The sequence below is a fragment of the Schistocerca nitens genome, chromosome 2 (genome assembly GCF_023898315.1).
Source record: "Schistocerca nitens isolate TAMUIC-IGC-003100 chromosome 2, iqSchNite1.1, whole genome shotgun sequence".
Lineage (NCBI taxonomy): Eukaryota > Metazoa > Arthropoda > Insecta > Orthoptera > Acrididae > Schistocerca > Schistocerca nitens.
In genome coordinates, this window is record NC_064615.1 from 1,107,113,464 (window position 1) to 1,107,185,552 (window position 72,089).

The following is a 72,089-nucleotide window of genomic DNA, read 5'->3' on the forward strand; positions in this document are numbered from 1 at the left end:
AACGTGTAACTGGACGTTCTGCCGTCACGTAACTCGGGCCTGTCCGCGTTCCCATCGGGTTCTGAGAACGCGATTGGCTGGGCAGGGGGCAATGGCTCTGCTTGACGCCTTACGAGTCGCTGAGTCAGGGGGCCGCTATTGTCTCTCCGGTGAGGTGAGGTGTGGTGACGTGTGTGCGAGGGATTGTGTCGCGGGCCGGCCGCGCCACCTCATTCCGGTAATGGCGGTGGGGCTGCAGGGCGGCGTGGCGCGGACAATGGCGGGATGAAGGCACAGCCGGCCAAGGTAAGGCACGGCCCATCTGACCTCACGTTGCGTCGCGTTCGCCGTGTGTAGCGACCGGCCCGAGCCAGACACAGCGGGCGGGCCAAAACTCCATGCATACCGGGTGAATCACCTAAAACTTGCACCGGAGATATTGCGGAAGAGGAAAGTGCTGTTTGTAACGTAGCAAGTACGTTGCGTAGTACTGTATAAAAATATCCACTCTATTGTACAATGTTATTTAAAGGCTTCAGTAGTAATTTTAATAATAACAATAATAATAAAGTAAGAACTTCACCAAAATTCAAAATAAAGTATTTTACGCCACCCGTAAGGCGGCGTGAATCAATATATTTTCGTTATTATTCAAAGTAAATGTAAATTACAGTATGGAGAAGGGTGGGCAAGCATGCGTCGAACGATCGGTATAGAAGGCTCCGAGTCATCTCGTGTGAGAAGGCGCACTTGTTGACGTGGCCGGTTGTAGATGGGAGTGACAGCTGCGGGGGAAAATAATAGGTTTATAGTTCATTCTAGAACAATTTCAGCATTGTAATACCGTTCAGGTATCAAACAGCACGCAGGATTGTATTTCACTACCATACAATGCTGTACTCAAGACGTACATTATCAGAAATTTCTTCCTCAAATTAAGGCCTATGTTTGATACTAGTAGACTTCTCCTGTCCAGGAATGCCCTTTTTGCCATTGATAACCTGTTTCAGATGTTCTCCTTGTTCCATCCGTCATTGGTTATTTTACTGCCTAGCTGGGCAGAATTCCTTAACTTCATCTATTTCGTGACCATCAATCCTGATGTTAAGACTCTAGCTGTTCTCATTTCTGCAACTTCTCTTTACCTTCGTCTTTTTTTGGTTTACTCTCAATACATATTCTGTACTCATTAGACTATTCATTCCGCTCAGCAGATCGTGTAATTCTTTTTCACTTTCATTCAGGATACCAATGTCATCAAAGAATCGTATCAAATATCCTTTCACCTTGAATTTTATTTCCATTCCTGATTGTTTCTTTTATTTCCATGGTTGCTTCTTCGACGTACAGGTTGAATATCAGGGGCGAAAGACTACATCCCTGCTTTACCCTTTTCAATCCAAGCACTTCGTTCTTCGTCTTCCATTCTTATTGTTCCCTCTTGGTTCATGTTCAATTTGTGTACGACACGTCCTTCCCATAGTTTACTTCTATTTTTATCAGGATTTCGAACCATTTTACATTGCCCAATACTTTCTCCAGGTCGACAAGTCTTGTCAACGTGTCTTAATTTTTCTTTAGTCTTGCTTCCATTATCGACCGCAACGTCAGAATTGCCTCTCTGGTACCTTGACCTTTCCTAAAGCCAAACTTATCGTCATCTAACAGATCCTCAGTTTTCTCTTTCATTCTTCTATATATTATTCTTGGCCCTAACTTGGATGCATGAACTGTTAAATTGGTTTTACGATCATTCTTACAGCTTTTCCGCTCTTACTGTCTTCGGGAATGTGTGGATGATATTTTTCTGGAAGTCAGATGGTATATCGCGAGACTCAAACATTCTACAAACCAACGTGAATGGTTGTTTTGTTGACACTTTCCCCAGTGATTTTGGAAATTCTCATGCAATGTTATCGATCCATTTTGCCTTATTTGATCGTAAGTCTGCCAAACCTTTTTTAATTCTAATGCAAGCTCCGCCATGTCTTCAATATCGACACCTCTTTCTTTTTCTGTCACTTCGTCAGACATGTCTTCCGCATCATAGAAGCCTTCAAAAACTGTCCGCTCTTTCCTCTGCATTTAACAGTGGAATTACCGTTGCACTCCTTACGTTACAGTCCTTGTTTTTAATTTCACCGAATTTTGTGTTGACTTTTCAGTATGCAGAGTCAACATTACTGGCAGTGTTCCCTTTTCCGATTTCTTCGCATTTTTCAAGCAGATATTTGGCCTTAGGTTCGCTTTACTCTTTGTTTATTTCATTCCTTAGTCACTTGTCGTACGAAAATGATGGCTGCTAGCCAGTAGTGCACAAAGTACTACAGCATGTCTTCACGAATTGCTTCCAAATCGTTGGATGGACGCAGAAGCCCTGTACCTTGCTTGGCTCGTTTTCCGGATTTGACGCCTTCTGACCCGTTTCTACGGGGAAACCTAAAAGTCACTGTCTGTGGGGACACAGAAACTACACACGATCATTTGCAACGAGGTGTTACTGCAGCTTGCTCGGAAATTTCCGCCGAATCGCTAGCACATATGCACCAGTCGTTCCAAACCAGACTGTATTTGTTTGCACAAAAACTACAATTTCTAAGTATTTTACAATCTGTTGATTGGCTAACAATACGGGCCACTGACTACCAATCCATTCTGTGAAAACCGCATATCGACAGCAGTTTCAAATGGGTTCAAATGGCTCTGAGCACTATGCGACTTAACTTCTGAGGTCATCAGTCGCCCAGAACTTAGAACTAATTAAACCTAACTAACGTAAGGACATCACACACATCCATGCCCGAGGCAGGATTCGAACCTGCGACCGTAGCGATCGCTCGGTTCCAGATTGTAGCGCCTAGAACCGCACGGCCACTCCGGCCGGCAACAGCACTTTCCACTTCCACAATATTTGCAGAACAAATTTTATCTGATTCACCCTGTTGTTTTTATATTGATCTGCATTAGGATTTTGGAACATATACCTTGATCAAAAAATGTTAACAATGACATGATCTATAGACACTTAATCAACACGGGCCGGCCGCGGTGGCCGTGCGGTTCTGGCGCTGCAGTCCGTAACCGCGGGACTGCTACGGTCGCAGGTTCGAATCCTGCCTCGGGCATGGGTGTGTGTGATGTCCTTAGGTTAGTTAGGTTTAAGTAGTTCTAAGTTCTAGGGGACTTATGACCTAAGATGTTGAGTCCCATAGTGCTCAGAGTCATTTTAAAAAGAAGAAAAAAAAATCAACACGGAAGTATTGACTGCTACTGACAGGGGTTCTGTACATATTTCCATGTTTCCAGAAGGCTTTTGACACCGTTCCTCACAAGCAGGTTCTAATCAAACTGGCTGCTTATTGGGCCTATTATGCGACTGGATTCTTTATTTTCTCTCAGTAATGTCAGACATCGTAGCAAGTGACGGAAAGTCATCGAGTAAAACAGAAGTGGTGTCTGTCGTAGCCCACGGAAGCATTATGGGCACACTTTCTATTCCTAATCTACATAAATGATTTAGGAGACAATCTGAGTAGCCCTCTCAGATTTTGTGCAGATGATGACACCACTTACCGGCTAGTATGGCTATCAGAAGAAGAAAATCAGCTGCAAAATGATTTTAGACAAGAATTTCGTATGGTATGTGTGGTGTCACCGCCAGACACCACACTTGCTAGGTGGTAGCCTTTAAATCGGCCGCGGTCTAGTAGTATACGACGGACCCGCGTGTCGCCACTGTCAGTGATCGCAGACCGAGCGCCGCCACACGGCAGGTCTAGAGAGACTTACTAGCCCTCGCCCCAGTTGTACAGCCGACTTTGCTAGCGAAGCTACACTGACCAATACGCTCTCATTTGCCGAGACGATAGTTAGAATAGCCTTCAGCTACGTCATTTGCTACGACCTAGCAAGGCGCCATTAACAGTTATATTGAGCTTATTATAAAACCTGTACCGTCAAGAGCGATGTACACCAATTATGGATTAAAGTTAAGTATTACATCATCTACGTACTTTATTTGCAATTCTCAAGACATTGTCCTGTTCCAGACCTCACGCCAGTCTGCGTGTAATTAAACGCGTGCATTTCGGCCTCCTCTAGCAACACGGTGTTGGCACTTCTGCAAATACTTCAGTATGAAAAGCGGAAATTAATCATAAATAATGAAAAGCGTGACATCTTCATCGTGAGTGTTAAAAAATTTTCTTTAAATTTCGTTGACGTGAACGTACATTTAAAGGTTGCCTACTCAACTGATTACCTATGAATTACTGCTACGAAAAACTTAAATTGGAACCTTCAGATACAAAATGTTGTGGGCAATGTGAATCCAACATTGTGTTTTAGCGATACAATACATTAAAAATGTAGAAAATCTACTAAAGAGATTGCCTACTCCTCCTTTCTCCGTACTCTTATGGAGTGGTGTAGAGCCCTATAGGACTCCAGATAGGATTGACACAGGACAACGAAAAAGCTCAAAGAAGGTCAGGTAGCTACATAAGAGAGTGTCACGGATGTGATACGTGAGTTGCAGTAGTAACAACAGAAAAAAGTCTTTTTCAGTACAGCGAGATCTTTTCATTAAATTTAAGTCATCAGTCGTCTGTTCCGAATGTATTTTGTTGACTCCCACGTATATAGGGAGCAACTGCCATTGTAATAAAATAAGAGAAACCAGAGCTCCCGTGGGAATACTTGTGCTGTTACAGAGTGGAAAGACAGAATTATTTTGAAAGTGGTTCGGTGATACGTCTGCCTAGCATCTAAGTGTGAATTCGTAGCGTGGTCACGTGCATGTATATGCATTTTGTCCTCGCTGATCCTTCCAGCAGAAAGATACCAGGCTGAACCATAGTCTGTTCGGCAGTAGTAGTTCTTTATTGTGCTACTTGGACGAAATGACATTGCAAAATTGACAATGTGGCAACAGCGTGTGTCTATAGTCACTTGTTCACGGAAAGACTTGCACTCATAGTGGCAAGACAAAAACACGGGTTATCGGTCAACTCATGTACCTCTCCCGATTAATTATTAAACCTTCTTTCTTTCCCGCTTTTTTTCGGTCAGTTACTTCGCACGCTGTCAGCCTGCAGCCTTGACGAGGTGTATCCCGGCACGGTCATAACTTTCAGCTTAATAAATGCTGGATTATGTTTCAAATTTCTCAAAAATTTTTTCCTTATTTTCGTAATGGCCTCTATCGTCTTTGTTGTTCAGCTATTCCCATTTCTTACTTTACCCATTTAACTATAAATATTCTTTTCTAGCACCACATTTCAGAATCTTCCCGTATCTTCTTTGGCTTCGTGATGTTTCACGTTTCACCTTCATACAGTGATGTGCTGCTGACGTAGTTGGCCACCAGTACTGTAGGATGGAACTTTGACAACGCCCGCCACTCGTGCTGACGAAACATCAGGAAAAGCGACAAACAAACTGCGTACGAGGTATCCGTGACCAAAGCTATCAGGCAGCAGGCTTACAGGTGCCCATGGTAGCAACAGAAATTTTGTTGTATGCGAGTAATCTTAGGTAGAAGTACACTACTGGCCATTAAAATTGCTACACCAAGAAGAAATGCAGATGATAAACGGGTATTCGTTGGACAAATATATTAAACTAGAACTGACATGTGATTACATGTGATTACGTTGGACAAATATATTAAACTAGAACTGACATGTGATTACATTTTCACGCAATTTGGGTGCATAGATCCTGAGAAATCAGTACCCAGAACAACCACCTCTGGCCGTAATAACGGCCTTCATACGCCTCGGCATTGAGTCACACACAGCTTGGATGGCGTGTACAGGAACAGCTGCCAATGCAGCTTCAACACGATACCACAGTTCATCAAGAGTAGTGACTTGCGTATTGTGACGAGCCAGTTGCTCGGCCACCATTGACCAGACGTTTTCAATTGGTGAGAGATCTGGAGAATGTGCTGGCGAGGACAGCAGTCGAACATATTCTGTATTCAGAAAGGCCCGTACAGGACCTGCAACATTCGGTCATGCGCTATCCTGCTGAAATGTAGGGTTTCGCATGGATCGAATGAAGGGTAGAGCGACAGATCTTAACACATTTGAAATGTAGCGTCCACTGTTCAAAGTGCCGTCAATGCGAACAAGAGGTGACCGAGACGTGTAACCAATGGCACCTCATACCATCACTCCGGGTGATACGCCAGTATGTCGATGACGAATACATGCTTCCAATGTGCGTTCACCGTGATGTCGCCAAACACGGATGCGACCATTATGATGATGTAAACAGAACCTGGATTCATCCGAAGAAAAGACTTTTTGCCATTCGTGCACCCAGGTTCGTCGTTGAGTACACCATCGCAGGCGCTCGTGTCTGTAATGCAGCGTCAAGGGTAACCGCAGCCATGGTCTCTGAGCTGATTGTCCATGCTGCTGCAAACGTCTTCGAACTGTTGGTGGAGATGGTTGTTGTCTAGCACACGTCCCCATCTGTTGACTCAGGGATCGAGACGTGGCTGCACGATCCGTTACAGCCATACGGATAAGATGCCTGTCATCTCGACTAGTAGTGATAAGAGGCCGTTGGGATCCAGCACGGCGTTCCCTATTACCCTCCTGAACCCACTGAATCCATATTCTGCCAACAGTCATTGGATCTCGATCAACGCGAGCAGCGATGTCGCTACAATCCGACCTTTATCAATGTTGTGGATTGGCGGGAGAGCCAACCCGTATGAATGGAGGAAGCCGAAAGGCACGCGTTTAAGCTCACGCAGGCTGGCGTGAGGTCTGGAACAGGACAAGGAAATTAGAACTTAGAAAATCGGACGCAGATGGTGGAATACTTAACTTTAATCCATCAATGTTGAACGTAGCTCTTGTCTATACATTATTTACAATATCAATAGCAACTGATAATGGCGCCTTGCTAGGGCGTAGCAAATGACGTAGCTGAAGGCTATGCTAACTATCGTCTCGGCAAATGAGAGCGTATTTTGTCAGTGAACCATCGCTAGCAAAGTCGGTTGTATAACTGGGGCGAGTGCTAGGAAGTCTCTCTAGACCTGTCGTGTGGCGGCGCTCGGTCTGCAATCACTGATAGTGGCTACACGCGGGTCCGACGTATACTAACGGACCGCGGCCGATTTGAAGGCTACCACCTAGCAAGTGTGGTGTCTGGCGGTGATACCACAATCAAAGTCGGAAACGTGATGGTACACATTTCTCCTCCTTACACGGGGCATCACAACAAAGTTTCACCAGGCAACGCCGGTCAACTGCTGTTTGTGTATGAGAAATCGGTTGGAAACTTTTCTCATGTCAGCACGTTGTAGGTGTCGCCACCGGCGTCAACCTTCTGTGAATGCTCTGAAAAGCTAATCATTTGCTGTCGGTTAAATTTCGCGTTTGTAGCACGTTATCTTCGTGGTGTAGTAGTTTTAATGGCCAGCAGGGTAATCGATTTCTCGCCTCATATGACGAGTCACATAGTGAACGTAGCTATCTGCTATGTAACATTATGGTAGTATGATTTCATGGGAAAGTACCGTTCACCACTTTTTTGTGGTTCGTGTTACTGAGTCTGGAACGTCTCTTTAAAATGCATTTTTGGCGATGGAGGTACTATCACTCTTTTCGTTCAAGATATGATTGACGTATACACTGTGTTGTGACACAGCAGCTACATCATATCTTATGGTAGTTTCGCGTGTTGCTTTGCCATTATCTTTGTTAATTATGTCTTCCTTCGTTTTTTAAAAAAAAGTCATATTAGACCTGTGCTCAGGGAACGAATGTAGGAGAACAGATGCGAGTAACTTGTATCGATGTTCTAGGCAAGCTCATGCTGGAGAGGGTTTCTCGTGGCTTTCTTCCGAGCTCTTACGAATGTTCACGTGTCGTGTGGATGATGGTGATAAGTGGTTGTACGTTCTAGTGCTGTATATCTGTTGTCACAGGTGAAGGAAAGGGATAGAGTGGTACCTGATGCCGGTACACTATTCCTCTCGTATGGCACCGTGGAGATGCATCAGCCTAAGGCAGCTATCTAGGGCTGTTGATAAAGTGTCGATTACTGATATTTCTACCAAAGAATGTCTATATACAGATATCAAAGAAAGTTTTGCATCACCCCAGTTCCCAGAACTCCTGAAGATAGACGTTCACTGTGGATATTGTGTCACAGACATAGCTCTTTGACTGTTCAGAGATGTCAACAAACACGCCCAAAGATGTAAACAACCATGAATGAGCAGTGCCTGTTAGACGGAGGGGGTCCGACAGCCTATCAGTTCCTGTCATTCCACTAGGAAGAAGGTATACGGCTCGCGTTGTCCGTAGATCAACCGTGCCTAGACGGTCGATACCGCGGTTCGATCGCATCTGCATTGTTTCTTTGTGCCAGGAAGGGCTCTCAACAAAGGAAGTGTCCGGGCATGTCGGAGTGAACCAAAGCGATGTTGTTCGGACATGGAGGAGATACAGATCCATGCCTCGCTCAAGCCGCCTAAGGCCTACTGCTGGATGACCGCTACCTACGGATTACGGCTCCGAGGAACCCTCACAGCAACACCACCTTGTTGAATAATGCTTTTAGTGCAGCCAGAAGTAGTCGCGTTGCGACTCAAACTGTGCACAATAGGCTGCATGATGCGCAACTTCACTCCCGACAACCATTTTGAGGTCCATCTTTGCATCCACGACACCATGCAGAGCGGTACTGATGGACCCACCAACATGTCGAATGGACCGCTTAGGATTGGCATCACATTCTCTTCACCAAGTGCCTTCAACCAGACAATCGTCGGAGACGGGTTTAGAGGCCACCTGGTCAGGCTGAACGCCTTAGACACACTATCCAGTGAGTGCAGCAAGGTGGAGGTTCCCTGCTGTTTTGGGGTGGCATTATATGGGGCCGACGTACGCTGCTGGTGGTCATGGTAGGAGTTGTAACGGCTGTACGATAAGTGAATGCCATCTTCCAACCGATAGTGCAACGATATTTCCAGGATACTGGCGAGGCATTCGTCTTCATGGGCGACAATTCGCGCCGCCATCGTGGACATATTGTGAATGACTTCCTCCAGCATAACGACATCGCTCGACTAGAGTGGCCAGGACGTTCTCCAGACACGAACCCTATCAAACATGCCAGGGATAGATTGAAAACGGATGTTTATGGACGACGGGACCCACCAACCACTCCGGAGGATCCACGCCGACTCACCGTTGAGGAGTGGGACAATCTGGACCAACAGTGCCTTGATGAACTTGTGGATAGTATGCCATGACGAATATAGGCATGAATCAAAGCATGAGGACGTTTTGATATAATCCATTATGGAGTCGAGGTAGCAGTTGTCGTTATACTGGTTATCACATTTAGCATTCAACCGCGATTTTTATATATATTTTAACAACGCGTTTCGAGAGACAATGCTCTCATCATCAGGTTGTAAAATCTATGTCGCGAAATTAAACGTACTAAAAAGACAAAATACCATCACCAATAGTTGGTGGGTCCATAAAGTAAAAAAGAATTAAAAGTATATTGGACTGTGGGTCCTCGTCTTACATTAAAGTTGTTGACGCAGGTCGATGGCCGTCCCATAGCTACCAAATATGCTGTCGACTGCGCCGGCTCGGGTGCTGTTGTGGACTAACGTGCCTAGGTGTTGTGGCGTGGTTACCGCCGTGTGCTTGACGGTAACGCTATGCTATTGGGCGCCTCATTTCCTTACTGCATTGGTCTGCCATCATTAGCCTCTCGCAACTCCGTCATTGACATGCTACAAGTTTTAAGTCGCATGCCTGCCCTAAAATAATTCTAAAAACCCGCTGAAAAATCTCATTTCTTTAAAGTTATCTTGTACATGTAGGATATTGCTTTGTTTCTTTTCATGGATAGCTATCTCGAATTCCTCTAGTAAGTCAAGTTTCCTCCCTTTCTTTTCTACATGCAATATTTCTACGTTGTCTTCTATGCTATTAAGGGGATGGCCTGTTTCATATATATGGTTCGCAACAGCTGATTTGTCATAATTTCCTAACCTGAACGCATCTTTATGTTCTTTATACCGGATCGCGAATGATCTTCCTGTCTGCCCTATATATTTTGCATCACACGTTCTGCACTGAATCTTATAAACTCCCGATCTTTCAAACTTATTTCTCTTCTCGCCAATATCGTGCTTAAGGCTATACCTCACTAGGTTATTAGTCTGAAAGGCTATTTTGACATCGTATGGCTTAAAAATATTTGCTATCTTTTGTGAGACTTTTCCGTAGTATGGCATCGTGATAATTTTCGCTTTCTCTCCATCAGGTTTATTCTTTTTGCGCTTATTACATTTTCGTAACAGTTTTTTAACTATATCTATTCTGTAACCGTTATTCTTCGCTATTCTCTTAACGGTGTTAATTTCAGTCTCCCTATCTTTTTCACTCATAGGTATATTGACTGCCCTATGCACGAGACTACGGAAAGCAGCTTCTTTATACGCCTGCGGATGGCATGAATCATTCGGGATCACGGCATCAGTTGTAGTTTGTTTTCTATAAACGGAAAACGCATGTTTGTTGCCCTGCTTTTTTATATTCAGGTCCAGGAACTGTAGACAATTGTCAGTTTCGTACTCCACGGTAAATTTTATTTTATTATGTGCGTCGTTGAACTTTTTTACTATTTCCTCAATGTCCTCACTGGAACCATCAACAAGTAACAGAGTGTCGTCAACATAACGTTTGTAATAAACAATTTTATCCGTAATGTATTCGTCAGAACTTAGAACTTTATCTTCAAGGTCATTCATAAAAATGTCCGCCATAGTTCCTGAAATGCTGGACCCCATGGCTAACCCATCGTCCTGAATATTAAATTTGTTATTAAACGTAAAATAATTAAAACTTGTAATGAGCTGTAGGAGTTCAATAAATTCAATTGTCTCTTGCGTTGAAATTTTACCGTATTTCAGGAAATTTCTCTTAATGATTTCTATAGTTTCGTTAACCGGAACACTGGAGTATAAGTTCTTAACATCCAACGAAACCAAACGGGAAGTGTCGGTGACTGGCGTATCTTTAATTTCACCTATCATGGTCATACTACCACGCACTGAATAATTATTATTATACACGTAAGTCTTTTTCAGAATTTGGTCCAACATTTTCGTTATTTTATATGCTGGACTATTTCGACCGTTAACAATCGGACGAACCGGATGCAGATCTTTATGTATCTTCACCTGTGATCTTAATTTGGGGGCCGTTGGATTCATGATAACACATCTTCTTTTTTCGGCTTCTGTCAGCAGGAAGTGCGTGCGTTTAAGAGCATTTTTTAGTTTAGTTTGGAAATTGGCTGTTATGTCTTTCGGAATTTCTGTAATGCTATTTTCGGATAAAAACGCTAAGGTTTTCGAAACGTACTCCTCCTCTTTTAATATTACGACCGTATTCCCCTTATCCGCTTTCGTGGCAATAGCTTTCGCTTCATTAAGCTTTTTATTTATAGAATCGACAGTTAGTCGGTCTGCTCTAGTCTTATGATTAACACTATTTCTCTTATTTAATTCATTTTTTACTATTTTATGTAGCTTATGACCGACATGGCCTGTTTCATTATTATTTAATTTAGCAATTTCTGTTGTCATTTTAGTGAGGGCAATTACTTCTTTCGCGACCTTCTTGTTAAATGACGGCTCAATATTAAACTTTAATGCCTTATTTAACATTTCTACTTCTGTATTATCAAATGTAATATCCGTTTTGTTAACCACCCGTGGGTAAAAGTCAAAAGACGAAAGCCTTTGTTGTTGATCTTTTTCGTCTTCGCGCGTGTTATTATTTAATTTACGAAGTTTTTTATCTTGTTTTTCTTTTTTCTTTATAAACTCCTTCTGTAGTATTTTGTGAAGTCTACATGTAACCTCTTCCCATACGTTCATTGGTAATATTTCCTTGACCTTAGTCTCTGCTTGAATTATTTGTTTTTTAATTAAGTCTTTCTTTTTATACAGATGTTTAATTTCTGCGCGTATCCAAAACGTTTTTGCTTTTTCAACAGCTAGTCGTCCCGCCCATGACTTGCAATCACAAAGTTTCAACTTCACATAATTCGGGATAACATGATTCTTAACACATTCTTTATTAAAGTTTATGTTTGCGGCAGTTTTTAATAACTTACGTCTTAAATTTTTGTATTTATACACTAACCTCAATGTCTCGCCTGACACTAACGATTTGATATAATCCATTATGGAGTCGAGGTAGCAGTTGTCGTTATACTGGTTATCACATTTAGCATTCAACCGCGATTTTTATATATATTTTAACAACGCGTTTCGAGAGACAATGCTCTCATCATCAGGTTGTAAAATCTATGTCGCGAAATTAAACGTACTAAAAAGACAAAATACCATCACCAATAGTTGGTGGGTCCATAAAGTAAAAAAGAATTAAAAGTATATTGGACTGTGGGTCCTCGTCTTACATTAAAGTTGTTGACGCAGGTCGATGGCCGTCCCATAGCTACCAAATATGCTGTCGACTGCGCCGGCTCGGGTGCTGTTGTGGACTAACGTGCCTAGGTGTTGTGGCGTGGTTACCGCCGTGTGCTTGACGGTAACGCTATGCTATTGGGCGCCTCATTTCCTTACTGCATTGGTCTGCCATCGTTAGCCTCTCGCAACTCCGTCATTGACATGCTACAAGTTTTAAGTCGCATGCCTGCCCTAAAATAATTCTAAAAACCCGCTAAAAAATCTCATTTCTTTAAAGTTATCTTGTACATTTAGGATATTGCTTTGTTTCTTTTCATGGATAGCTATCTCGAATTCCTCTAGTAAGTCAAGTTTCCTCCCTTTCTTTTCTACATGCAATATTTCTACGTTGTCTTCTATGCTATTAAGGGGATGGCCTGTTTCATATATATGGTTCGCAACAGCTGATTTGTCATAATTTCCTAACCTGAACGCATCTTTATGTTCTTTATACCGGATCGCGAATGATCTTCCTGTCTGCCCTATATATTTTGCATCACACGTTCTGCACTGAATCTTATAAACTCCCGATCTTTCAAACTTATTTCTCTTCTCGCCAATATCGTGCTTAAGGCTATACCTCACTAGGTTATTAGTCTGAAAGGCTATTTTGACATCGTATGGCTTAAAAATATTTGCTATCTTTTGTGAGACTTTTCCGTAGTATGGCATCGTGATAATTTTCGCTTTCTCTCCATCAGGTTTATTCTTTTTGCGCTTATTACATTTTCGTAACAGTTTTTTAACTATATCTATTCTGTAACCGTTATTCTTCGCTATTCTCTTAACGGTGTTAATTTCAGTCTCCCTATCTTTTTCACTCATAGGTATATTGACTGCCCTATGCACGAGACTACGGAAAGCAGCTTCTTTATACGCCTGCGGATGGCATGAATCATTCGGGATCACGGCATCAGTTGTAGTTTGTTTTCTATAAACGGAAAACGCATGTTTGTTGCCCTGCTTTTTTATATTCAGGTCCAGGAACTGTAGACAATTGTCAGTTTCGTACTCCACGGTAAATTTTATTTTATTATGTGCGTCGTTGAACTTTTTTACTATTTCCTCAATGTCCTCACTGGAACCATCAACAAGTAACAGAGTGTCGTCAACATAACGTTCGTAATAAACAATTTTATCCGTAATGTATTCGTCAGAATTTAGAACTTTATCTTCAAGGTCATTCATAAAAATGTCCGCCATAGTTCCTGAAATGCTGGACCCCATGGCTAACCTTGAAGATAAAGTTCTAAATTCTGACGAATACATTACGGATAAAATTGTTTATTACAAACGTTATGTTGACGACACTCTGTTACTTGTTGATGGTTCCAGTGAGGACATTGAGGAAATAGTAAAAAAGTTCAACGACGCACATAATAAAATAAAATTTACCGTGGAGTACGAAACTGACAATTGTCTACAGTTCCTGGACCTGAATATAAAAAAGCAGGGCAACAAACATGCGTTTTCCGTTTATAGAAAACAAACTACAACTGATGCCGTGATCCCGAATGATTCATGCCATCCGCAGGCGTATAAAGAAGCTGCTTTCCGTAGTCTCGTGCATAGGGCAGTCAATATACCTATGAGTGAAAAAGATAGGGAGACTGAAATTAACACCGTTAAGAGAATAGCGAAGAATAACGGTTACAGAATAGATATAGTTAAAAAACTGTTACGAAAATGTAATAAGCGCAAAAAGAATAAACCTGATGGAGAGAAAGCGAAAATTATCACGATGCCATACTACGGAAAAGTCTCACAAAAGATAGCAAATATTTTTAAGCCATACGATGTCAAAATAGCCTTTCAGACTAATAACCTAGTGAGGTATAGCCTTAAGCACGATATTGGCGAGAAGAGAAATAAGTTTGAAAGATCGGGAGTTTATAAGATTCAGTGCAGAACGTGTGATGCAAAATATATAGGGCAGACAGGAAGATCATTCGCGATCCGGTATAAAGAACATAAAGATGCGTTCAGGTTAGGAAATTATGACAAATCAGCTGTTGCGAACCATATATATGAAACAGGCCATCCCCTTAATAGCATAGAAGACAACGTAGAAATATTGCATGTAGAAAAGAAAGGGAGGAAACTTGACTTACTAGAGGAATTCGAGATAGCTATCCATGAAAAGAAACAAAGCAATATCCTACATGTACAAGATAACTTTAAAGAAATGAGATTTTTTAGCGGGTTTTTAGAATTATTTTAGGGCAGGCATGCGACTTAAAACTTGTAGCATGTCAATGACGGAGTTGCGAGAGGCTAACGATGGCAGACCAATGCAGTAAGGAAATGAGGCGCCCAATAGCATAGCGTTACCGTCAAGCACACGGCGGTAACCACGCCACAACACCTAAGCACGTTAGTCCACAACAGCACCCGAGCCGGCGCAGTCGACAGCATATTTGGTAGCTATGGGACGGCCATCGACCTGCGTCAACAACTTTAATGTAAGACGAGGACCCACAGTCCAATATACTTTTAATTCTTTTTTACTTTATGGACCCACCAACTATTGGTGATGGTATTTTGTCTTTTTAGTACGTTTAATTTCGCGACATAGATTTTACAACCTGATGATGAGAGCATTGTCTCTCGGAACGCGTTGTTAAAATATATATAAAAATCGCGGTTGAATGCTAAATGTGATAACCATGAGGACGTGCTGCTAGGTATTAGAGGTTCCGGTGTGTACAGCAGTCTGGACCACCACCTCTGAAGGTCTCGCTCTATGGTGGTACAATATGTAGAGTGTGGTTTTCATGAGCAACAAAAAGGGCGGAAATGATTTTTATGTTGATCTGTACTCCTTTTATCTGTACAGGTTCCGGAACTCTCGGAACCGAGGTGATGCAGAACATTTTTTGGTGTGTGTATGATGGCGATAACTTTTTAACGATTAATCGACATATCGATGCCGAAATGGTAATGTTCAAAGTCGATATTTTAATTTGTATTACATTTTTCCCAATTTTCGATGAATATTGGAGTTGTTCTTTTGAAATTGTAGTAGAAGATAATATTAATTTCACTGCATGAAAGAGTCTCACTACTTCTTGTACTTTCATCACGTCCAGTCATTCTCTTTGAGTGCGTGAAGCGACTATAGATGACACAAAGCAGAAGTCCGATTGCACTGCGGGATGGAGGTGTGAATGGAATAACAAGACATCTAACACGAAGAAACAGCACACTAGTTGCGTTAAAAAACAACTTTAACGCAACTACTGTGCTATTCCTTAACATCGACATTCTTAAAAAACAGCTGCTGAAACTGAAGAAAAAAAATAAAAATGATAATGGTCTTTGTGGTGAGCGCCGACGTGTGAGGGGATATGCTTACGTAATCAGCGCTCGGCGCTATGAACAGAAACTGACGCGTTTAACTACTCTATGAAATTTTAACACTACAGCTACTAGGTCGCCAGCATTTGCAGAAATAAAGAAAATAGAGAAGTCGACATGAAGTCTTCCAGACAAGTCCTATATGTGACGAAACAGAACTATGCACACATCAGGCACCTTTTATCGTGCCACTTGCTTGCAGTTAACCATTGATAGCAAGGTGGTTATCGCCAGGCACGAACATGGATCATTTTCCTTCCAGTTCTTGCTCTGAGGGGGACAAGCAGGCTGCTTTCTTATTGATATATGGAATATCGAATAATAAATCAATACTTAAATATACAGCCCTAAACCTGGCAGTATATTTACAATGTGCAGCAGACACTGTTCTGGAGTAAGCTGTCGCCAGCGCTTCAGTCGTCAAAGATGTAGCAAGAAGATCGATAGTAGGCGCTGGATCGAGCGCGCCTGTCAACAGAGAGGCGAAAGACAGACTAGCTAGCAACACGCCGCCAACGCCCTCTCGACCGCAAGTAGTTAGATAGCCGCCGCAGACCGGAGGGCTCAGTCAGCCAGCCTGAGGCTCAGTCTCAGTCACTAGTGCAGTCGCTCAGTCACTAGATCACTCCCTGGCACACCAACTCACACTCCAGTTTGGCTTCTGTCATTCATGACATAGCGGGACTTGTACTACACAAGCATTGAGGCTTTCGAGAACTAATACTGAACAGCATGAACCACAACACATCGACGCTGTTAAAGTGGCAGCTACCTGTTGAAGTAAATAAAGAATCTTGTTAATACATGTGTGCAGTTGTGTTGTAGAAAGCGGATACCAGCAGCCAAGCAACATCCTCTCCCTTTATTTCTTTGGTACAGGACTCAGCAGTGGCGACGAGGGCACTACAGTCGATAATTCAGTGCAGATCGAAGATTTTGCTTGCTTATCTTGTGTTTTAGCTTGCAGGGGTCCTCATTTCTATTTACTCAATTGTTGTTGTATCCTTTCATGTATTCCAGTAGTGGAATCGCAGAAATAATCAAATTTCTCGTTTCAGAGGCTTTCCTTGCTTTTTGCTATAATGTATTTGTGTAATCTATGACTATCCCACCCCTTCACCACCTGTCCCCTTGCTACTGCCGCTGACGGCCAATGTGATGGATCTAACACAAGTTTTCCACAACCAAAAATCGGTGATTTGCGGACGACTGTACAACTACTATTGGCTGTACAAGCTGCATCGACCGCACAACCAACCAACCTGCCCAAGTGTCGACGACCAGCATACCAACCTTCTGGCAGTACAGCGACACAGTAGAGGAATATCTCGAATATCTAACTCAGTTCCAAGTACATTGTCAAGTTCATTGTGTTCAAGGTACTGCAAAGATACAATAGTTCAATAACTATTCCCAGCTGCGTCTCCCGACGAACTCAGCTATGATCAAGTAATCGCTGTATTAAGTCAGTACTATGACCAGCCGATTCAAGTACGTGCACCCAGATATCAGTTTTTTCACTTGCCAAAAAAGCCGAAACAGACGCGTCGCCAGTAGTACACAGATTTAACGGGCATGACCTCAGTATCTTTGCTTAATCGTGCTACGTACGTTTCTGAATGTAGCAAGCACCTCACTGCTTACAACGGACAGGAAATTCCACTTCTTGGACAGTGTAGTTTGTTTGCATGTGACTCACAAATCCCACACCAGGACGGCGAATTTTACTGTGTTGACACCAAGATTCAGTGAGAACATATTCCGTTTAGATGCCTTTGATTCGTTTGGACTTAACATCCACGAGACTGTACTTTCCATATCAGCTTTAGCACCAAAAGACAGTGTCACTAGCTTGCTTTAAGAATTTCCTGTACTTTTTCCAGAAGGAATGGGAAAAGTTAATAAATTTGTAGCGTATGTTACATTGGAAGACAAAGCACAGCCTTAGTTTTTCTGGGCTCGCCACATTCCAATTGCTGAAAATAAACAGGGAATGGAAAGAACTGCAAGATTATGGTGTAATGGCTTCCATTCAAACTAGTCGGTGGACAAGTCCTCTCATTTTGTTGCCTAAACTTTTCGTCGCATTCGCATTTGTGTCGACTTCAGAACTACGGTCAACCCACAAACAGTAGTTGACACTTATCCGTTACCTCTCCCTGAGCAACCCATGGACAGGCGTGGAGCACGACCTCACTTTTCTAAGATAGACTTGCATGATGACTACTTGCAAATTGCTTTGGATGAAGAATCACAGCAAGCTTTTGTTGTAAATATACACTTAGATCTCGTAAGGTGGCGTCATTTTACAAACCGTGTTACATCCAACAGGACAAGTAAGACCCTTCAGTGATAGAGAAGACAGGTTTGTGACCGTTCAGTAAAAACATGTATGTGACTGACATCGCCTAGTACACTTTATTTATTGCAGAATGCCTGCATATTGGGTGACTGGGAAACGAGCAGAGCTGAGAAACTCGTGGTAGAACGGAAGGACACAGGGAGCTCACACATTCCTTCGAACAATAGGACGGCGCTGCCGCTTCTGGTGCTGATCTGGGGATGCCCGGGAGCTGGACAACTTGCAAAACTGGAACACGTGTCCGGCGGGCAGGCGTGAGAAGGCAGCGGTTCCGCCAAAAACACGTAGCAACAAGTATTCGCGGACTTTCCTACGGACGTAGAAAAAACTTCCAGAAACTTCGGTCTGGATTCTAAACTGAGATTGGTCGGCATTAGGAAACGAGCGCCTTCCGGAAAGATGATTCGCCACACAAATTTAAGGGGGCTGGGGGGGGGGGGGGGGGAGACTGAGCTGGGTAAAAGTGGAGGAAAGTTAGGCCTGTCTTTCCTGGGGCGTGGAGCTGAGAGGTCGTTCCATGGACGTGGAGCTACAGGGTCGTTGCCGGGTCGTAGAGCAGGATGGTCGTCTTGGGTCCACAGCAGTCGACGGACGTCTTCGGATGTAATTTTGTTGAAGTTCAATTTTACTATTATCTCGCTGAAGCGATAAGTTCTGCGGTTATAGAGTCTGACCACTATGGTGATCTTGCTAATGCACCAGCGTGTAGGAAAGTGAATGTACAATGTTGAATCACGTGGTCTACTCTGTTCTGCACTGAGGTTTCACACTGCTCATTGAGATAGTAGTTCCTTCTTGCTATTTAGTACAACCTGGGATGTTAGTTACTCCGCGCGTAATCACAGATCGAGAGCACATTATAGGGCAGAGCCAGGCAGTTTATGGACCAATATTAATTCAGGGAGAAGCTGAGAGTTGTAGCTATTGTCTAGTGCCTTTAAATTGTGTTTATGATGAGTAACTATGTTAAAATCACGCCATTTGTCCTTCAGTAGATAGTCATTTCCTGTGCTAATTAAACTTGTCACTAGTGTACGTTTTATACATTGTTTAACTTATTCGTTTGAAACATAACTGCTTTTTGTCGGCTTATCCTGACATTAAGTCGCATCGACAGGACACTATTAGGAAACAATTAGACTATCACACGACAATTAACTTAACTAATGAGAATAACGTATCCCTGCTGGGGAACGTATAAGCATCAGGCCGACTCCAGTCGCGTTAAAAAATCCGTTGCGCAAATTATCACTTGTATATTCTCGTGGCAAGTCTCCGCCATTAATAGGCAGCAGTAGAAGAGGTAGAGGTGCGTTAGAATTTATTCGAACTTCTCTTCTCTATCATTGAAGGGGTTTACTTGTCGTACTGGATGTAACACGGTTTTTAAAATGACGCCACCTAACAATACCTTCCCGTTGCCAGCAATTTTGTACTAGTATGAGGTGACTCTTATAGTGTCGTCTTATTCAGTACAAAAGTTTTATATTTTGCAGTTATTAATTCATTAAATCTCTCGAGAGCCGGGGGACAGATAAACAGCACTATGCCATCATCCATTTACCCAACAATCACCCGCAGTGTGCTACCAACTTTAATTTAAGTTTGGGAGGTAGGAGACGAGATACTGGCAGAAGTAAAGCTAGTAAAGCTATGAGTACCGGGCGTGAGTCGTGCTTCGGTAGCTCAGATGGTAGAGCACTTGCCCGCGAAAGGCAAAGGTCCCGAGTTCGAGTCTCGATCGGGCACACAGTTTTAATCTGCCAGGAGGTTTCATATCAGCGCACACTCCGCTGCAGAGTGAAAATCTCATTCTGGAAACATCCCCCAGGCTGTGGCTAGGCCATGTCTCTGCTATATCCTTTCTTTCAGGAGTGCTAGTTCTGCAAGGTTCGCAGGAGAGCTTCTGTAAAGTTTGGAAGGTAGGACACGAGATACTGGCAGAAGTAAAGCTGTGAGTACCGGGCGTGAGTCGTGCTTCGGTAGCTCAGATGGTAGAGCACTTGCCCGCGAAAGGCAAAGGTCCCGAGTTCGAGTCTCGGTCGGGCACACAGTTTTAATCTGCCAGGAAGTTTCATATCAGCGTACACTCCGCTGCAGAGTGAAAATCTCATTCTTTAATTTAAGAGTTTCAACTTTAATTTAATTTTATTCACATGGTAATTATTTACTTCTTTGTTCGTCGGTGCCTTATAGTCTGAATTGCTCCTGGTTTGTAGCACGACTATTACAATGTTCAGGCGCAAAATCACACATGTCAGCAAAAGAGGACTGTAAAGTGACAATGTAATTTATCTAGTTAAATATGGAAAATGGTAGTCCCTTTATTTTAAATTAAACACCTTTCACGCAATCTCTTATCCTTCCTTAACTGTATCCATAGTAATACAACATAATAAAAACGTATTTGATACATATGGTCGTCCAACATTGAAATTTATCATATTAGAAGAGGGCTGTCTCGTTAGTATCATTTCAACAAATAGGGCTTTTTCGTTTTTCATTTTAACAAATTAATATTCATCACATGTAACAATATTCCGGTGTAATACTTTCTGGAAGTTTGCTGCCCCCAGTGAATGAGTCAGTTAGCTATACGTAGGTTATAAACGGTCTGGGTAAGTCCAGTGCTTACTTTTGGTGTACATCCTGTAAATGCAATCGAGTCAATCATGCTGCTTATTTCGACGATCTGCATTAAAGGAAAATTACAAATGTTCATTTTCGGATCGACCTTTCAATGCTAGAGTAACAAATGGGAACGCGCAAATATTCAGTATGTTTGCTTACAAGGAACGTGTGTAAATAAGATTAGTATGATACATTTTAAATGGATACAGTTTACAAAAAAAAAAGTTTTACAAAGGAACAGAAAACAAAGGTATCGTTTCCTTTTTTCTGCGGGTGTTATTAAGAGTCTATCAGATGTGACAGTACTGTTGGTATGATCATGACGCTGTTAACTGATCGACACTTCGCTGACACTATTGATGCTAGGTTATTTACAGGAGTACACCGTAGTCTGTGTTTGGCGGGATGTGGCGTGAACTGACGCGAGTCTCTGGTGTGAATCAATTGTAGGGCGTTTGCAGTAAGTTCCGAGGGCGCTCCGCTTTCTCGTCGATGAGCACTGATCGCCAAGGTACAGTGACGTCGGTGGATGGCATGTCTGTTCTCAAGGTGAGCAGCAAGGCAGAGTGTTGCATTGATGGGTAGTCTCATCTGGTGTTCTCTGCCAAGACAGATAACTGTTTGACTGGTAGGTGCAGCCAGTTGATATTAGGAAACCTATACTTCTTCAGCGTTGGCTAAGCTGTCCCTATCTTCTTGTATTTCTTCTTCAGCCTTTAATTTTATTGTTCCTAATCTTCTTGCTTCGTGGTTTTCTGTCTCTTGTAAACTATTGTAATTAGGTAAGGAACACAGGTCGTTGTAAGTTGACTTTTAGGTTTGGTTTAGGTTTTTGCTTTGGAACGTGAGCTTTTGTAGTTGCCTCGGTTCCCACTGAATGGTGTCGGAAGAGTCAAAACTATTGAGTTTGTGACTTAAAAGTCAGTCTTTAAGCATTGATTGTGTTACAATGTTTTCCCTTTCAGTACACAAACCTCATCTGTCTAAGGCCTGCCTGTGGAGACTGTGATCCTGTCAGTTTATCTGCAATATCATCTGCTTTCCACGCCTTGTTGAACATGCCAACGCTCTATAGGTCATTAGGAAACTGTGCGGGCCCCATTGATACCTGGAAGTGCGGCGGCGTGTGTCCGCTGCCTCGTCACCTTTTGTCCGTGATGCGCCGCCAGGAGCGGTTTTCCCTCCTGCGTCCACACCAGCAGTTCGGCCACCCCAGCAGCTGGCTCCTTGTGTCCAGTGTCACCTCCAACTGCTCGTCATACCAGTGCCGGTCATCTGAATACGTGCACCCACTAATGTGAACAGTCTCAGTCATCGATACCTCTACATGAATTAAAAAAAAAAAAAGGTTCAAATGGCTCTAAGCACTACGGGACTTAACTGCTGAGGTCGTCAGTCCGCTAGAACTTAGAACTACTTAAACCTAACTAACCTAAGGACATCACACACATCCATGCCCGAGGCAGGATTCGAACCTGCGACCGTAGCGGTCGCGCGGTTCCAGACTGTTCCGCCTAGATTCGCTCGGCCACTTCGGCCGGCATGAATTTTAACATTTACACAAATGTCGTACATAACATCGATTTTCTACTGAAGATGGACAACAGTAACCTTTTTAAGCAGATTTTCTCATTTACATCGTTATTTTACTTTTACATTTTGTAAGTACATGTATTCTATGCAGCTCTACTTCCCATCGGACCTGTTTTATGTGGGGAATCTGTTTTCATTATGACATACAGCGTATTCCAAAACCGAGGTCCATGACATGTGTTAATTATCCTTCTACGCTACTTGTTAAATTTAAACAACCAGCAAATACAAAGAATACAAAACGCGCTGGCCAGCGTGTCTACTCTACTCTTATTCTATTGAACTCCCCTTTTTTCGGCTATAATTTCCGAATCGTTCCGCCGCGCTGTGGTTCCCTGGTTGTGGAAGTTGTGTGGGTTTCCCTGTGAACATAAGAACAGAATGCGCCACGGTGCATAGATTACGGTTAGTCATGTTTTCTCAGTTGGTAATGCGGTGCTCTCTTGTTGCGACCGCCGTTAACTGTGTCTTGTTTGGTACCTACAGACAGATGAATTCTTTTGCTTGATATTATGATCACTGTTCAGTATCACAGCTATCACAATGAGATATTATTATTAATATATTCACTCAAGCGACCATTTTCGGAACTTCTTGTGCCTCTCGTTGGCGTGTTTTCTACCTTTATTTAATGTTACGTGATCAAGTAACTATACTTAACATTATGACGTCAAGTAACCTCACATTTCCAAATTTTAGTGCGTTAATACGCCATCGTGTAGATCAGGCCACCATTGTTATTCTATCATCTCAATAAACACAATTTAGAGTTTTACTCTATATTTTCACGGTGCGCTCTTACATACTTTACGCTGAGCAGGTCACCAAATTATCAACATCAACACTTCTACATAACACGGGATGCATACATAAGTGTCTCGGTGAATAATGCTGATCAAATCACTCACTGGTGACATCCTGTATTCACGCAAATTAAATACTTCCTTATAGTTTGTCGTTCCGAAAACTGTCATCCCATTTGTACAGGTATTCTTTTTATCATGCACCCATATCACTATGAATATTTTTAAATGGATATAGCTTTTCTTGACTAAACTCAATAGGACTGTTCTGTCTTTTCCAGGCACAGATAATATGGAATCATTAACTGGTTTTGCATTTGCTGGTTATCAGTTTAACTATTGTTCTATTACCACTGCTTAATTTTAATCATTTCATACTAGATTACTACATCTACTTACCCTAAAATATTTGCCGAACCGTATCCGATACTGTTTTCGGGCTGTTTTCTGCGTCTTGCCCATTCTCCGGCCTAGTTAGTCATCACCTCCCACTTCTACCACCTGTACACGTCCAGGATTTGGCGGACGAATTTCGACCCCGTACTCATTCTCGGGGCGACCATTTTCCTTGCCAGCCCTGATAGGGACGTGGGCGGTTGTTGTTTCTATTACTGTTCCACTGTCCACTATTATTCCACGTGTTCCCTCTCTGTTAGTGTGGCTGTCTGCTGTCTCTACTATTTTCCCAATTGGGATTGCTCCTGACTTGACTGTTTCTTTGGAAATTGTGTTGTTGTTGTCTGCACCCGTCATTGTTCCAACCCTGACGCCTAGTGTTTCTGTTTTGATTATCCCGATGCGGATTCTGGGTTTCTCTTTGATTCCTTTTGTCCCTGTTCTGCTGTGCGTTATAGGCAAATTATAAATCTCTTAGCGTGCCTTTAAACAACTCAATATTGTCACCACGCCTACCGGCTAGTGTTTGTTGATATGTTTTTGGCATCTTCACGTAGCATAGCCGAATAATATCTGCCGAACTTCATGGTTCATCTAAGTATTGGTTTCTTTTCATCATGTTTTCAAAAAATTTGAACGGATTGCGGAAACCAGAATTTTCGAAATTCCTGTTCATCATCTCTTGCTTAATTCGACCGTAAGTTTCTCTAGGCCAGTGCTTATTGAGAAATGCTATGCGGAACTCTTCATATTTTTTACAAGTTCTTGCTATATTTCTCCTCCATTCTGCGGTTGCACGTTCCATGTGCGAGCAGACAAAGTCTAATTGGTATCTGTGATGCCAATGAGTTGGTAAACTCAGATCAAATTGTCCCGTAAACTTGTTGGGGTGTAAAATATTTCCGTCATCTTTACAATGTTGGAACCTTCTGAATGAAATAAAGTGGCTGAAATCAAAACTTTCTTCGGAGTTTTTAACTACTCTCATTGGTTGGGTTTCGCATCTTTCTCGCGTTTCTTCATGTCCGCTATACCGGCTATGTTCACTCCTCATTTCTACAGCGCACTCAGTATTATTTAACAGGTGTGCGGTGCTACGTGTCAAAGGGCTTCAGTTGTCCTTTTCGAATACGGCGCTTTCTTTCGCGTGGTTTGCGACATGCGAGGCTGTTGGATTTTGTGTGGTTATGTGTTGCATGCCACAGTTTGCCCCACCATGTTCCTTTACTGTGTTCACGCTGTGTGTCGCACTACTGTGGGCCGCGCTGCTCTCTGTTTGTACAAGATTGTGCTGTACCGGATTTGGTCTGGTTCCTATCGTTGTCGCTGTTCTTACGCTACTATTACTGTGGGTCTCCGTATTTTCTGAACTTTTGTCTTGAGACTTTATTTTTTCGGCTAGTTGCTCCAATTGCCTTTTCATGCTTATTCGGAGTTCCGCGGGGTCTCTTTCGCACGCAATAGCGTCTCTTCGACGCGCCTCATCCTACTCTGAAGTTTATTTATTGCTCCTTTTCTTACTTTAGCTGTTTGTAGCGTCTTCTCCTTAGTAATACGAGCAATACGTTTCACGCTTCTTGCTATTAATTTAGCTTCATTAGCAGTTCGTTTTATTTCTGCTACTTCGTGTGCCAATGTGGCTTGCAATGCAGCTACCTCGTCTTTGACGTCTTTTGTTTCCGTTTTAATTGTTAATAACCATACCAACTTTGTATATCCTGTCATGAATTCCCGTCATATTAGTCTGGGATTTTGTCCTGTTATTTTGAATTTCGTTTTTTATACTAGTTTGGATATCTGTCATGTTCTTTTGCATTTAGTTTTTCATATTAGTTTGGATTTTTGTCATGTTCTTTTGCATTTCGTTGCAGTCATCTATCGCTTTTTTAGTTTCTTTAAGAAACGCGAGTATATTTGCCATCCCTACCGCGTCAGCACCTTGCACATTATTTGACACAATTGGTTCCAAACAAATGCGGACATACCGGTATTGTGTTCCAGCAATCTCTTCGTGCCCGCATCTCGTGGTCGTGCGGTAGCGTTCTCGCTTCCCACGCCCGGGTTCCCGGGTTCGATTCCCGGCGGGGTCAGGGATTTTCTCTGCCTCGTGATGGCTGGGTGTTGGGTGCTGTCCTTAGGTTAGTTAGGTTTAAGTAGTTCTAAGTTATAGGGGACTGATGACCATAGATGTTAAGTCCCATAGTGCTCAGAGCCATTTGAGCCAATCTCTTCGTGTCTACTGTAACTACTGTAACCTGATGCGTTACTGCGTGCCGACGCATTTGATTGTGGTCGGTTGTAGTAATTACTGCAGCCTTTGCGTCCACGTGGGCTAACTGCAGCGGAGTTCCTGATGTTTACTAACGCATCCACGTGTTTTCGAGTTTCTTCCTCGCTATCAGATTCTCCTCCACTGGCTTGGCTGAATCTAGCTTCCTACGGAAATTCCCTGTGATCCGCTTTTATCTCATCAGTTCCCTGCGCACCTAGCATTATCAATTCTGTCTCGTCCCACAGATATTAGTTACTCCTATGTATTCCCGCCATTTTACTATTAATCCTGTCTTCAGTATTTGTTTGCTTCTCTAAACGCGCGTTTGCTCTAGCTAGCTAGCGTGAGGAGTAGGATTACTCAATATTATCCCTCATACAAATAATAACTAAATTGTCAGTAGCACACATACAAAAAAATTAATCTAATAATCACTTAATTTTCCTAAACAACGTCGTGACTGAGCAGTGATCTGTACAAAGACATATATAAAACACTCCTTAGCCACTATAACCAGCGAGCTGATGCTCAAGCACGGCACTATTTCAAACAATTAAAACACTGAAGCCAACGAGCAGACGCTGAAGCGCGGCAGTAACTCTTACCAATTAGTCTAAGACACTGAAGGCAGCAAGCAGATGCTCAAGTGCGGCAACAGAAGCAATTCTCATTAAATTATCTATAAATAAAGCATGATTCTACACATATGATTGTAAATTATTCAACCAATCTGAAATCACAATTAATTTGCTAATATTTCACTCACACTGAGATTTCAAATTGCTACATCTACGAATTTTACTGACTGCTTCTCAGATTCACAGGAACTCATCCTGGCAGGGTCGCCAATTCTAACGTACCTCTATCTTTTCTACTGCTGGCTGCAGATGGTGGAGACTTGCCACAAAAATGTACAAGTGATAATTTGTGCAATGGATATTTTAAAGTGACTGGAGTCGCCCTGACACTTATACGTTCCCCAGTAGAAGTATGTTATTCTCATTAGTTAAGTCAAATGTCGTTTGATAGCCTAATTGTTTTTCAATTGTATCCTGCGGATCCAATCAAATGTCAGGATAAGAAGACAAAATCCATTTCTCTTTCAACGAATAAGTTGAAACATGTATAAAATGTACGCTAGTGACAACATTAATTGTCACAGGAAATTACTATCTACTGAAGGATAAATGGCGTGATTTTAACATATTTATTCATCATAAACACAATTAAAACACACTAGATAGTAGTTACAACTCTGAGGTTTTCCCTGAATTAATATTGACCCTTAAACTGTCTGGCTCTGCCCTATAATGCACTCTCGATCTGTGATTTGGCACAGAGTACTTGACATCCCCTGTTGTACTAAATAGCAAGAAGGAGTTAGTCTCAATGAGCAGCGTGAAATCTCAGTGCAGAACGGAGTAGAACATGTGATTCACCAACGTAGATTCACTTTCCTACACGCCAGTGCGTAAGCAAGATCACCATAGTGGTCAGACGCTATAGCCACAGAACTTCTCGCCTCAGCGAAATAATAGTAAAATTACAGCTGAAGACGTCCGTCGACTGCTGTGGACCCAAGACGACCGCCCTGCTCTACGACCTGGCAACGACTCTGTAACTCTACGCCCAAGGAACGACCTCCCAGCTTCACGCGCCAGGAACGACAGGTGTAACTTTCCTCCCTCTTTTCCCAGCTCAGAGTCTTTTCTCCCACCTTACATTTGCGTGGCGGATCATCTTTCCGGAAGGCGCTCGTTACCTAATGCCGACCAATCTCAGTTTAGAATCCAGACCGAAGTTTCTGGAAGTTCTTTGCACGTCCGTAAGAAAGTCCACGTATACTTGCTGCCACGTGTTTTTTGGCGTACCCGCTGCCTTCTCACGCCTGCTCGCAGGACACGTGTTCCCGATTTGCACGTGGTCCAGCTCCCGGGAATACCGAGATTAGCACTGGAAACGGCTGCGCCGTCCTGTTGTCCGAAGGAATGTGTGAGCTCCCTGCGTCCTTCCGTTCTGCCACGAGTTTCACAGCTCTGCTCGTTCTCCAGTCACGCAATATGCAAACATTCTACTAGGCGACGCGAGTCACATACATGTTTTTACTGAACGATCGCAAACTGTCTTCTCTATCATTTAAGGGCCTTATTTGTCGTATTGGATGTAACACGGTTTGTAAAAAGACGCCACCTTACAGTCTGTTCAAGTATTTGCGTTTGCCCTTCGGGAGTGCTTCCGCACCCACAATTTTTCAACGTTACTTGGAGCAGCTGACTGCAATAGTGCCATTTTGTTCAAACTATGTTGTCTTTTCAGGTCTTACACCAGAGGAACACATTGCCAATTTGGGTATACGAGTGTTGTAAGAAGCAGGACTCAAGAGTCGTCTCGAAAAGTGTGTCTTCTTCAACCTGAACTACAGTACTTGGGTTACGTGATAAACAGTCATGGTTTCCACCTCCTCCAATCTCATTTGCTTGCAATCCGTGACCTACCTGTTCCTCGCAATGTGTTTGAACTGTAATCACTACTAGGCAAGATATACTATATTCGATTCATACCGAATGCCGCTCAGATCGCTGCTCCATTGCATCGTTTGCGTCACGAAAAGGTACATTATCTGTGGACTAAAGACTGTCAAGACGCATTTCAGAAACTCAAAAATGTCTTGCTCAGTGACACATGTTTAGTAAATTTAACCTTGCCAAGCTAGTAGTTTTGCAAGTCCACGCGTCTTCCTACGTAATCGGCGCTGTGTCTTCGCACAGAATTGGTGCGCAAGACAGGCCTATTATGTTTTCTTCAAAGTTGTTAACTCAAACTCAGTGCAATTACTCTGAATAAGAAGAAGCAGCAGCCGCTATTGTGTATGGTTGGACCAAATTCTGTCACTATCTGTACGGTCGCAAGATCATTTTAGTGGCAGTTAGCGGCTGATCACAAGCTTTCCAGTCCTTGTTTCATCCACCAAAGCCACTCTCTACACGCACTGCTCAAAAATTGCAACGATGCGATTTGTTCCTTTCGAAGTATCAGTATGAAATTGTGTACAGACTTACTACAAACATGGCAATGCAAACGCCCTATCTCAACTTCAATTTGACCCAGAATGTGATTTAGATGCACCTTGATATCAAATCGATCCGTAGGACTCTGAATTACTGGAATCATTTTCCTTGCACTACACATAAATAACACAGGGCACGGAATCAGCCCTAGGTATCAAGAATTTGTTGTATTACATTCGCATGTCTTGGCCTCGTTCATTGAACAGTATCCAGATCTCAGTTGTGTGCCTATATTTTGCACGTCGGCATAACCTTTCTGTTCAACAGGGTGTTATTCTAGTTCAAAATGACAGTGGTTAATCGCGTGAAACGCCTGTGGTTATTTCCAAAGTGTTGCAAAAGGATGGGTTGCAATTGCTCCGCCAAGGACGTTGGGGAATTGTTCGCACTAACCATTTAGCGCGCCGGCACTGTGCTTGGCAGTGCTTGGACGCCCATATTTAACAACTGATGTCGCAGTGTGACGCATGCGCGGGAAACTAATCCGCTCCGCCCGAGGCATTCTCAACTTGGCCTAAGACTCTGTCGCCATGGCAACTAGAGCACATTGACTGAGCAGGACCATTTTGAAGCGCTCGTTCGCTCACAGTGGTAGTCCCTTTTAGCAAGTTCCCATTTGTGGTGCCTATGGCTTTTACCACATTACATAGCACAATTAAAGAGTTGTCCTCTGTATTTTGCGTAGAAGGGCTTCCAGAACTACTTGTGTCGGATAATGGACTACAGTCCACTTCACCTCATTCTCAACAGTTTTGTGAACGAAACGACATTCCTCATCTGACAAATCGTCCACCCGCTGTCCAATGGAGAAGCTGAACGCTTTGTATGCACTTTTAAAAAAACTAATGACCATGTTCTGCCCCATCCACACACAACAATACGTGCTGCAACCCTTTCTCGACTCATATCGCTCCGCCCCGCCGCCATTGGACGCTGCTACACTTACTACACCCACCGCAGCATCCGGCGCCGCCAACGGTCCGAAAGAACCGCTTTCCTCCGCGCGATCTTTTTCTTTTCAGGGTTTATGGGAACCATGGGCGCTGGGAAGAGGCGTGATCCATGAACGCATTGGCTGTTTTATGAATTTGATTTCAGGTCCCGATGGTTTGCAGCGCCACCACCAGAACCATTTGCGCCGTGGTACCAATGCTTTTCTTCCTTCAGATTCACGGCACCACAGGACCGTGAGGCCTTTGCAGCCTCCCGCTAGTGCCACCAGGGCACCCCGGGAGAAGCAGGCGGACGATGCGCCCTTCCCCCGCCATCCCCGCCCACCAACCTGATGGACCTGGACACGCCGTCGCCTTCACCGCCCCAGGACACGCCCTCAGACCTGGACGTGTACCCTGGCAGCAGTTTTCCAGAGGATGTTCCTGTTGCCTGACAAGCCAGATGGCGGGATAAGCTCAGGAGTATGCTGTCCTTCACAGTCATGGCTGCCGGCTCATGTCTACAGCCAGCGTCCTGCATCCTCTTTACACAACAACAGTGCAGCATTTTGGGGGGAAGGAAAGTGCTGGCATAAGCTGTCACCAGCACACCAGTCGGCAAAGATGTAGCAAGAAGATCGACAGTAGGCGCTGCATCAAGCATGCCTATCAGGAGAGAGGCCAAAGACAGACTCACCAGCACAAACCGCCAACACCCTCTCGACAGAAAGTAGATCACCACTGCAGACCGGAGGGCTCAGTCAGTCAGCCTCAGGCTCAGTCTCAGCCACTAGTGCAGTCGCTCAGTCACTAGATCAGTCAGTGACGCACCAACTCACACTGCAGTTTGGCTTCTGTCATTCGTCGCATAGTGGGACTTGTACCTCACCAGCAGTGAGGCTAACGGGGACTAATACTGAAGAGCTTGTACCACAGCACATGGACCCTGTTAAAGTAGCAGCTATGTGCTCAAGGAAATAAAGAACCATATTAATACATGTGTGCAGCTCCATTGCAGAAAGAGGATACTGGCCGCCAATCCACATCCTCTCCCTTTATACGACTGGTACAAGACTCAACAGTGGCGATGAGGACATTACAGTGGCGACGAGGACACTGCAGATGTTTATTAGATATCGTTATATCAGATACCCGATATTTTTAAAACAATATCAACAGCCCTACCGCCAACTCACAGAAGGATTACCACTCACTTCATGGGACACTGCGGAGAGGACTGCAATTTAATGCAGATCATTGGCGCAAAGACAGATGGTGAGGAAGCTTACGCCACCACCGCTCCTCCCCTTGGTCATCAAATACTGGCAGTGGAAATGCCATCCAGCAACCAAATACTGGCATTGGAAATGCCATCCAGCAACAGCATTAGAACCGGCTGACCTCTGAGTCGAGCGCCACAGCACAGGCGTGTGTCAGCAACCTTGTCTATTGACGCAGGTGATGAAATTTTCCAAACAACCACAAAAACTTATTCGATTGACATGATGTATATTATGTTATTTAGAAATAGTTGGTAATCAGCAATTCTCCAACCTGATTGGTGTTTTACGTAACTGCTCTTTTTTTTCTGCCCAACTGCACGCATTAAAAAGTACTAGCGAACCTGATAATGTTTTGCAATTGCTAAATATGTATGACTGTTTCACATAAGTACAAAACTACTTCGCCCCCCCCCCCCTTTATCCATCTGATCCTCCCCCCTACCTTTGTCCACATCCTCCTACTCCTCCGCAGCTCTGTTCACCCCTCTTAACCCCTCTTTCTGAGTTTGGCTCTGAGCACTATGGGACTCAACTGCTGAGGTCATTAGTCCCCTAGAACTTAGAACTAGTTATACCTAACTAACCTAAGGACATCACAAACATCCATGCCCGAGGCAGGATTCGAACCTGCGACCGCAGCGGTCTTGCGGTTCCAGACTGCAGCGCCTTTAACCGCACGGCCACTTCGGCCGGCTTTCTGAGTTTGAGACTTATTTATTTGCTATTGAAAACGGAACCTTGATTGGGAATTGAGAGCGCTAAACATGATTGGGTAAATCGGCTGGGACAGTTGTTGTATGGACGAAGAGACTTTCCAGTACTTGAACCTGCGAGGATACTAGCCTCAGTGAAAGTTGTTCGAATAGTTTTAATCTGCGAATGGGTAGGATTACAAGGTTTTGAACAGTTAATATTCCGTAGTAGTGTTCCAGTCATTAGTCAATAAGCTATAAACAGAACTTCCCTGTTTTTTGTAAAACTGACGGTGAGGAAGAAAACAAAGCAACATATTGTTGTGTGTACAGTTTTTGTCTAAAATTATCTGTGAGGTGAAAGAATGTAGAGGATGATTCCGTGATGATGTTACAACCTATGACGGATGATGGAGAAGGGTAAATGTAGTACTTTGTGGTAAGTGCGTCCGTTGCAGAAACGACCGAGCATAAAGTTATACCCAAAGATCATTCTGATGCCTCTGACATGGGACCTGTTCTACTACAAGCTCATATTTGTCCATTAAATCCGATGCGTTAAGAGCTTTGTCAATGAGCATTCCCTAAATAGAAGAGATACATTTCGCAGTAGCAAAGATGAACAAGTGCTGATTGCTGTTAAGGTACGCAGTTTAGAGCCCATGTTTACTGAATATTTTTTTCTTGTTTTGATCCATGCTGCCTCCAACCAAACTATGGAAAGCAAAGAGCTTGCAGTAGAAGAGGTCCTTTCTCTGAAATATCAGAACGATTTTCGCTTACTCGTACTTTTGACTCTGTCGTTCTTGGGCCAGGTAACATTTCCTCAAACTGGTGCATTTACCCTTCTCCATCATCCCTGAAAGTCTGTGACGACATCACGGAACCACCCCACATTATGAGAAACAACTTGTCTCATGGTTCAAAGTGACAGCTATAAGGAAAACGAAACCCCACATTTTCCCAACAAAGCGCAGCAGAGCACTTGAATGTTTATTTGTATATTGTGTAAAAATTTGAAGAAAATCGCTCAAGAACACTTCGAGATATACATGTTAGATGTATTAGTGCAAATATTATGATATCTTAATATGTACCCACTTCAGTGTGTTAGTTGTTTTCCTCTCTGCATCTGTTTCATAGCAAATAGCCAATCTAAAATCATACCACTCCCAATAGCTATAAATATTAGTTTACTAATGAAGTAAAACTGTTGTTGAGAGCACTGTCCTGAGTCACCAATAAAGGTATCTGCACTTATACCCCCAACATCCGATATATTAAGCACCAAAAAAACCGGTATATGCATACGTATTCAAATACAGAAACATGTGAACAGGCAGAATACGGAGCTGCGGTCAGCAACGTCTGTATTAGACAACACGTGTCTGGCGCAGTTGCTAGATCGGTTACTGGTGTTACACTGGCAGGTTATCAAGATTTAAATGAGTTTGAACGTTGTGTTACAGTCGGCGCACGAGCGATGGGGCACAACATCCCCGAGGTAGAGATGAAGTGAGGATTTTCCCGTATGGCCATTTCACGACTGCACTGGGAATATGAGGAATCCGATAAAACATCGCTACAGACGGAAAACGATCCTGCAAGAATGGGACCAACGACGACTGAAGAGAATGGTTCAACGTGACAGAAGTGCAACCCTTCCACAGATTGCTGCAGATTTCAATGCAGGGCCGTCAACAAGTGTCAGTATGCGAACCATTCAAGGAAACATCGTAGATATGGGCTTCCGGAGCTGAAGGCTCACTCATGTACCCGTGATGACTGCACGATGCGAAACTTTACGCCTCGCCTGGGCCCTTCAGCACTAACATTGGACTGTTGATGACTGGAAACAAGTTGACTGGTCGCACGAGTCTCATTTCTAATTGTATAGAGAAGATGGCCATGTAGGGTATGGAGAAAGGTCATAAATCCATTGACACTGCATGTCAGCAGGGGACTGTTCAAGCTGGCAAAGGCTTTGTAATGGGTGGGGTGTTTGTAGCTGTACTGATATGGAACCCTTATCCGTCTAGATACGACTGTGACAGGTCAGACGTACAGAAGCATCCTCTGATTACCTGCATTTATTCATGTCCATTGTGCATTCCGACGGACTTGGGCAATTTCAGCAGGACAAAGCGACACCCCACAAGTCCAGAATTGCTACTGATTGGCTCCAGGAACACTGTTCTGAGTTTAAGTACTTTCACTGGGCACCAAACTCTCCTGACATGAACATTATTGAGCATATCTGGGATTCTTTGCAACGTGTTGTTCTCCAAGCCTCAAATACTCTCACAGATTTATGGATATCGCTGCAGGATTCATGGTGGCAATTCCCTACAGCACTATTTCAGACATTAGTGGAGTCCATGCCACGTCGTGTTGCGGCACGTCTGCGAGCTCACGGGGCCCGTGCTAGATATTAGACAAGTTTACCAGTTTCTTTCTCTTTTCAGTGTATATGAAAAATACAGGGTGTTTCAAAAATGACCGGTATATTTGAAACGGCAATAAAAACTAAACGATCAGCGATAGAAATACACCGTTTGTTGCAATATGCTTGGGACAACAGTACATTTTCAGGCGGACAAACTTTCGAAATTACAGTAGTTACAATTTTCAACAATAGATGGCGCTGCAAATGATGTGAAAGATATAGAAGACAACGCAGTCTGTGGGTGCGCCATTCTGTACGTCGTCTTTCTGCTGTAGGCGTGTGCTGTTCACAACGTGCAAGTGTGCTGTAGACAACATGGTTTATTCCTTAGAACAGAGGATTTTTCTGGTGTTGGAATTCCACCGCCTAGAACACAGTGTTGTTGCAACAAGATGAAGTTTTCAACGGAGGTTTAATGTAACCAAAGGACCGAAAAGCGATACAATAAAGGATCTGTTTGAAAAATTTCAACGGACTGGGAACGTGACGGATGAACGTGCTGGAAAGGTAGGGTGACCGCGTACGGCAACCACAGAGGGCAACGCGCAGCTAGTGCAGCAGGTGATCCAACAGCGGCCTCGGGTTTCCGTTCGCCGTGTTGCAGCTGCGGTCCAAATGACGCCAACGTCCACGTATCGTCTCATGCGCCAGAGTTTACACCTCTATCCATACAAAATTCAAACGCGGCAACCCCTCAGCGCCGCTACCATTGCTGCACGAGAGACATTCGCTAACGATATAGTGCACAAGATTGATGACGGCGATATGCATGTGGGCAGCATTTGGTTTACTGACGAAGCTTATTTTTACCTGGACGGCTTCGTCAATAAACAGAACTGGCGCATATGGGGAACCGAAAAGCCCCATGTTGCAGTCCCATCGTCCCTGCATCCTCAAAAAGTACTGGTCTGGGCCGCCATTTCTTCCAAAGGAATCATTGGCCCATTTTTCAGATCCGAAACGATTACTGCATCACGATATCTGGACATTCTTCGTGAATTTGTGGCGGTACAAACTTCCTTAGACGACACTGCGAACACCTCGTGGTTTATGCAAGATGGTGCCCGGCCACATCGCACGGCCGACGTCTTTAATTTCCTGAATGAATATTTCGATGTTCGTGTGATTGCTTTGGGCTATCCGAAACATACAGGAGGCGGCGTGGATTGGCCTCCCTATTCGCCAGACATGAACCCCTGTGACTTCTTTCTGTGGGGACACTTGAAAGACCAGGTGTACCGCCAGAATCCAGAAACAATTGAACAGCTGAAGCAGTACATCTCATCTGCATGTGAAGCCATTCCGCCAGACACGTTGTCAAAGGTTTCGGGTAATTTCATTCAGAGACTACGCCATATTATTGCTACGCATGGTGGATATGTGGAAAATATCGTACTATAGAGTTTCCCAGACCGCAGTGCCATCTGTTGTTGAAAATTGTAACTAGTGTAATTTCGAAAGTTTGTCCGCCTGAAAATGTACTGTTGTCCCAAGCATATTGCAACAAACGGTGTATTTCTATCGCTGCTCGTTTAGTTTTTATTGCCGTTTCAAATATACCAGTCATTTTTGAAACACCCTGTATATGTAGCGTATGTCTGTCCAAAGTTTATTACTATAACATGGGGAAAGCTGTGGTAGGTCAGTCAAAAACATCTCGAGATTATTAGAAAAAATGTTTCTTCTTTACAGATATTTATGTATTATATATATTAAAAATATATAGTCTATGTCCATCCGAATGTTTATTAAAGCACTGTGAACAAATTTGAAGTAAATCGGCCAAATTCTTTTTTGGTCTTTTTGTAACAAGTTTAAACAATTAGTTGTTTTTATACAATAGCAAAGATGAAAGTTTCTTGACTTTCATCTGTCTTTGAATTTGTGTAACTCTCGAAGAAACAATGCTGTAACTAGCCAGGCCCGGATTCGAGTGGAAACGGCTGCGCCGGCCATTTCCCGTGGCTGGTGACCGCCTGCTGTCCCTCTCTCTGGCTCCGCCTTTCTGCCTGGCCATCAGCTCTGGACAGACGCGTGACCAGCCCCTGTCACCTGCATTCTGTGCAGCTGTCTGCTACGCCTGTCGCACCGCACTCGCTTTCGCCCTTATGTGCGTGGCCCAGAGGGATGTCATAGGGTGCAAAATCCGCCTGTGTTTGAAATGGTTACTTCATCCAGAAAATTAATCAAGAGCTGGACGAATTACTGTACACAACGAAATCACTAACGCAAAAAATTAATAGGACTAGCGATGGATCATAAAGTGCATAACTGCATTATATTAAATTTGATATTAGCAGAAGGTGTTAACACAAGCAATTTCCAATTCAACCCTTTAAATTATTAGATTACAACACAAAAATAAAAAATGCATCTGACTACGTAAGAGCTTCATTTGATATTACAAATCAGCCCTGCATGAATTAAACTAGTGAACCCGCGGGTTTTCAGAGTTACTTGAATGTGGATGAAAATATGCCCTTTAGAAGGAACTGACGTTCATTAAATGACTCAAGAGCCTTTAATTAAATAAGTACCACGACTGTTGGGCCTGCATATTCAAAGACACATTCATCTATTAAAGCAATGCAAGACTTGAGGCAGATAACTGAAATGTGCGTGTGTGAATTCCTAAGGGCCAAACTGCTGAGGTAATCGGTCCGTAGAATTGAACACTACTTAAACTAACTTTTGCTAAGAACAACAAACACACCTACGCCCAATGGAGGATTCGAACCTCCGGCGGCAGAGGCCACGCCATCCGCGACGTGGCGCCTCAAACCTCGCGGCCACTTCGCGCGGCTACCTGAAATGGTTTGACTAAATACAGACCGAAGATTGCCATAAGATGCCGGTGGTGCGAACAATCCTCAATGTAAATAATCAGCATGAGATGTTCAGAAAGCTGCCGATGTGTGCCAGTATCTCCGAAGCACAGGGCGAGGGTCATGCTTCCGGCAGTACGAACTGTGGTTCAAATGGTTCAAATGGCTCTGAGCACTATGGGACTCAACTGCTGAGGTCATTAGTCCCCTAGAACTTAGAACTAGTTAAACCTAACTAACCTAAGGACATCACAAACATCCATGCCCGAGGCAGGATTCGAACCTGCGACCGTAGCGGTATTGCGATTCCAGACTGCAGCGCCTTTAACCGCACGGCCACTTCGGCCGGCAGTACGAACTGTGAATCGTGATTGGCCTCTAAACTTCGCACCAGGTGCGCACATCTCTCTGTCTCCGAACATCCTTCTGGATCTATCCTCGTCTTCATCTCCAGATGAGCTCCTCAAGCTACACTCGTCTCCATCCCTGGATGAACTTTTCAATCTGCCCTCGTCCCGATTTACAAAAATTCTCGGTACGCCGTTGTCTCCATCTCCAGATGAATTCCTCAATCCTGAAGTCGTCGAAACACTGGAATAATGGGACCTCTCTTCAGGTCTCTGTCGTCCTCGGCTGTGATGGTCATCCAGGACAGTGCACTACCGCGAGTCATCGGTGAACACCATGTGACGCCATCAGTCAGCAATCCACGCTCCAGAAATCCATGTGTCCTGGTCGCGGCATCACTGCAAATGAAGCTTCCCGTGTTGTGGTGCGAATGACACTTTACTCTTGGTATGAAGGTTCCTTAGGTCGGTTCTGTTAGTCTCTGGGTATTACTCAGGCGTGACACAGAATGTTGCAGGAATTCATTACTTGTTCTCGAATGGCAGGAGTAGATAAAAAGTGTATTTGATGTGACTGGTGCACAGCATGGTGACGTTCTCCTGTGATGGTCACACGTGGTCGTCCGGAATCTTGACGTCAAGTATGCTGTGCATCACACTCCAATGCAGTCCAACACAGGGCCTCTCAATCTCCGTCTGGTGCTGATATCACTGTCACACAACTACCTGATATCTTCCTGACTTTCGTAGCGATCACTCAACATTTGGCACTGTTCACTTACCTTGTGTGAGAGAGTCGTGGCGGGGTTTCTGGCATCGCCTTTCGACTTCCTGGCGCAGCTAGCTCTATCTGTCGTGTAATGTCCCTCTGATTTGAAGCCACCGAGATATTTGCTCGATTTTATTGAAGGGGACGGGGCGTCTTGTGGCGTGGCGAATTTGTAAGTTGACAACGGACACCGGCTGCAGACTAGCGGTTTACCTTTCCCGTTGCTTGGCGATGGGAAGGCTACGCGCCAGGAGCTCTTCTGTATATCCTCAGTGGACGGAGCAGTGTGGGGAGCAGGCGTGGAGCGTCCCTTTGTCTTCAGGGAGCTGTTAAAACGACCTGCTGGGATGAGATAGTGCTGCTTCCCCGGTATTGCTGGTGTCTGGTTCTATTAAATGAGTGTGGGTAAGAGCGGGCTGCAATCGACGTAGTTCTGTTTAATGTATTTTGAGCGTTAGCAGAAGTGTTTTGGCGATGGAATATAAGACCATTAGTATGAATATAGGATATTTGGTCGGCAGTTCCTGTTCAGCCTAAATCAGATATAGGTTTTGTGACTGTGCCCTGTACGTAACTTTTTATTACGCGGTGCCGCAAGAATGAAGACTGAAGGTCCGTTGATCCTTGATAAGGCCCGGTGACAGTAAATTGTAGTAAATACCTAGCTCGCTTGTATCGGTTTGGAGCATTTAGCCGTGACTAATTCAGTCATATCATGCAAGGGCAAATTACACTGCCTGATGTAATGTCTCAAAGCAAGTGTAATATTATTTCTATTATTTAATGCCATTGAATGAGCTGCTCGCACTTGGCATAAAGTTTATTGCACACAACCGATAGCTGACTGGCCGCTGTACAGTTTCGCTCGGCCGCTCTGTTTCTAGTTAACGAAGATAGGTCTGTCGTGGGTGATGCATTGGTTTCTCTTGCTTCTCGTACGCTGACGTGTTCGTCATAAATGCCGCGATAGCTGTGCTGGGCTTCCGCGTCAAGCGGCTGCCGCTATTGACGCTTGTGTGCGATTCGTTGCTGGTCTCGTTAATTTGTTCTGTATTTTGGAAAACCTTATTTGGTAACTAGTTCTTAGTGGAGCTGTATCGTTGTAGCGTTTTGTGGTAACCTGGCCATTATTGGTCGTTAACGCGCAACCTTAGTGGGTTGTAGAGGTACTCTGCATCTGTCAGGCCTTTCTAACCGTGGCGCAGTGGCGGCGCGACGTCGTGCTGTCAAAGCGTTTGGCCGCACCTTGAGAGTCATCGTCCGTCATATCGTTTTAAAGTCTTGTTGTTTGAATGCCAAAAATTTTCTACGATTACTGTTTAAAGGGAGCATTTTGGGCCTCACTATTATCGCCATTTTGGCGTAGTATGTTTTCGTTTTCCAACATTATTTTGTAATTCGTCTCTGATTCTTTGTACTGAGGTTATTCAACATCGTAGTCTCTATATTTTACTTATCACTAGTTTGCGTGTGAGTTACTTGTCTAAGTTTATGGTAGCTGAAGTTGGTTTAAATTTCCAGTCATTTAAATTTCATTAATTACCTGAGAGTTATTGGTCTAAGTCAGTTCTGTAACTAAAGTTGACTCGAAATTTTCAGTCGTTTAAATTTTATTATTCGCTGACTTGGAGAAGAGTGTCTTGTCTCAATTTGGCAACTGAAGCCGTTATTATTGAAGACCTCCCTGTTTGTATTTGCTAAATTTTACGTAATTGAAGCTGTTATTATTAAAGGACTGCCTGGCTCTAAGCACTATGGGAGCTAACATCTGAGGTCATTAGTCCCCTAGAACTTAGAACTACTTAAACCTAACTAACCTAAAATCACACACACCCATTCCCAAAGCCGGATTCGAACCTGCGACCGTAGTGGTCGCGCGGTTCCAGACTGAAGCGCCTAGAACCGCTCGGCCACAGCGGCCGGCTACAATCTTTTCGGCAACTGACCGTCTCTTCTATTAGGGAGAACTGTGTTCCATCAGACATTATTCCTACCGTGGAGAACTCTATTCCCTTCATTGCTGTCTGAAGATCCGGCAGACTGCTATCAGTTCCGCCATTGTCCCCAACTGCTGAAGGAGCATCAGCTTCAGAGTTTTTCATTACGAAAGTCACGTACGTCAATTTCACGATTGGGTTCTTCTGGCCGAGTACCATCTTCTGTTAGTAAAATGTCATTCTTACGTGCCATTCTCACTTAAATGTACTTTAGGCGACGGAATATTCTGTAGGCTAAGGACTACCTGTTCCCTTTTTAATTAAATTAACAGCTGTTTCATCATTTGGCTTAGCTGAAACTCTTATTAATCACGGCCTTCCGGTTTAATTGCCCTATTATTGAGGTCTGACACCTTACGCAATGTGTTGTAATTAACTGATATTGTGATTGCCAAAGGCCTACCTGTTTCATATATCAATAAGGTAATAACAAGAATTGACACATGATATATGGCCCTAAACTTTCCCCTTACATCCCTTTATCCATAATTGCAGGTTTCAGTCAGAAACAATCTGAAAAGCGAGTAAGGGTGTTGTAGGGTAGGCTGCGCTGAGAAATAATTGCTCAGAAAAATATTCGGTAAGTTGCGCTGTTTCAGACTTAACTTTCATTGAAGTTAGCCGCTGAGATCGATGCTCGCGCAAATTCAAGCGGCCTGCCAAATTATCGTCAGCTGTTCTCATAGCGTACACGGTAACGTACGAGACTCCTCAGCCTTTGGCTTGGATTCAATCCTTACCACCGTTCCGTGCCCAAGTTTTGTATCGCTCTCTTGTTCGGTTTCACGAAACAAAAAGAACACGTTTGGCGACACCCTTTCTGGCGGCCAGCTTGAATTTGCACACGAAACGAGCTGATTGGGTAATTACAATGCTAATTAACTCGGAAAAGGCGCAATGTGTCGGATTTTTTCCTAACAATTATTTGTCAGCCCAACTTACTCAGCAACGCCCTTACAAGCTTTTCATACTCTTTCTGAGAAAACTGTGTACCATTCCATGTCTGGTAAAAACAAGAAACCGAACAACGACAATGAACTGTGGAGCCTTTATATCTGCCACAGAGAACTGCAATCATTTACATACCTGCCAAAGTTGTGTACACTGGCGTTCCTCCATGTCTTCCACTTGCTTCACTGTTTTTAGCAGGCAGTGTACAATAAACTTATTATGTTTATTATAACTCATCCGTTTTGGAGTTATGTTCATTTTTAAGAAGCCCAGTTCAGATTTTGTCTCGGCACATGTTTCCATTATTCGTCTCTCATTAAATGAAACTTTTTGGCGATTGCTTTCATTAGAATAGCGAGAAAGTAGGCATTTCGTCTATCCAGCTGCACGATTTAAAGCTGTTGACGGTTTGGTGGTGGTAAGTTCCTGTGGTACCAACTTGCTGAGGTGATCGGTCCTTAGGCTTACACACTACATATTCTAACTTAAAGTAACCTACGCTAAGGACAACACACACACACACCCATGCCCGAGGGAGAACTCGAACCTACGACTCGGGAAGCCACGCGAACCGTGGTAAGGTGCCCATGACCGCGTGGCTACCCCACGCAGCTGTTGACGGCTTGGCTAAATATATGTGTTTCATAAAATAGTAATTTCATTATTCGAGGATACGGAAGAGATGATGCATAATCTCGGAGTTGTTTTCAGATGGCTTGGAAGTCCTTGCTGGTTGAATAGAGCGCGTGGTATCGCTGGGACAGACGTGCACAGAAAGTAAGGGAGCAGAACGGGACAGAGGAGTATAGTACTGGAGGGTAGTGACTGGCAGTGACGGGGACACCCACACCACGCAATTTGCCGCCCACCTACTATTGACGAAGCGAAGCATGAGCTGGGAATGCTGCGATCAGTACCGGTACACAGCGTCGTTCTAATATGTGGTAATATTTCTTTGGGGTAGATCGAGTTCCGAATCGGTGTAAAAGATGAACCCTGTCTATTAGGGTTAAAATATAAATTTGTAAGGTGAAATGTTAAAATTAATTTGTAGCTCTTTTTATGAATCTGTGAAATTTAAATAATAAACTAGGATAATACTAGCGGCTTTTGTGGCCATTTGTTGCTGTACTGCTTGTCAGCCTGCGTGAGAGGTTGTTTGGCTGATGATTATTTGCTGAGTTTTCTGACGTTTCACCAGAATGACGGGACGGCATTGTCAAGGCTTCTCCCTCCAATGCCGGGGGGAAACTGGAATCGAACCCTTGGCCTGAGATGATATATACCTGTCGTGCCATCGCCTTTGGATCTTTTGCTGGTCATTTATGCTGTTGTTCTCCCCTGCTGCCTGCAGCGGCCTTCGGCTGAAACGAGCAATACAGGATCCGTTTATAATGACTCTTTCTTTTCCTTGTCGAAAAGATTTTCTGAATTTCTGTGGCTGACGGGCGTGGTAGCTCATCTCTCCAGCAAGAACCAGCACGTCAGTGAACTTTATAACGTGTACGGTCAAAGAAAGCACCGTGGCCAGTTTCTCCAACAGCCAAGCTGCAACGCCGTTTATCTTCGATGATGCTATTACTGATGGGTCTTGTGATCATGCAAACATAGTTTTTTTTTTCAAAGAGAATACGGTATGCCTATACTCCCGAAATTCTCAGTTGGTCACTTTCGTCCTTACCGGATCTGAGACAATTACGTTAACTCGTTGTTTGTATGTAATCTTTAGGGCATGTCTGCGCGTTGTACTACCAGTTATGTCCGTCACTCTGGAGATGTTCGGCAGAAAGGCCATACCGACGTATCTGCTTCTGGTGTGTCAAAAAATGGTTCAAATGGCTCTGAGCACTATGGGACTCAACATCTGAGGTCATCAGTCCCCTAGAACTTAGAACTACTTAAACCTAACTAACCTAATGGCATCACACACATCCATGCCCGAGGCAGGATTCGAACCTGCGACCGTAGCAGTCGCGCGGTTCCGAAATGAAGCGCCTAGAGCCGCTCGGCCACAACGGCCGGCTCTGGTGTGTCACTTCACCGATTGTTTGATTTCGCACAATTTCTATACAGGGAACTCTGAGGCACAGGAAGGGTGTTGCGGAGTAGGTTGTTTTGAGAAATAATTCTTAAAGTTCGATACTTTGCACCATTTCCGATCTCATTACCATTGAAGTTCTCCAATCAGAGCGCAGCGCTCGCGAATTCAAGCGCTCGCCAGAGGCGGCGTTGCCAAACTGAACAAGAGTGCGATACAAAAAATGGGCATGTGACGGAAGTAAGGATAGAACGCGAGCCAAGGGCTAGGTAGTCTCTTGCGCTACCATTTATGCTATGGCAACAGCTCACACTAATTGTATATGGCGGGCTGCTTGAACGTGCAGATGCAAGGTCCTGATTGGCTAATTTCAATGCTACTTAACTTGAAAAAGCCACACCATATCGAATTCTTTTCTTAACACTTATTTCTCAGCATAACCTACCCTTCAGTTCCCTTACAAGCTTTTCAGACTGTTTCTGACAACTCTGTATGTCTGGTGGAGTACCCACTGTTCGTCAGAGCTCATTACAGGTGTTGCATCTCGCGTCCGGGGTTCTCCGGATGACACATTCGTTGCATAGGTTATGAGCATGTTATTCATACTTTTTTTTTCTGTGTCGGGCTATGATTTGAAAGCTTGTGAAGGTATCGTTCCGTCTGTCACGTGTTCCAATACACGCTATGACACAGTTTTGCTTCCTCCCTCCTAAAGATTACATCTGAAAAGCATATCTTCTGATGCTCTTTTACCTTCGTAGTGAGTATAACGTCGACATGTAGAGTGTTCAAATGTCTAGTGACCTTGCTGTACTTAAGTCATGGACGTCTGAAACTACAACAGCCTGATCTGTTATTATTATTATTATTGTTAGTGTTAATATTATGAACATTTGGTCCGTGATGGAGCTCACGGTGTACAATTTAGTGCATTTTTAGAGTTTTGCTTCACGTTTCCTTTGTGCCCATATTACCGTTTTCTCTCACAATTGACGTTTTTCTGCTCGTCAGACCAATTTATTGCCACGTACTTGAGTTTCTCTGTCAGAACAAGTGACCAGTAGAAGTTTTATGTCTAAATGTTTTCGTACCTGGTATATCAAGTTGTGTTATTCCTGCATTTGTCATTGCAGTCCTCTTGTTAAGCACTGAACCATTACATTGTTTCAATTTTTGCTTTACTGTGGGTCTCGTAGAATTCCACAATCTCTCTTGTTAATCTGGTTGGTTTTATTCTTTTAATATGACCATAGAATTTTACCTTTATTTTAGTTCATATCCGAATATATGTTGACGAGCTTATGAGATTCTTTAAATGCTTTAGTCTGTGTATACCATCTTCAGTATAATTTGGATTTAAATTTTTTAAGGCTATTTCCCGATTTCTCTTTTGGGTTTATTTTGTGTTTCTCCTTCCGTATCGAATGAGTCTTCCAGGCTTATAAACTCTCCAGGTTGGTGACTGCGTTGAAGTGTCCCAGTCTGCTGTATTTTAAAATTAATTTTCTATTTATAAGTCTCTTGAAAGCCTGATAACTTTTTCCATTTTGTGACAACGAATTCCGTAACTCATAGATATGCTCTGAGAATCTATATCAATTTTCCCGGTTTTAGAAGTTGCTGCACATATACTTTGTTTTTTCAAACGGTATTAGTGGCGCCCCTCTTTTTGCTGATTCTTTAAGAATTTTTATTATTTTTTGTGCCACTTCAGTGTCCTATTGGTTCCTCCTAATTTTACTGGTTGATCAGTTTTAAGCTCCAGCTTTGTTTACATATTTATGTTTTGTGTGTATGTGGGGTTTGGGAGGGGCAGCATCTGGAACATGTCCAAGCCGGTCAGGCACGTCCTGGCCCGTACGCGGCCTTGAGGAAGTTGCGCAATCACTAAATCGCGGAATCTTGCCACTAGTAATACTAGGTGGCAAGCTTTCACTTTCTAATGAGGCTCCTACAGGGTTTTCACTCGCAGCGGGTTACCTCGAAGCTCCGAATAAGTACGCTGGCATGCGCGACAGCGACATCTCCTATTTGTCGTCAAACTGGATTACTGTCGTCAAACTGGGATAGTGAAGACTCCTCACATGACCGGTGCTCCGAACAAGGAGAAGTTGGGTGATGTTGGGTACTTTCGGTTTGTTGATTAGTATTGGTAATGGTTTCATAATCTCCTCTTCTGAATCCCACAGCGGGACGGAGGTTGTAAGCCATCGTGAAATATCCAATAAATAATACATTCTTGCCAACATATTCCACCTAAAGTGCAAACAAAATTCATGGCCACATTTACAATGCCAATATTTTTTCTCTGTAGAGAACTTGTGTACAAGCCTATATTTATTTTTACCCTGATCAGGAGACCTCACTGCCCGTGAGGCCATTTTCTAGGATGGCCTTCGGCTGTGCGTCTGAGGTTGCGAGGATCTCTTACCGAGGCTCTAATAATTGTACCACAAAGGCCTATAACGGCCCTGTCTAAAATCAAAGTACCTATTAGCACACCTTATACCGTTAGGCATAAAAACAAATTCTCTGTATGCATCCCTAAACTGACGAATTAAATCATCAAGGTTTGGCTTATAATACCACAATTCTTCTAATACAATAACAGCTGCAGAATAATTTATTTTGTTGCCATAAAATGTAATAGCTAATTCATCAATCCTTTGTTGATTGTTGGGAACTGGGAAAGCTTTTGTGCTTCTCCTTCCGTATCGAATGAGTCTTCCAGGCTTATAAACTCTCCAGGTTGGTGACTGCGTTGAAGTGTCCCAGTCTGCTGTATTTTAAAATTAATTTTCTATTTATAAGTCTCTTGAAAGCCTGATAACTTTTTCCATTTTGTGACAACGAATTCCGTAACTCATAGATATGCTCTGAGAATCTATATCAATTTTCCCGGTTTTAGAAGTTGCTGCACATATACTTTGTTTTTTCAAACGGTATTAGTGGCGCCTCTCTTTTTGCTGATTCTTTAAGAATTTTTATTATTTTTTGTGCCACTTCCGTGTCCTATTGGTTCCTCCTAATTTTACTGGTTGATCAGTTTTAAGCTCCAGCTTTGTTTACATATTTATGTTTTGTGTGTATGTGGGGTTGGGGGGGGGGGGGAGAGGCAGGGAGAGGAGTTATGATATCCGAAGTGCCACTGTTTCAGGAAGTGTGTAGAAGAAAGTTGGGAGACATATATGTAGGTCATGAAACAACGACCAATTCCAACAGAACTTGGTACAGATAAAATTTACTATTTATAAAAGTGTACTGCAATGATACGACGTCACTAGCAGAGGTGGGATGAGAAGTGAAACGGCTGATATGGAAATATGATCCAAAACAATCGTTATTAGATTAGTTTTTGGTGTTGCTGGGCCAACTACTGTTTGGATGACAATGACCCCTAGGGGTGTGAGTGCCGGCGTGAATATGTGGCTTAGGAAGTGCACAATTCAAACACAGATGGATGCTGGAGGTCGCTACCTTGCACGTGAAAAGAAAGCCCCAAGTTAGGCCTTTGAAAATCGCGAGATGCCACCAAACACAAAGCTCCTACTAGAAACTTTGTTTAAGGATGTAGGAGCCATGGCTATCGGTTCATATAAACTTTTTTCCGGAGTGACAGAGTAACATGACATTGCTACAGGGAAGTTGCTTCATTGGCCGTGGAATGACTTTTCTTCCGAACAGAGTGAGAGAAAGGAAATGAGCGGTTACCCAAGTGAAATATAGCCCACAGAATGGGTCGTACATTCTCTGAGGAGCATTTATCATTTCGAGCTCAGGAGATTTAGGACCAAGCCACTCAAATTGAGAACGTATTGAAACATGTGGCAAAGCCAGGTTTCCTTCTACGATGCTCTTGCAAAAGAATCACTCCACTTCTTCTTCTACTGCTGACACTCCACATTTTTGTCAGCCTCAGCCACCAATTGATATGATGCCTCCAGGGGACTGAGAAAATTTTCCAGATGTCCAACACTTAGCAAGAGGAGAGGACTGCCGGTGCTGCCATTGATTGAAGTCACCAACAGCTCCACTATGGTGGAACCGAGCTGCCATTGCAAGAGTGTAGGCAATTTCCAATCCATTTATAATTTTACAATCTCAGAGCCTCACTCTGAAAATTTGCCTTGCGAAGTCATGAAAACTTTGCTTCCAAAACCACAACAGAAGTGATGCATTACCTTCAATAATTCTATTACCTGTGAAAACCAATTTCACAACAATCCCTCAGTACTTGAGCGATTTACCCTTAGATTTCCCCCATCCCTGGTGAAAGGATTAAATGTTTATCAAGAATAGGGAAAGGTTTCCATTATTGTTTATGCAGAAATAATTACCAGTGAGAGTATTTGAATATAATGTTGCCTTTTTTATTAACTGTCTAACTCTTGATACGCAAATAAACTGTAGTAACTAGTATACTTGTATCCACCCAACATTTTATCGGCCCTCCCCGACGGGAAGCTAACTGTCTACACAGGTAGAGACAACCATAGTATCTAATAATATACCTAACGAAGAAAAGTACAAGGGTATTAGTGACTGCTAAAGACACCCTTATATCCAACAGGTGTGAATTGAGGGTGTGAAGGGAGTGAAATTAATGGAAAGTCAACTAACTCGCCGAATTCTTGTTTTTTGTCGAGTACTATGGTGACTCATAACCGTTCTGCTGAGACATAATGCATATGGTTGCATCGACAATGGGATGTTCCGACAACTGAAGCATTAGTCTGGGATGTTGAAGCAGCTGCAGCCAATGACGTTCCGTCTAGAAAAGAGTGCTGTACGATCAGGGTACCCCTACACATGGCGTTGGTGGTAGGGCGGGAAATGTGGCTCAATTGAACTGTGTAATGCCTACGAAATATAGTATTGCGGTAAGTAAGTAAATAGGCAGTGCTAGATAATCGGCTAGGGATTCAATGACTACAGCGGTAGTCGGGAAGGAAGGATGATTAAAGTTCAACGTCGCGCCGACATCGATGTCATTAGCTTACACTGTTTCAGGGACGGGGAAGGAAATCGGCCATGACACCGAGCGAGGTGGCGCAGTGGCTAGCACACTGGACTCGCATTCGGGAGGACGACGGTTCAATCCCGCGTCCGGCCATCCTGATTTAGGTTTTCCGTGATTTCCCTAAAATGCTCCAGGCAAATGCTGGGACGGTTCCTTTGAAAGGGCACGACCGACTTCCTTCCCCGTCCTTCCCTAATCCGATGAGACCGATGACCTCGCTGTCTGGTCTCCTTATCCAAACAACCCAACCAACCCAAATCGGTCATGCGCTTTCATACGAACCATACCGGCTTTTGTCTGGATAGGTGTAAGGAAATCACGAAAATTCTAAATCGGGATGGCCGGACACGGATTTGAACCGTCGTTCTCCAGAACGCGAGTAGCTGGCCGGTCTGGAGTTGGGTGTTGCCGGGGTGCAGGCGTTCCAGGGGAGGGTGGCCACCAGAGAGCACTGTTGCTCGCGCCGCCCCCGCCCCCGCCCCCACCACCCGCCGCCCAGCAGAGGCCGCCGGCTTGTCGATATCATACATTATTCACGAGCGGGCCGATCCTCGAGTAATAACAAGACGCGCCGCCGACCCGACCCCGGCGGAATATTTCCCCATACAGGCCGCGCAGAGCCGCCACGGAATCCGTAACGAGCACGGTGGAGCGGCGGCTGCAGGGGCTGGGAGGAAGGAGTGGGGGGACCGGTGAAGAAGCGCTGCCCCCCCCCCCCCTCCACGCACCACACCAGATCAGACCAGCGCTGCCCCGAGAACAGACTCTCTGCCTGGAGTGTCCGCCAAAAGTTAGACATGCAGATGAAGATTCCAGCTGTTTCAGTAAGGATGCTGCGACAAGCTGCACGTTATTACAAGTGCGCCATTTTAAATGCCATCTGTAGAGTCTTTTGCACTTTCTATTTCATTATACGTGACGTCCTATAACGCAGCAGGAGGGCTCTTTTGTCGCTACAAAACGCAAGTTTTATGTGTTATACCACTTCGTAACATGTGTTCCTCGACTTTTGCGATGCATTCCATGCAGTTGCAGACTGTTAACTGATGAATTAAGAACGAGTTTACGAAATAATTGACTATCTAATCTCTTCATCGCAGATGAAAGATTGATTCTTAATCCAGACTGAAACAGTATAAATATAGATATCAAAGACACTAACAATGAGGATCTGATGAGATATCTGACGAGTCTCTCGCCTCTCGAAATAATTACGTAATTTGTTTGTAGGAAGATAAATACGAATAATGAAAAGCAGCAACACACGGATCGAAATTAATGGTAGAAAAATACTCTGTATTTGATTCCCTGCTGATACATCAGTCTTAGCAGATTTTGAAAATGACATTAACTGCATTAACGGAAAAAATCGAAGCAGCATGAAATAAATAATGTAGAGTAATGAAATTTTGGGAAGAGATTTATCTGGTGAGATATGTAAATGATGAACATTGCAAGAACACAGGTTAATGTAAGAGCGATGTAAGATAAGCCATTGCATATGCTGTCCCGTCCCGGCACAGCCTCACTATACCAGAATGAAGTAAGTGCGAACTGCGTAGCACAATCGGGACGTTAACGACAATGGGTTAGTTATAAATTGCTGTCAACTTTTATATCAGAGATGAGAGGGAGAGAGTCTCCTTGGTTTGAAGCAAATAAGTTTCCTGAAAATAGGTTGCAGAATTGCAATTGGCAGAAAAGATTGGTTAGTTTCTATCACGTTTATTCTCACATATACATATGTGAGGTTTTGGACCATAAACTCCTTAGTAAGATTCAGTCTATTTATTTGGACTTGCTAATTCAAAGCTAATCGCCGGTACATATAAGAAACAAGTACAAAGAAATCACTTGTTCTTGGTTAGCACTGAAATGTCTCTAATTGAGACAATGACTCACAGTCTCTGTTAACACTATTCCAATGAAACTATAAAAATCCTACTTGACCTGCAGTTGCTGAGTGTCAACCAGAGTCCATCTTGTCGTAGTTGAAGTCTTTATCAGCTGTATCGGCTGCTACAGGCTACTCGGCCTTGTTGGCGTCTCGTTGCGGAATCTCCAAACTGCCGGCACTGGCTCTGAATCTGCATCTGAATCTCTGCCCCTAACTATTCCGCTGCCTTGTCTTTTATTTCGTTTCTCATGTACTTTGGTGCACGCGAGTTAATTGGTTTCACACGACCCTTTCGTTTCTAATTGATTGGCTTGCGCAAGAATACCTTCGGTTCCACACAACACTTTTGTTTCTAGCTGCACACAACTTAATTTGTTTCCACACGATTCTTTTCTACACGTGACTGACTCCTTCTCTTGCTGTATTATCGTCCTGGTGCTTGCGTCTTCCATTGCGCAAGTTTGATTCATGCTGCTTCCTCTGTCAGGAAGTCAAACGCTAAGTTATTTGATCAACAAGCTATACTTGGCAGCCCCCGCCACTTACCTTGCCCCTACGTCTTGGTGGACTATTTCTTAATGTCGACTGGCTGTTTGCCTATGGAGCCTGGTCACAAAAGCAAGAATACAAATTAAAATTTTCTACGGTCACAACAATGCGAAACGCTGGTACATTAATAGCCGGTGTAGCCGCTAGAATGTTGAACAAAAGCGTGCAAACCTACTTGCACTGTGTTGCACAGGTGCAGAATGTCACATTGTGAGGTAGAGTTCCATGCTTGTTGCACTTGGTCAGTCAGTACAGGGACGGTTAAGGTTGGTATTGGATGATACTGTAGTTGTCCTCCGGTGATGTCCCTTACGTGTTCGACTGAGAACAGGCCTGGTGATCGAGCTGCTCAGGGCAAGATGTCGACATTCTGTAGAGCATGTTGGGTTACAACAGTGGTATGTGGGCGAGCGTTTCCTGCTGGAAGACATCGCCTTGATTGCTGTTCGTGAATGGCACCACTGAAGCACAAATATGCAGTCAGGGTGCATCAGACAACTAAGAGAATGCTCATGCTTTCATACGAAATCGCACACCAGAGCATAACTCCGTGTGTAGATGCAGTGTGTGTGTGTGCAGATCGCAGACAGGTTGGTTGCAGGGCCACAAGTGGCTTCCTTCTGGCCAACGTACAGCCGTAACTGGCACCGAGGCAGATCCAGATTTCATCATAAAACACAACAGACCTCCACCGTCCTCTGAAATGAGCTCTCGCTTGACACCACCGAAATCGCAGATGGTGGTGGCTTGTGGTCAGACGACTTAGACGAAATTTCTAATTTGTGTGATGAATGGAAACCAGTTCCACATATTGAAATATGTAACCTACTTATAAGTAGGAAGGACGATCTTCTAATCTTCGGTTAGAGTGTTACTAATGTCCCGCTTGAGAGGGTCAAGCAGTTTAAATATCTGGGCATAATGTTACATAAAGATATGAAATGGAATGAGCATGTGACAACTGTGGTAGAGAAGAGGAATGGTCGACTTCGGTTTATTGGCAGAATTTTAGGAAAGAGTCGTTGACTTGTAAGGGAGATCGCATATAGGCCGCTGATACGGCCTAATCTTGTGTACTGCTCTAGTCTTTGGGTTCAGTGTCAGGTCGGATGGAAGGAAGACGGCGAAGCAATTCTGATGTGGGCTGCTATATTTGTTAGCGGTAGGTTCTAACAACGCGAAAGTGTTACGGAGATGCTTCGGAAACTCAGATGAGAATCTCTAGAGGAAAGGCGACGTGCTTTTCCAGAAATAATAATGAGAAAATTTAGAGAACCGACATGTGAAGCTGACTGCCGAACGATTCTACTGCTGCCAACATAGATTGCGCGTAAGAACAACCACCGAACGTGATGGTCTCCCTTCTCAATAGTGCCACGTGGCCGTCTGGAACGCGGTCTTCTCTCAACCGTGCAGTCTCGTGAACACTGCTGCCAACAATCATGTACAGTGGCTGCAGCCCAGCCAAGTCTTTGTGTGATATCGCAGAAGGAACAACCAGCTTCCCGTATCCACATTATGCGACCTCGTTCAAACTCAGTGAGGTGTTGATAATGGTGTTTTTCTCGCCCCAAAGGCATGCTTGACTAACACCAACTCATCACGTCTAACCTCAAAGGTAGCTAACGCTCCGGACCGTCACAGCGTGTATTTAATACAAACCTGATTTGTATCCTTATAGTGGAGTTACTGGCGCCACTGTTAGGCGACTGGCGCGAAATTTGAACAGGTATCGTCTTTCAGATGTGGAAACACGCCTACCAACTTTCGTTTATGTCGCACAACTTGTTCTTGGTACTGAGACTTTTATCGTCAGTGTATATGTTAAAAATTTTGTCTTATACCTTTGACAACCGCAAAGTGAAATAAACATTACAGTGCACAAATCGAGCAGATTATAATATCCACGATATATATATATATATATATATATATATATATATATATATATATATATATATATATTTATTTATTTATTTATTTATTTATTTATTTATTTATTACGAGTAGAATATGACCGTGTGGATAATATTCATTCAATTATGTAATTATTTCTTAAAAAGATGATAATTATGTAAAACAGAGACGATATTTGTCTCACATTCTTTGTTAATCTATGTCATTCTTTTCTTTTGTTTTGTACCCTTTTGTCGTCTTCTTCTGATGTACATCGCCAACGAAAGACGCGAATCGATTTGAGGTCTCTTAAATGAAAAACATTTAATGTAAAATTATTGTACTTTTCTGTTCATTTGTTGGTAAAAACAAATAGAGCCAAATGCGTTAAAACTATTGATGATTAATTATTGGAAATTAACTTCCTCTTTCAATTATAATTTCGTATTAATTGTTTTATCATAGTTGCAAGAAGCGCAGCCATTTTTAGTTGCGATTATATAGCAACTTCGTCTGTACTCCTAGTTGAAAATAGCCTTGGTTTGTGTTAAACTAATTTTCAAAACAATTTCGTAATTTTTTGTTGGTGGCATCAATTTAAATGATTTATTGGGAAAAGGAAAATCTTAATTAAAAAAATCCTCTATCTTTTGTTGGCCGTCATCTTAACTTTTATCATATCGGCAAATTTAAATTACTTGAAACTGCAAACTTTCAATATTCCGATGTGTAAGAAATAAATGTGCACCGGTGGTACTGAACTCTATTTATAAAAGAAAAAATTAATCGAATCAGACTGCATTTTCTAAGAACAGTGCTGATGGTATTTATTGTTGAACAAGATTTCATTGCTGATGTATGTGCCCAAAATTAAACTGCGCACGAATCACGGAGAAAAAAATTTCTGGTAGCATATGTCAGTGTTGTGTGCGGGTGGTATTCTGTGGTTCCTTTTCATGATCAATTTGCTAAGAATAATTAAATCCATCGAAGACAAAAAAAATTATAAAAGCTCTTATGTACGATCTGTAATTTTAGTGATATGAACACAGCTTACAGCCAACATTATTACACTACGTCAGGTGGGATTCTTGTGCAACTTGAACAAAATAATTATCCGGGAGAAGTTGTAGTTTGAATAATGCATTATACATGTGTATAATATTGTCAGTGTCGTTTACAAAATCAAATCAATGCAACTGCTAAAAAAAAGAAGAGTGAATTCAAACCGCAGAATACCATAGAGTATCGTATCATCCATATTAATTGCACTTGTCGACGTTGATGATACACAAAAACCGCCACAAGATGGTAAGGGACATCTTTTAAAATAGGAAATAAAATACTAGTGGAAGCAAATGACAACATAAGTACAATGAATTTTTAAAAGAACTATTTTAATAACTAAACAAGACCTCAGAATAAGAATAGTTTACTAACAAACAACTACATTATTGCGTAGCTTACAAAAAGAAGAACACAATTCATAAATATACTGATTTGCCTAATTGTAAACTGCAGTCATAAAGAATGAACCCTGGGAAATCAAGAAAAGAAAAATATCAAAGCTACAGAGCTTTCGATATACAGCAGAGCCACGAAACATCATTCACTGAAAGAAAATCTGATGTACGATCACTGAAAGCGGTTAATGGGAGTAGGACACTGATGAACATCGTACACAGAACAAAAATTAAAGTAATTGCATACTTAATTGGAGATGAAAGCTTTCTGGAAAGCATTTCACAAGGAGAAATCGTGGAGAATATATGAAGAGGCAGGCCAACAGTATGTATGTCACACAGCATTATCATTGGAATGAACTGCAGCAAGCACAGTCTTGTGATACTTCGTGCAAGCCACAAAAACCACAGCGTATGGTAACAGGGAAAATTCCAGGAGGAGTCAAATCGGAACCTTAAACGTGCAATTAAAAGCCGGAATCTCCTTTCATTGCCTATTAAGTTGTCAGTACTGTTAGCACTGTTGTAAGGAATGTGCTTAGAGGTGGCAGCATACCGCAGACAAGTGAAACGCGGCCACAACACCAGTTCAAAATGGCTGCACCACTTGCGACATGCACCGACGAAGAAGAGCGTCCTGTCATACGTTTTCTGAGTATTCAAGTTGCAAAACCTATAGAAATCGCATCGACGAATGAATTTACAGTGTGATGATGCATATCTGTGATTTCTGAAAGAGTACGAGTGGAGTAGAAAGTTCGGCAACGGCGTGACTTGCGTGACAGGCGCAGGTGCCCACTCAGGCACACTGCGGTGTGACATCACAGTCAGTTGCAGCAGTTGAAGCTACTGCGACGGGAAAGCCGCCGTGTGGCGATGGATGAAAGAGCCGCAAATCTCAGCATTAGTCACGGGTCAGCGCATCATATCACTCGTGAAGTATTTGATTTTCACGAACTGTCTGCATGACGGGTGCCATGGCTGATCATTCCGGAAGTGAACTGAAAGAGCAACGCGTTGACATCTGAAGAGTTTTTGTGGTTCTTTCAAGCAGAAGCCAATGCCTTCCTCGAAAGGATCGTTACAGGAAACGAAACCTCGGCACACAACCACTAACTCGGGAGAAAGAGAGCAAGCAAGGCATGAGGCCGTTCCTCATCAGCAAAACTCAAGAAGTTGCGAATACAACGAGCCCTAGGTAAGGACTCCTTCTTCAGATGGATAAGGAAACGTTTCTCGGTAAAAAGAAGAAAATACATTTCTGCTCAAGGCGGATTTCTCAAGAAAAACTAATTTATTTGTGCGCAAACAATATCACAAGGATGAATTTCAACATCATGATGAATATATTTAAGAAGTATTAAGTTTTTCTGTATCAGAAGTGAATTACAATTAATAATGAACTGGGTGCTTTTTGAAATTCTTCTTTTCATTCAGTGCTGCAATGATTCATGTACCTTCCCAGATGTTACCCTTTTTATCTTGTGAAATATTCATCAAGCATGTCTTTTAAACAGTGATTAGTACTTTTGGTTTCGCTGTGAGTGTTTGTCATCAGTTTTTATACTCGTCAAAAGACTGTTTTTAAATATTTGCCTGTTTTAAATACAACTTACTGCAGTAAGTATGTCATTTTTTTAAATACCTGACATCCTAACCCACTTTGCAGGTTGGGTGACGGTAGGTTCCACTTCCTTCTTTGAGGTGTAGGCTGTGACAAAAATGGTGTTAATATTTGTGTTCTACGTTAGGTTAGCTGATTTGACTGAAACGATTCCTAAATATAGTATTTCCACATTTTTGCTTTTTGGCGGTAGAATGGTTGGTACAATTATTGTTTCGGTCACTGTAGTTTCCGACTATGTAATGTAGAAGTGAGTGAATTTCAGGTTAAGGCTTTGTGATTTCCTTCGGTCTATGCAAAGTAAAAACACCTAGTGGAGACACACACACCGGAACAGCAGGCTACGTGAGGACATCTAACGGGTCTTTTTATCACTCAGCGGCTGCTTCCCGAGTATTAACGTGCCTGAGATGAAACTTGCTACGACACAGAGAACCTGCGGTAGTTCCATGTATCGAGGTCTCGAAGTGCTGCCGGGAACACCTGTGTTCATTGGAGGTTCAAGCTGTATCCCATCACGCCATGTAAACGCTGTCAGCATACATACGATTCTCCATGGAAGGAAATATCACACAGTTGATCGTTAAATAGCTCAGATGAAATGGCTACCATTCCCGGATTTCACTGGTGTTCTACATACTGTTGTGTCGCACCTGTTGTGGTCGTTTACCGTCAAATATTACAGCATATTGCCTCGAAAGGTAAAACCGCACTCAGGTGACAAAAGACATAGATAGCGATGTGCACATATAGAGATGGCTGTAGTATCTCGTACAAGTGATATAAAAGGGCAGAGCATTGGAGGAGCTGTCTTTTGTACTCATGTGGTTTATTTGAAAAGTTTTGCGACGTGATTATGGCCGCACGACGGCAGTTAAGAGGCTCCGGAAAGGCTCAAAATCATGAAAAGTTCAATTTTTACTTTTTTGCTTTTTTTAATCTGCAGACTATTACCTTTTAATAGATAAATAATTTATTCAATTCCGAAGACTACAACTACTTTTAAATGTGTTCTACATGGGCGTGACCCACTGTGGCGCTGTTAAACTGCTGTCAAATGGTGTTATTATTAACGTCCGTGTTCATCAGGTACATTTTTGTGATGTGAGATAAAGTATGTGTTGTGGCTAACCTGTGATGGTTCAATATATATCGCTGGTGTGATTGTCGATTGTTTCATGTTTATTTACTCTGTCGTTATCTCGAAAATATTCGTAATTAATTCTGTTTCTTGAGTCTCTGTTTTGTTGAAGTATAATAATGAGTAAAAGTAAAGTTATTAGAAATCCTCTGAAGGCTTTTACGAAAAGGAGAAATGTTGGAAAGCCAAAGGTATTTAGAAATATGGGAATGAAGATAGGTTCTAGCATGGTACGAGCGATGCTTGCTTTAGACAAGGAATGCCTTCAGGCTGCAGACAGGGCTGTAAAGAGTCTAGAAATACAAGTAAGAGTAAACAGGAGGAGGAACAAGAGGAAGCTGGAGGAGGAGTTTGCAGAGGATGAAGATAATCCATCCTATGGACCTGGAATGCACTAAAAAGTTAATCCAATCTTTGTCGCTCGATTCCCAAAACTTTTATTTTCTCATACTAATTACATGTTTTCTAAGGATCTTCCCAACATATTTGTTTCAAACTTTCAGTAAATGTTACACAGTACCTTCTGCATAATTTAACACAGCCTTTTCCCAAAAAACTGTATATTTTTTAATATATAAATAAAAAATTGCAAAAAAATGTTGTGAATTTTCATTACAATTGAAAAAAAGTCATCTTTAATAACTGAACTAAAATTTTGTAAAATCCGTGTGTTAAGTTGTAGCCCATATTCCAATAAATAATCTGTAAAAAGTTCAACTTCCTACCTCAAATACTTTGTGAGGAAAGATGTAATTTATAAGCGTTATTTTAACATTGCAAATATAGGGCGTTCCGGAGCCCCTTGAGGGACTAAACGCGGCATGGTAGTTGGAGCTAGACACATATGACATTCCATTTCGGAAACTCTGAGGAAAGTCAGCATCCCGTGATCTGCAGCGTCAAGAGGGTGACGTGAATTTCAAATTTCAAGAGTTACTTGCGACCACGGATAATGCACTGATCGAGAGCTTTCACTTAATGACCAAGAGTAGCGGCTTTTGCGTAAAGCTGTCCGTGCTAACAGACAAGCAACCCTGCTCGTAATAACTGCAAAAACCAACGTGAGACGCACGACGAATGTATTCGATAGCACTGTGCGGTGAAATCAGGCGTTAAAGAACTCTGGCCGCAGACGAGCTACGGAGCGCCTTTGCTAACGGCACGGCATCGCCTACAGTGCCTCTCCTGGACTCGTAACCGTATCGGTTGGACCCTAGGCGACTGGAAAACCAGGGTCTGGTCAGATTTGTCCCCGTTTCAGTTAGTAAGAGCTGATGGCACGATTCCATTTTTTCACATACCCCACGAAGCCATGGACTCAATTTGTCAACAAGGCACTGCACAAGCTGGTAGCAGCTCCATAATGGCGTGGGCTCTGTTGACAACTGAAGCGATCATTGACTGGAAGTGGCTATCTTCAGCTACTTGGAGACAATTTGCAGCCATTCATGGAGTTCATGTTCCCAAACAACGATGGAATTCTTATGGATAACAATGCACCATGACACCGAGGCACAATTGTTCGCGATTGGTCTGAGGAACATTCTCAACTAATTGAGTGAATGATTTGGCCTCCCAGATCGCTGGACATGAATCCCTAGAACATTTATGGGACATAATTGAGAGGTCAGTTTGTGCACAAAATTCTACACTGAAAACACTTTCGCAATTATGGACGGCTATGAAGGCAGCATGACTCAACATTTCTCCGAGGGACTTCCAAAGACATGTTGAATCCATGACACGTTGAATTACGCAGAGAGAAAGAAGCTCCGACACGATATTATGCGGTATTCCGTGACTTTTTATTGCGTCAGTGTATAACGCGGCTACCATCTGTTTACGTGGCGTGGTACAAATGCTTGTAGTGAGAAATAGCGAGTGATCTCATTATGTACTACAGTGTAAAGAGTAGTTTGTTTTTATAAGAGGGACGTTACGTTATGCGCCTGTCAGTGCTAACAAGGCGACGGTAATCAGTCATGTTGCAAACAACTGTTCAAGTTTACGTTAAAGAGTTGCGACTTTTCAAATTCAAATGGCTCTGAGCACTATGGGACTTAACATCTGAGGTCATCAGTCCCCTAGACTTAGAACTACTTAAACCTAACTAAGCTAAGGACATCACACACATCCATGTCCGAGGCTTGATTCGAACCTGCGACAGCAGCAGCCGCGTGGTTCGGAACTGAAGCGCCTAGAACAGCTCGACCACAGCGGCTGACTGTGGCTTCTCCTGTGTACACAATATTCACCGTTCAGCCGCTGTACCATCCAAACTACATCCCAGAGCTTGCCTAGATTCATAGAAATAATAATCATTTCCTCTTAAAACAGCGTGAATCACTTATAAATAGTATTTTACCGTTCTGACATCGTAAAGTTAGATGACATACACAGACCTTATAAGTGGATTGCTGCTAAAATGTTCCCTCTTTGACGTGCGATTGATTTATGCAAAACTGTAACACGACGTACTCAATCAGAGGGAGGTGTTTGTGGCGACCCTATCCTCCGCTGCAGTGTATGTGGCTTCCGCGAAAGTTCGGAATACAAATTTGTGAGAGCCAAAACAGTAGTCTCACCTATGTATTTCAGTCACGCACCGTTTCTAGAAATTCTTTTACTAAAAATCAAGTCTGTAGACTTGGTCTCACTTAAATCTAGATACGAATAGACAGGAAAGAACACTATTATATATTTTTTGGCAAAGATTATCTTATTTGGCGTACATTCTGATTAATACATTTAAAAATAACAAACGGAAAATAAACCAACGATACTGTCAACATATGTTTACCGTGAAGAGGCGTAAACCAACCGGGTAAATTTATTAACTGTCTAAAGGCTACGAGGAATTTTGTGTAGGTGTGTGGGGCCCAGATACACGCACTGTGGCACACAAATTAAAATTTGTAAAATCTGGACAAAACGGTCTCAAAATTCGTCAGAGGATAAACCTGAAACCATTTCCTACAAGTTAATTAAAGAACTGCATAACCATCCTCCTCAGGGGCACCGCCTTAACGTAGCACTGTTCGTGCGGGCGAGGAGGTTTGGGTGCTCTGGATCCGAACGGCTACGCCGGTGGTAGCGTACCGACCAGCAGGGTCAACCATGCTGGACAGGCCAAAGAGGAGGAGCCTACCCGCGAACTGTGAGTGGGCAGACATCTGTTCAAATAGAGATGTGCAAAAAGAGAGTGTAGGAGCGTGTTCTTTAATTCGTCGAGTTCAAGCTGTGCCTTACTATCCCAGCTCCATACAGTTTTCTTTCAAGTTAGCGTACAAAAACGCAGCGTTGTCAGGCAAGTCATAGAAACTTACTACTCCTAGAAACCCGAGCAACTGTCGTTTTGCTTTTTAGTATTGGAAAGTCCTGAATCGCTCTTAGAACTCGGGATCAGGGCAAATGATAACGGAAGACACAATGTTCCATTGAAAGTTTAACTGAATCTTCAGAAATTCCGATTTATTCAAAAGACGGTGATGCCTTTATTTCGCAATGACTCAAGCAGAACGTTCAGTACCTTCTTGAGTTCCATCCGAGACATCCCTGCAATGGGAACCTCGTCAACATTCAATGTCACTCTGTTATGAAGTGCCTTCGGAAGAACCATGTCCAGCACTCGTATGAATGTGGAAGATGAAACATTTTGATCAAATGGGAGCCTGTGAAACTGAAAGCATTTCCCATAGCAAAGAAAAGGTGCTATATTTCCTACAGGAGGGAGTCAACTCGACATTCCAGAAGCTGCGATGTACGTTCTCAGAAGTCAGACCTCCACTCAGCGAAACCTGAGCTCATCTAATGACTCTGTGCAGTCCGTTTCCGGCTCTGTTATAGTACTGCTGCCTAGAGTCCAAAACGAGCCTGGTCGAAGCGTCCCTTTTCTCAACACACAGTAACGGGCTATTGTATGAATTCACGGCCGTTTCTATAATTCATTGTGATAACATGGTTTCTGTTTCCGCTTCAACTTTGTCCCAGTACACTAATGGTGTACCATACGGCCGCAAAGAAATCAGGCTGTGTGCTTCTACTGGGTATTGGCAAACAAAATCTCGAAAGTGTTCATTTGTGTGGCCGTAGTGTCCGTAGTTGCTTTATAATTCTTAAGGATATTTTCGTTCTGTCGTTGCAACTACAAAAATGTGTGAGTTTTTTCACTAGACGCATTTCGCTATATGGAAGTAAACCATCACAGTGGTCTGTAACTAGTGGAAAGGTTATGTTGGCAACACGACAAAACACAACCCAGAACACATACTTCGAAGTACAAAAACAAACAGACTACAGTGGTGTGCATAAAAGTGTGTTGTGAACAACAAAGAAATGCATAGTGCTGCAGAACAACTAAAAATTAGACCAAAATTATCAGTGTTCAACGCAGAAAAGCAACGATGTCCTAGCAGATGGCATTTCCCGATGTAAGCGAGAACTGAACCGAAAATCAACTTACTCTTAACGAACTGTTTTTCGATCTGGAAGCAAATCAAAATGTAAATTCCTCAATTACAGAGAATTGATGATGCTATACATTAATAAAGCGAAACGTGTCTCGTGAAAAAAAAAAAAAATCAGTCATTTCTGTAGTTGCAACGACAGAACAAAAATAGCATCACAAATCTCGAAATGTTCCCGGAATTTCCACAACCACTGTTCCAATGTCATACGGAGTTATGTATAGCTCTTCACTGTTCTTCTCTAACATCATACGGTTTATTTTATTTTTTATCACCACATCAAAATCCTTGGGTGTGTCCTGACACTCATTCTGCACATCGGAAGGCAACACACTCACCTCACTCTGTCTCCATATCTAGCAGGTCAGGTATCACATCGATATCGTCATCGATGTTCATTATCACAGTGCGCGCTTCCAGCTCTAATGAGACATAACTATGTCTAAAATCGGACACGGCATGGTAGACAGCTAAGAAATCGCGTTCAAGAATTATTTAGAGAGCAAGAAACGGTATGACCACAAATACATCATTGAGTTCGCGCGTTTGGAATGTGAACTGATCCTCCACTTGTCATCTCCTCTGGATCGCGCTCCTAACTTTCGTCCTTTTCAGTGGTAAAGACGACCACTCACGATTTATGTTGCACCGGTTTAAAACCTCTTTATCAGACGCATGCCTTGAAAGGGTACAGTACCGCCCGACATTGAAAATAGGTACAACATACTTCATTATTTTTGTCAGAACAAATTTTTTTTGTAAAACTAACTCAATTTCAATTAATACACCGAAGCCGGATACCAGTGTGGGAAAGAATGGCAATTTATTTATTTAATTGATCACATGTGCACTCCCACAAAATAAATCCCTACATCCAGTTTGGAGAGATCTGTGAAATGAATGAATGTATGGTCGTCTGCTAACCGCAGATAGTGAATGTGAATATATGATCATCTTTGAGTCGATCCTTTGGCCACCTTTGGTGGGACCAAAGAGATGAAATTTACCAGAGCTCTGAGCGCCTGAAATGTGGCTGACCAATACGATAGCAAGACGCTTCCCCCACCTCGACAGAGATGGGAGATGACCTAGAGAACGGCCATGTTTCAGCACTCTGCCGCTGGATCTTGTGCTGTTAAGACCTGTTTTAGTTGTGCTCCGTGATGACGAAAGAGTGGAGACATGGTATGCATGTGGAATATTTAAGAGTAGTTTGAAATAATAATTTCTCTATCTCAGGAACTTTTGTGGGGAGAATTAAATGTCAGGCAGGTAATATTAATGGGATTGTAGTAATCATCGGAAGTGACCAACGGTCACAATGAAACCACGTGTAGCAATAAGTTGAAATACTTCCGTGTGCTTAAGTTAAGCTGAATTACTAGCGTGTGTACAATAAGTTGAAATATTTAAGAAATAGCGTGTGTACCATAAGCTGAAATATTTAAGAAATGGCGTGTGCAGGACTTAAAATTAGAGACGAGTACTTCCACGTGGTGAGTACTGTGTGAGTCTCAATCTGTGTATGAGACAAAGGATAAAGAGAAGTACTCGTCCATGGTATCAGTTGAGGACTCGCGTATGTGATGAATACATTCTTAATATTACCTTGCGTGATATAATTCCGTGTGACGCTAGATTTAAACTCTGAGACAGAATCAAGGTGAGTCGGCCGTCTATCCAGCAACGCCACTTGGCTTGCATTGCACAGGAAGACGTGCATATATCTCCAGAGTTCACAGTAGGAAAGTAGAATTACAAAGTGTGGCAGTGTCGTGTGAAACTGGGATAAATATTAATTGAAGTGGGAAAGCTGAATGTGATAATGTTGTAACCATTCTCTGTGTAGTATTTCATACTGTTGTGTGGTGTATGTCATGTAATTTGGGTATGTGTGGTTTGCATGGGAGAGTAGCAAAGTAGTTTCAAAAGATTAGCGGGTTATGCTTGTTCCTTCTGTACCGCTCGGTCTGGAGGATAGTTTCGTGATGATGATTGTGAGAGTCGAAGTGTGAGAGATAATAAAAGATCCACCATCCTATCCAGAAAGTGCACTGTAGCGTTAAATAATTACGAGACCATAATATAGAGATTCACTAATGTAAAGCCATGCCCACTGGGCGGAATTTCTCATGTGATATTGTTGTAGGTTATAGAATTTGTGTGTTAGGTTAGAGAATTTATCGGAATAAATAAGATAGTGAAAAGAAAAAGATTGGTGGCCTTTTCCTTCGAATTGTATGTTGTCATAATGTCCCGAATTTATAATGTGTGCGCCATTCATATTCAGTGTGGTGGCCACGTGTTGATAAAAGCCGTTAAATAAAAGACAAAAAGGAAATGTGGTATTGCCAGTGCGTAGTGTACAGTCAGAGTTCTGTAAATTACTGATAGTCAGATGCGTGTTTCCGTTGCGTATTATTCATACAGGAGTATAATTTATAACTAAATAGTAAGATACGAGAGTTCATGTTACTCGATAAATTAAGAATGAATCCACTCGCTTGGCAGACCACTCATCTTGCAGGCCTGACTGCTTGATGCCACAGTATGAGCAAGGCATGAGGGGTGCCTCTCAGCCTCTCTGAGTCCAACACAGAGGGCACAGCTACACCTGTGATTAGCAGCCGGCCGCGGTGGTCTCGCGGTTAAGGCGCTCAGTCCGGAACCGCGCGACTGCTACGGTCGCAGGTTCGAATCCTGCCTCGGGCATGGATGTGTGTGATGTCCTTAGGTTAGTTAGGTTTAAGTAGTTCTAAGTTCTAGGGGACTGATGACCACAGAAGTTAAGTCCCATAGTGCTCAGAGCCATTTGAACCATTTTTTTTGTGATTAGCATGTTTATTACCGGGCATAATATGGAAAATATTTCGTCGCCTTCCTCGAGTAATTCACTTCGAATGTTGTCAAAATCCATAAATAAAATACCAATCCCACCCACTCCTATCGTTCTCTCATTCTCCGTGCCCTCTATGTTTTACCTTTGTCATTGCTGAATGTCATTTTTTATGCCATGCTGACCGTCGTTGTGGCGTGCATCGGGTGAACGAAGTTCAGCTATTTGCGCGGAGGGACTTCCGTCATCTGGCGGACACATTCCATATTGTGTGGCCTTTGATGATCATAAGACCACGTCCTCCAGGGTTCCGTTCTGCGGTTTCTTTCCCTCCGATCTGCATTTGTCTGTGGCGCAGAATGCTGCTGCCAGTTTCGGCGATCGTCATTAGCTGGGAGTCCGGTTTCGACTCTGTTTCTGACGGCACTCTAGTTATCTTGCTTCAAAGGTCAGTCGAACTCTTGCACGAGACATTGAAAGGAGGCCACGTCTTGTAAGCCTCTCTCAGCTATGACGATCCCACGCCTGAGTTTTCCTGGTAGCTTTGTCAAACAAATCCTCATAAACGGCGCAGGAAAGTCCGGTACATCAGGGTACTGATTCCGCAGCGCAATGTCGTGAAAGAAAGCAGCAGGGTAGCAATCACTGTTAACCGCATTCATAAGGATCGCCGATTTTGGCCCTCTCCAGTTCAATTTCTGAAAAGAACTTGTAAATGAAAGGGGAAGGAAATTAAACATACGATTCGCACCCTTGAATAAGAGGTTGCTTTATAACAGATCCCCCATCCCTAAGGTGATCATACACGAATTTCATTTGTAACACCTCCTCTCTCCTCTCCAGGATGTTGGGGGAGCGTTAGTAAACTGTGGTATCCACATTTATGGATGTTGTATATTAAAGGGATACGGAAACACGGATCTGTCCAGAACCGGGGCAAACTGTTTTCGGCATTCTTCGTCTTCCGCAACCGAGTCAGGGCTTGTACTGGTAAAAGTCGGATCGTCTGCAGTCCTGTGGAGGTCGCATAAACGCACTTCCAGTTGTCGGGGAGTGTCACCGTTGATCCCATGCCTCTCTCGTCCCTGGTTACTTCGTGTGTATTCACTTGCAGCAGTTCAGCCGGCTCCTCACTGTTTCATTTGTTTAATTCCGTTTCTGTCTGTTTAAAGCATACCAGAGGAAGCACTTCATGACTGTCACCTGTAGCGACAGGAAATGTCCCATCAGATACACGCTCAGCTCACAATGAAGAGTTGTCCACTGCCAATGTCGGGGCGTCTGTTTTTTTCTCTACGTTTGCCACTACGCCTGCCTGCGTTTGCAGCACAGCCTCTTGCTGAGTTACCTGCTGCACACACTGTCCAAAGCCTAGCGCTCTTCCTCATAGACGAGTGTTACCGTGTACCTAACTTGTCATGAGTCTACAGTAACTTCCAAGTGGGCCGCAATGACTGCAGTGTGGTTCTCTATCAGCTCGGTGATTTCCTCCCGTCCAGTAGGCATTTCACTGTCTCACTACATACGACCTCATTGCTGGTTTGACGTTCATCCGCCAGTAAATCCAAGTGGATTTCAAGTTCTACAAATCTTCACGTCTGTTCGGTATTATCGAATCGTTTGTTTAATGCTTCTGGTATCCCATCCATTTTGCTTGGCAAATTCTGAGGCGGCTCGTCATATTCCGACTATGTTCTATGTGGTGTCACAGCCAGACACCACACGTGCTAGGTGGTAGCTTAAATCGGCCGCGGTCCTGTAGTACATGTCGGACCCGCGTGTCGCCACTGTGTGATCGCAAACCTAGCGCCACCACAAGGCAGGTCTCGAGAGACTGACTCGAACTCAGCCCAGTTGTACGGACGACAGAGCTAGCGACTAGACGTACGAAGCCTTTCTCTCTCATTAGCCGAGAGACAGAATAGCCTTCAGCTAAGTTAATGGCCACGAACTAGCAAGGCGCCATTAGCCTTACAGTGATTGTAATTAAAGTCTCCTTTGTGCGATGTACCACAATGAATGAGTAAAGATAAGTATTATACCAGCTACGTACTTTTCTTCATGGCATTAATTACGTATCCTGTTCCAGTACTTCACGCCCGTCTGCGTTAGTCTAGCGTGCATTAAGCCACCTCTATCTACAAGGTGTTGGCCCAGCTGCCGACACATCATTCTACTTCACTCGTCCATTTTCCGACTCTGTTCTTCCGAAATATTTTTCTGATCCTGTGAATCTGTCCTACTTCACTTGTTCATTTTCCGACTCTGTTCTGCCGAAATATTTTTCCCTGTGAAGTTCTGAGAATCGCCGCCAACTGATAGTTTTGCGTGTCCACCGCAGTGGCCTCCTGTTCCTGGCTTGGCTTCCTCTCAGGTTAAGCGCGCTACCCATAGCACGTGGCACTTCTAACGGTTCCCATTCGGCGAGTACCGGCGCGTCGCTATTGTCCATCAGGCCCAGCCACATTCCAGCCCTTGCTCCTTCGTCTGGGGAGCATTCCTTAAACCCCTAAGGACACACACTTTCTTGCAGCGATTCTACTTCCATGCTTAACTTCGCATTTGCCAAAGTTACGAGAATGCGCACACGCTCGCTCGTAAGTCACATACCCAAATGAATAGAATGGAACCAAATGAAATACAATATCTTACACACAAACAGATACCACACGAACCTATCAAACGGATTTAAAAAATCTCTTCTTCAAAAGCTTAAAACAGAAACAAAATCGACGCAGTATTTTCTCGCCGTTATTCAAAGCTGTATAAATGATTATGTACGAAGGGAATACGATTTTTTACACGATAATGATACTTATTTTTAACTTGGAAAATCGGACAATTGCGAATGAATAATCAAGAAACCTTTGGTGGCTCAGAGTATGCCTGTGTATTTCTTATGCAGCTTCAATTTATGTCAGTCACCCATGGTCCACTAATTTTATACAACCCTGAACGAGGAAACGGTAGTAAATCAGGGACAGCATGTGGTCTCAGTTCCAACTCGCTGACTTACCTTCACATGCATTGTTTAGTGGAAAATGAAAAAAGAAAAACCGAGAGGCTTAATTAATAATTGCTACTAAAAGGTCAGTGACACAGGCATCGAACAGGACTTCTTGGCGGTGGTTACATGCGAGAAGCACTTCAGAAGTCACGGGTTTGAAGATGGTTTTCGTTTTTGGAGACCATTACACTTGATGAAACGGAAGTATTACAGATTAATGATATCACGAATGGCTGAACGGTGATATACGTGAGGTTGAAGCCCAGAATTATGCAGACACATCGATTAAGAACTTGGAGATTCCCAGAGAATATTCGCTAAACATTTTATTCCAGTTAAATTCATCAGATACAGCAAAGAATTATTAAGAACTCTTGGTGGTAACATTATGTTTCAACTCTATTCTATTCTATTTACTCTGTGATAACAGACCCCTGAAATGAGAAATAATTAGGCTAAGCTTCTAAATAACACATTCTTATATCTTTGTCCAATAGTTTGACACAGGTGTTCTGAGGGAACGTCTGGTCGCTTGCTCGTCTACTTGCACTGCACCCATTAGTGGACCCAAGGTCCAATGTCTGTCAAGCCCAGGTGGTGGGGGAAACCGGACTGGTGTACATGACCAAACTCTCCACACCAAATCGTTAATTTTTGCTCATCTTTGGCTTGACCACCCTGTTCCTGTTCTTTGCCTTCGCCAGATAAAGTTGATACAAGACTCAGATTCCCACTACACCTCTCGGGTTTGTCTGCTACCACTTTCAAAATCACTCACTCTAGTGAACATTTTTCATGTTTCATGGTCCTCTAGAATCTGCTGCAGTCATAAGCCATGCCAGGAGACCTTCCACAGATGCCAGTTGTCTCATAAATCAAGAATTTCATGTGATCCCATAGGCAGTGTCTCGTGCCTTCAAGTTGGGGGAATGTGAATATTGAGCAATCAGGCTACCATGACCTATCCACTGTTGCCCAAATCGTTCATCCAGAAGATCTCGGATTTCACATGAGAAATAATGTGCTACATAACCGTTCTGGAACCACTTGTTTTTGTGAACATGTGGTGTCACTGTTTCCAAGAGCCCATGCAGTACACTATCAGTGAGTTGCAAGTATGTGGCAGGAAACCTGCCCAAATGATCAGACTATGTTGTTCCTGGAGGCACACAGCATGTGGGTTTTAATCAGCCCACACATGATTGTCAAGTGAATTCAAGATACCTTCCCTGACAAACTTGGCTTCATCCTGCAAAAGTGAGCATATGATGCAAAACATTGTGGCTTGATTGTCTGTACCTACTGGGGAGTGGTATGGGTGTACCTGCTGCTCATGTGGAACATGCCACACAAGTTATTGACCCCACTCAGTCTACCTGCTACGTTTCTGGTGCTCATTCTGTCCTCCTCAAATGCAAGTAGTACAGCCTCTCCAAATGTTGGTCTGTAGTGCTACCATGGAGCACTGCAGTTAGCCCTGCTGGTTCTGAATGTACCTGAAGCCTGCTAGTCACTGTAGCAAAGAGGAAGTCATTTGACAATGTAGGAAATGATCTGTGTGTAACTGATGCGCAGCCATCCCATTGCACCAAGCTTCACTACACAATAACATCATATCAACATACTCTGCAAATGTATAGTACAGCATCCTCAAGAGCAACACACTGAAAATTAAATCTATGTACAGCATTCATTCTGTTCTATAGGCAATGATTGCTACTGTACAATAGTACAATACACACAAAGATTACAAGCATACCAACAAGTACAAACCCCTCTCGGCATGTATAATAGTACAGTACGAACAAGGACTAAAAGTACAGGAGCAGGTAAAAACTTCTCTGTAAGTGTACAGTAGCACAGTGTGAACAACGACCACAAGAACAACGGCAAGCACAAACCTCTCTGGACAGATCACAAACTCAGCTGAATGACATATGTAACACCACGATCAGTGGCGCTGAAAATGCAGCAGTTTTGAAGATATGTTTGTGTGTAGTGCGAAAACGGCATGTTTCCAGACGTGAGTTCCTATGCTAAGCCTAATAGTCTTGGTCCCGAATATAAGTCCTCAACATCTGCAAAGAGAATTTAGAACACCTTAATAGTTTCAATGAAATTAACCTATGCGACTAGTGATACAGTTCTAAACAATATTTTGACATCAGTAATAAAAACAAAGGTGACAACATTTCACACATTTCAGGTACTTTTTAAGTGTTTGGCAGCTATTTTTGATCAATAATTCTGCTCGTTTGGATGCCTTCTAGCATATCCCAAATGGGCCAACATTGTAACTGGATCTTTCACTCCAGTGATGGCTAACTGAGCTATGCTCAGAGGACAGTAGAGAACATTGTGTGATATATTTTTTGTTCAATAATTCAGGCCATTCGTATTCTTTTAGGTGTGGCTTAAATGTATATTGTAATTGGCTTCCTCATTTTAATAGTAGATAAAATACTAGGCTCCAATTGGAGTAGAGGAGACAGAGATGTGTGACATATTCTTCATAAAAAATTCAGGTCGTTCAGATACATATGAGCACAGCCCAGATGCGTTTTTTCATTTTAACGATGGACAAAATACTGGACTCTGCTTGAAGAAGAAGAGAGAGACATGTATACTATATTTTTTTATGGATAATTCAGGTCGTTAAGATTATTTTAAGCACTGTCTAGTTGCTGCTTGATTGTAATTGGTTCTTCCATTTTAATGATGGATAAAATACTAGGCTGTGGTGGGGTGTGAGGTTCAAATGGCTTTAAGCACTATGGTCCTTAACATCTGAGGTCATCAGTCTGCTAGACTTAGAAATACTTAAACCTAACTAACCTAAGGACATCACACACATCCATGCCCGAGGCAGCATTCGAACCTGCGACCGTAGCAACAACACGGTTCCTGACTGGAACACCTAGAACCGCTCGGCCACAGCGGCCGGCGATGGGTGGTAAGAGGTGTATGTGACATATTTCTTTGATAAATAATTCAGATCGCTCGGATACTTTTGAGCACTGCCTAGTGGGGACAACATCATAATTATCACTTTTATTTTAAAGGTGGGTAAAATATTACCTTTGCTGGAGGAAAGGAGAGGAAGTCAATACATTATGCAGTAGGTGTGTGTGGCTGAAAATGTATGTGTAAGTTTGCTGTTGATTCGGTGGGTATGGGAGAAGGGTGAGTGTACCTAGTGTAATTGGGCTAGTTCGTGGAATTTTTAAAATTTCATATTATCTCACATTTTTAAATTTCCCACCAGCATCACCTTCAATTTCTAAATTTCCAAATAATTTTTAAATATTGTGCCATGTTGATGGCATCACAACCTTTGGAACTAATCAAGCCCCTCCCTCTGCGTATGATTTCACAATAGACATGACTGCAAATGTGAACCTCTGGTAACTCATTTTATCATAGACATTAAATGTTGCTAGGTTCATGCGCCTAAAGTCACTTGAATTAAAGCTTGCTTCTTAACCAGCTTTGCATTTAAAGACAATTCCAACAGATCACACATCAACCTTATTCAAAATATTCTTTCCCTCACAGAAGTACATGAAAATGTTAATTGCTCCTTGGTTCTGATTAATTCAATCTCTAAGTTCACTCATATCAATGCTACACAAAACGGCAATGATCAATAAAAGTTTTAGCTTTCTAGAACCAGTCCAAGGAAGAAGAAAATGTGAAGGCAAAAGAATAAACGTTAAAAACAGTAATCACTTGTTTAATATTTTATTTTGGTATTCTTAGATAATTCTGGACCCCTGAAGGTGCCTTGCAAATAATAAAAGTGGAACATCATACAGCACCGAAATTGTGTTTTATTCAGTTGTGATTACATGGCACCAAAAAAATAGTAATCAATATATTGTAACATACACGGAACTGGAGATGACAGAACCACTGAAGTTGAAGATGTTACTACAGCTATGTCAAGCGTGCCCTGTTAACACATCGCAAAAATTCAAGGTGACACGTAACATTCCACGAAACTTGCAGTATGCGACTTAATTCCAAGTTTTATTGATGTAAAGATTGAAAACAGTTATACAGTGGCACAATATTCGAAATCCTAAGCAGAAAAGTAATGGTTACAAAACTGAATAAAGATGCTATATTCGAAAAATCAGCACTTAAGCTTTATACTGTGTGAGACTCATTCAGAATTAGCAGAGCACATAGGAAATCCCATAGTCCTCATGAAAATGATAGAAAAAACAGAACACAAAGAACACCCCGTAGTGAAACATATACAGAACAAGCACCAACAGCAAATAATGAAACTGACAAAAGAAAACATTTAAACGTACATATACATTTGGAATGAGAAACCTCAATATCATCAACATATATTTCACCCACATTTAGTAAACATGACAGACAGCCGAACGAAAAAGGGGAACTGTGGTATAAACAGTCGAGACCACACTTGTTAGGGGTTGCAGTTATCGACCGCGGTCCGTACTAGTATCGCTGGACCTGCGAGTCGAGACTAGCGGTGCTCCGCGGCTTGGAACAAGTCTCTAGCGCCCGCTCGGCCACTCTTGCTCCGGACGTCAAGCAGGAAAGCAGTATAGCCTTCAGCTGAGAGGAAGCAACCTCTAACAAGGCGTTTAGTTAAAGTATGGCCTATATGATGCCTGTATAGCTCTCTGTTTGTAATTATATTAATCCTGACTATGAACACTCCTGTGCCACCACTGTAAATATCGTGTGACTAAGGCCTCCCGTCAGGTAGACCGTTCGCCTGGTGCAGGTCTTTCGATTTGACGCCACTTCGGCGACTTGCGCGTAGATGGGGAGGAAATGATGATGATTAGGACAACACAACACCCAGTCCCTGAGTGGAGAAAATCTCCGACCCAGCCGCGAATCGAACCCGGGCCCTTAGGATTGACATTCTGTCGC